The following is a 72,089-nucleotide window of genomic DNA, read 5'->3' as shown; positions in this document are numbered from 1 at the left end:
GCTTTGTCCTGAAACGCGATCAGTATTGTTTTATTTAGCCGAAACTAGAAGAGGCCTATACCAAAAAGAAAAACTTTGACGCGTTTTTTATAAATTAATATAATCAAATAATTGCAGAAATAAAATTGGTTTCAGATGTGCACTCTAACTTTTCTTTTTTTAAATATTTCATTTATCAAATCTCTTCTTGGTACCATATACAATTTAGGAGGTACCTCCTTTTGATTGAAAGTTCTATTGAAATGTAACTTTTTTTTAGATGACCTGTTCTTAAGAGTTCTTAAGATTTTAAAGTTTTTGAAAATATAGCTGCGGTTGTAAATCTCGAAGGTAGTTCGCACAAAAGCCAGGTCTTTTTGTCTAAATGTCATTTTCAATTATTAAAAAAGCATTTGGTTTGTGAATTCAAAAAATTAGGACCAGTCATTAATGTTTGGTCAGTCAAAGCTATTATGATTTTCAGTCGCAATTATAATTAGATTATTAGCTTCCAAGAATACTCCTGTTTTGTCGTGTTTCAGTACCTGGGTGAAGCGTGCTGCTCGGGCAGTGACGAAGACGGCGGAAACAGAGTGAAGTTCAAGCCAGAGTCAACCAGAGCGGGAGGTTCCACTTCCAAAACAGGGGGAGCAATGCAGTTCGGGGCCATGCGCATCAGATAAAAAACAATCACACTGATTTTCACGTACAAGAAGTCACTATTTTCAACAGAAACAAAACTTTGAACTAAACTTTTTATATTTGTCTTCGTTGGATTTTGGATGTTGGATTGTTGGATATATTTTATGGTTTGGCGTTTTGTAAATCAGTGAAGATTTTAGATTCAGTTAGCTATTTTTTTCTTATTTCAGTCGTTCGTAAAATAGGATGTCATACATTTGCAGAAGAACGCTATCGCCCGTATCGGAGATTCTCGAGTAATTTTCCCAATGTCCATCAGTGTTAAAACTATTTTCGGCCCGCTTAAAAAATGCTTAAAAATTTTTCTTTTTAAATAAACTCCGCCCGCAATCAATTTCAAAACTTAGACGAGACTGCTCGTATCAGGACGAAGCCCTGAATGTTCCGACTGCCTTTTAAGGTTTATGGAGCAGTAATAACATTAAAAAAAAAAAATTAAATGTAAGAAAAAAATGAAAAAAATTTTTTCTCCAAAATTTGAAATTTTTTTACGAAAGTCATCACCCCACACGCCATACAAAGTACAAAAGGATAGATTTTGCTCCTTGTAACAAACCAATTATGGCGAATAGGCTTCTTTTAACCAATTTGGAACGATTTCTAAGACGGATTAACTCTCCGCTTACGCGTTAATAGCGCGAAATATATCGCGCGTTGATTGTCCCAAATTGGCCAAAATGGCTATCTTTAAACCCCCATAACTTTACGAAAAATGATCACAGGTGAAATATCTTTTCAAATTTGAGCTCAGGACAACAATAATTGTTGAATGATTTGAAAAAATTCCGTCAAAAATGGCTAGTTAAAAAGTCGAAGTATGTCTGAAGAAAAAAAACCCACCCCGAGCACAAATATTCCGTTACTTTCGTATCGAAAGTCGGAACAATAAACAAATGGTCGTCTAGTTTGCAATTGCCTTTTTTTCTTGGAACAATTATAGCATACTTCTTCATTTCAGTTTTGAAAATTTGAGAACTATTCGTTGGTATTTGTAGACAGATGGATATCGTAATTCACTTTAATTGGTCCCTTTTGACAATTTAAATGATCGCAATCGAATTCGTAATAGAGTTTGGAAAATTCTCTAAAATATCAATTAAAAATTCAATTTATATAAAATTGAATTGATCAGATTTTACAACTCAACTATCAAACGCAATCAATTTGAACCCCCTTTTAAAAAAAATTTAGCCGTCAGTTTTTATATTTAAACTATACATATTAACACAAATTTTTCATCAACTGTTCGACAATCAATCAACATGAAAAACTTGGAAAACAAGTATTTGGCATGCGTTTCAGTTACTTTTCGGTGCTGATTTTTGACCTGAAAAAAAAACGATAAGAATAATTAAAATTGAAATTTTCATGAAGCAAGCAAATAATTGTTCCGAAAATTTTTTCTAGAATTTTTTTATTAATTTGTTTTAAAAAATTACGCTAAAACTGCTGATTCACAAGAAAGACATTAGCTTTAAAATGCTTTTCTTCACCCAGTACAAGGCCAAACTGTGCACTGGAAAAGTGCACAATTTTGAGTCTGTATGTTCCTGGATTGCAGAAACAAATCTTTAAACATGTTAAGATTTTGTCGGAACAATCAACGAAAATGAAAGAACAAAAGAAGATCAGTAGGAGCGTCCTTTTTGCGGAATGCGCTTACGTTTCCCAACAAACACAACTGATCCCTTAAAACTAATACTTTGTGGTAAGCAACTCTCCGCAAGTCACTGAAGCTCACTGAAACATTGACAACAGACATTTTTATGTACAAAATTTGCTCAGCACAAAAGCACAAAAGAAATAATTAAGAAATAATTACACTGTTAATTGAGGTTTGTTCATTGAAACCCTGGCTTAGTTTTTGCTGATGTGAATTTCAACCAATCAGATTCGAGCATTGGGGTTAAATTTGCAATATACGTAAATGATCAATTTCTGGGCCGTATAACAGAAAAGAGCCGTAAATCAGTCTCTAAAGGTTTCTGCTTCTGTATAAAGAAAATTTGATGCTTCATAGAAAAAATTCTGCTTTTTTCTTGTCTAAGTGCGCATTAATCATGCCTTTATTACAAAAAATGCAGTTTTTATTTCTTTTCGAAAAAAAAACAAGCTAACCTCTTTCAGCAAGCAAAATATTAGACTAGTAGAGTCGCGGATAGACTGTTTTTTGTGTGGTGTTCCTGAGAAATAGAGCAATTTTTGTATGAAATTTAGTCGGGTAGAGCTTAGATGTGTATTTAGTAAATGCGATAATTGCAGCTCTCATTTTAATATTTTGAAAAGATTTTTGAGAAAAATCGACAAGTTCTGCCCTATGAAAATCTGCTCCATCTGCTTGTCTAAAAAATAAACTGCCCTTTAAGCCGAATTCTGCCAAGTCTGCTAGTTTCTGCTGCTAGCAGATTCATTTGAACGTAAACTCAAATGAAGAAAACTGAAGCCAAACATTCAACCTTTTACCGCCCCAATAATTTCAACTAAATTAATTTTGCCATAGCTTTGATTGTTTTAAGATCTTATGGAAAACCGTTCAGGTCGATATACCTTGCTTCTTGGGGCATTGGGATCGATTATGAAACGGAGAAGAATTCTGAAATCCATTCAACTTCAATTCAATTAAACATATTATATACACTCAATTTTCACTCTTGGAGTATAACGTCCATAAAAACTAAATTCGATCGATCATAATTCTCATTTTTTTTATCAAAAAAACGGAATCAAAATGTCGACCATAAGATTATGACAAAAATTGTTAAAACGTATGATTTTTGCAGTTGAAAAAAAACATTTGCCTTTAGTGTACACAGAAGTTTCCGACCACAATTTTGATTGTCGAAAAAGTCAAAGACAATGAAACTTGAAAAAAGTTAGCATAAAATATCAGTTTTTTATTTTTTATCCTTGTGTTTTACAGGGCTAGTGTGCACAAGGCTATTGAATTACCCGCATCCAGTTTCAAGCGTTAATAATTGATTAAATTACGATTTTAGTACCAGTCTCACTATAATTGAGAAACAATCAATTTTAATCAATTAATAATCGATTATAATCTCTCTTTTTAAATTCAGATTATAATTAATTATAATCCATTATAATCGATTATAATCGATTATTTATTCGTCTATTTTTTGATACAATTATAATCGATTATAATTGATTATAATCCATTATTTTTATTCAAATTTCTATTTTATTAGTTTTGCACAAAAATCCATTATAATTGATTATAATTGATTATAATCCCTTTTGTTTGTCCATTTTTGTCTTCGAAGTTGCATCTAAACTGCTTATATTTTATGCTTTTTGTGTACGTTGGTTCCTATGAAAAATGAGAAAAATGTTTTTAAAGTTTTCCAATTAATTCAAATTTATAAGTTTTTTTTTCTTTTCTTCCCCATTAGAGTTGTTTTGTGATGCATATTTTAAGCTTTTTTAAACACCAAAACATCAGCAGATTGATTTAGTTTCATGATTGAAATGGAAAATTTATTTTTCATCTACCGCGAGAACCTTTCCACTCATATGAAAGGATCTCTATAAAACTTTTGTTTCGTGGTATAACTTTGTGTTCAGTTGAACCAAAGTGTTCAAGAGATCTCTCTTTTAGAGATTTTCTTATTGACACAAAAAAATAACTCATAAGATATATTTCGAATATAAGAAAATTTCGGCAAAATAAGAGATTATAATCGATTACAATCGATTATAATTGATTTTAAGGGTTTTTAGTAAGAACTATAATCAATTATAATCAATTATAATCGATTATAACCCGGGTTGACCAAAACTTCTAATCATACAATTTCCATTTATGAAAACCTTCTTGTCATACAATTCCATACAATGCCATACGTACAGAACATTGTATGAAATCTCTATGATAAACATTTTTCCATATATGAAAATTGTATGATAGGTGTTTTTCCACAAACCAAAAAATTTTGATTTTTTCTTTTTAAATTTGGTTTCTAAAAAACTTTCGGGTGTGTTTGCAACCGAACACAAGTGACAAAGACCTTGGTTACTCAAAACACCAAAGGTTGGACGGTCTTGCATTTACAATGCATAGCAAACAACCTGAAAGTGGCTGTTTTTCACAATTCGTATAAGAAAAGTAACGAACTTTTATTTTTTGGCAAAATTTTTTAATGATGATTATTTTAAATTTTTGAATTTTCAAGTTATCAGACATTGATCAAGGCTTACATTGACACCCCATACAAAAGAAATAGGAATTTTCAGCGTTTTTGAAAAAAAAATTTAGTGAAAAGAAAATAAAAGCCAATTTTATCGTTTCCAGGACTACGTTATGCACACAAAATATTAAATTTTGCATGCAAAAAAAAATTTCGAAAAATGTTTGTTTGCGTACGAAATTCGTTTTGCGGTTGAAAAAAAAACAAAAAATTTTTTGTGTCGCCATCAAAAAAATGCCAGTCATACAATTCCCATATATGGGAATTGTATGATAAGCATTTTTTTCAAAAAACGAGAACCTCAGTTTTTTATCACCAGACTGTTTTATAAGAATCAAACATCCACAGAAATAAGTTTATATCAGTTTTCAACCATTTTTAGAAATTGTATGAAAATTGTATGACAAGCATTTTTCCACACACCTGATGTATGGAGTTGTATGATAACCATTTTCGGTGTATGGAGGTCAACCCGGGAAGAGATAATAACCTCTTGGAAAATATCACGATTATAATCAATTATAAATCCCTTAAAGACCTAATTTTGGTAATTATAATCGATTATAATTGTCAAAAAATCATCATAATAATCCGTTATAATCGATTATTTACGCCTAAACTTGGATGCGGGTAGGATAAAAACTGCCAAAAATTAGAAGTAACTCTGGCTAAAATAACGTACAAATTGCATGAGAACAAAACCGTTTGTATGTAAATTTGAGTTCACTGTTGGTATCCTTTTGGTATATTTTTACGACTTGGCTGATTTTGGCTGACCAACATAGTTTGTTTTGAGAATTTTTAGCTTTTTCATTTTTAGTACTTTCTGAGAGCTCGCAAAGTCAATTTGGTCGTCTTAAAGAAAAGCTCGACAAAATTTTCAAAAAACCGCCCTCCTCCACCCCTAAAAAATTCTGCGAACGCCACTGGATATCATGTTATAGTGTATAGAAAAATGGGCCACTTGATTGCCTTCATTCAGTTGTGAAGGTTTATGCAAGTTTGGGTTCACCTGTAGCCTTTTATTAATTTGCTCTCCCTCGGTGAGTGCCACCGTCAGAACATATATTATACCACTCGCCCGAACCAAAGCAGCGAGTTGGCGACAGAGCTGCTGAACCAACCCCTAACACTTGAGCTGTGTACCATTCGTTTCTGCTCCATTTCTCTAAGAAGTGACGAAGTATTTAAGCTGGGGTTCATTTTTCTCAGACTAAAATCAAATACTCGTTTAAATGTTTTTCACAACACAATTTCTATCTAAACTACATTGTACCTGTAAACGTGGGGGAATTCACAATATCTCTAGGCCGAACTTGCTCGCTATTTCACACCGCCGCAATATGTTCCCCTTTTGTACTGAGGTCAGCGGGGCAACCGATTCCCAGTACTGTTCACAATCCCAAAAGGGGATTGTGAACCCGGCAGTCAGCGTACTGTCTCCGCCAGCCTCAGTAGTCAGGTCTTGAACATCGTGCACCGACCGAACGTGATTTGGCCGTCTCCGACTCTTCATCCTGACTGTTTTGCGTGCCATATCTAGAGCCTGTGCTCGGGCCACCGCCTGGTTGAAATTCTCGAGGTCTTCTCGCAGAAGCAATTCCTGAAGCTCGAAATCACACAATCCATCAGTGAACTGTTCGCGGTTCATGTCGTCTCGGGCTTGAGCTCTCAGGTTTGTATTTGCAACTTCACCCAAGGATCGCACTCTTCTTGCAAAGTCTCTCAAGCCCTCGCCTTCCTCCTGCATGAGGTTCATGAATTCAGCCCTCGCAGCTGATCGTGTCTGAAATGGCATCATCCTCTGATCGAGTTCCGCGAGCATTCTGCCTAGCGTCGGTTCCTCGAACTCGTCAACTTCCTCTCGAAAGTGAGCTGGCATACTCGTGAACTCATCCAATGCCCAGCCTGTCAGACAAGTCGGCAGCACCATCCTGGCCTGCTCATCGTCCCATCGATTGGCGTCTGCTATCCAGGCAAAGTGTTTCCTCCAGTCTCGCCAGTTCTGATAACTGCTCGAGGGAAACCGATCTGGTCGTATCGTACCAAATCCGAACACTCCCTGTTGTCGATCAAGAGCATTGGCCGCTGCCACTGCAGCCTCTGCAATCAGCTGTCTGTCTTGATTGTTCATCGCCATCGCAATTGTTTCGTCGATCGTTGGTTCGTTCTTCTCGCCCTCGTAATCCCACCGCACAAATCGTCGTTGCAGCTACAATCCAGAATAGCGCCCACCCAGGAGCGCCACTGTAAACGTGGGGGAATTCACAATATCTCTAGGCCGAACTTTCTCGCTATTTCACACCGCCGCAATATGTTCCCCTTTTGTACTGAGGTCAGCGGGGCAACCGATTCCCAATAGCTTGCGTTCGCCTTTCAGCCTGCTGTTTCGTAAATTCGGCCGGGACAAATCCTCGTTCGAACTCGCCTACTGTCCCGGCCCTTGGTAGTTTAAATAGTTCGCGCTTCTTTGGGGACATCCTTTTGCATTGTGGCCTACCTGTCCACAATTAAAACAACCACCCTGGGTCCATGGGTTGTTTCCACTCTGTCGCCCATTTAGGTTCGCAAAGTCGTGTTGCTGACTCTCTCCCAGTGGGGTGTGACTATCTGTCTTGGGGTTACAAAGATCAACAAACCTACCTATCATTGTCGTTAAGTTCTGCATCTGGGCCATCATTTGAGCCGCCAGATCGCTTTGAAGTGATTCCTGCATCTGCATCTGCAATCTCACCTCATCGTAACTCGAACTCTGGACATCAATCTGCTTCGCCAGGTTGTTCTGAGCCTTCATCATTTGGTCCAGCCTCTGGTCAGTGTGCGTCTGCAATCTCGTCAGCTCCGTCTGTATCTGTTGAGTCTAGGCAGTCATCGTACTGTCTCCGCCAGCCTCAGTCGTCAGTTCTTGAACACCGTGCACCGACCGAACGTGATTTGACCGTCTCCGACTCTTCATCCTGACTGTTTTGCGTGCCATATCTAGAGCCTGTGCTCGGGCCACCGCCTGGTTGAAATTCTCGAGGTCTTCTCGCAGAAGCAATTCCTGAAGCTCGAAATCACACAATCCATCAGTGAACTGTTCGCGGTTCATGTCTTCTCGGGCTTGAGCTCCCAGGTTTGTATTTGCAACTTCACCCAAGGATCGCACTTGTCTTGCAAAGTCTCTCAAGCCCTCGCCTTCCTCCTGCATGAGGTTCTTGAATTCAGCCCTCGCAGCTGATCGTGTCTGAAATGGCATCATCCTCTGATCGAGTTCCGCGAGCATTCTGCCTAGCGTCGGTTCCTCGAACTCGTCAACTTCTTCTCGAAAGTGAGCTGGCATACTCGTGAACTCATTCAATGCCCAGCCTGTCAGACAAGTCGGCAGCACCATCCTGGCCTGCTCATCGTCCCATCGATTGGCGTCTGCTATCCAGGCAAAGTGTTTCCTCCAGTCTCGCCAGTTCTGATAACTGCTCGAGGGAAACCGATCTGGTCGTATCGTACCAAATCCGAACACTCCCTGTTGTCGATCGAGAGCATTGGCCGCTGCCACTGCAGCCTCTGCAATCAGCTGTCTGTCTTGATCGTTCATCGCCATCGCAATTGTTTTGTCAATCGTTGGTTCGTTCTTCTCGCCCTCGTAATCCCACCGCAGAAATCGTCGTTGCAGCTACAATCCAGAATAGCGCCCACCCAGGAGCGCCACTGTAAACGTGGGGGAATTCACAATATCTCTAGGCCGAACTTGCTCGCTATTTCACACCGCCGCAATATGTTCCCCTTTTGTACTGAGGTCAGCGGGGCAAACGATTCCCAATAGCTTGCGTTCGGCTTTCAGCCTGCTGTTTCGTAAATTCGGCCGGGACAAATCCTCCTTCGAACTCGCCTACTGTCCCGGCCCTTGGTAGTTTAAATAGTTCGCGCTTCTTTGGGGACATCCTTTTGCATTGTGGCCTACCTGTCCACAATTAAAACAACCACCCTGGGTCCATTGGTTGTTTCCACTCTGTCGCCCATTTAGGTTCGCAAAGTCGTGTTGCTGATTCTCTCCCCGTGGGGTGTGACTATCTGTCTTGGGGTTACAAAGATCAACAAACCTACCTATCATTGTCGTTAAGTTCTGCATCTGGGCCATCATTTGAGCCGCCAGATCGCTTTGAAGTGATTCCTGCATCTGCATCTGCAATCTCACCTCATCGTACCTCGAGCTCTGGACATCAATCTGCTTCGCCAGGTTGTTCTGAGCCTTCATCATTTGGTCCAGCCTCTGGTCAGTGTGCGTATACAATCTCGTCAGCTCCGTCTGTATCTGTTGAGTCTAGGCAGTCATCGTACTGTCTCCGCCAGCCTCAATCGTCAGTTCTTGAACACCGTGCACCGACCGAACGTGATTTGACCGTCTCCGACTCTTCATCCTGACTGTTTTGCGTGCCATATCTAGAGCCTGTGCTCGGGCCACCGCCTGGTTGAAATTCTCGAGGTCTTCTCGCAGAAGCAATTCCTGAAGCTCGAAATCACACAATCCATCAGTTTACTGTTCGCGGTTCATGTCTTCTCGGGCTTGAGCTCCCAGGTTTGTATTTGCAACTTCACCCAAGGATCGCACTCGTCTTGCAAATTCTCTCAAGCCCTCGCCTTCCTCCTGCATGAGGTTCTTGAATTCAGCCCTCGCAGCTGATCGTGTCTGAAATGGCATCATCCTCTGATCGAGTTCCGCGAGCATTCTGCCTACCGTCGGTTCCTCGAACTCGTCAACTTCTTCTCGAAAGTGAGCTGGCATACTCGTGAACTCATTCAATGCCCAAGCCTGTCAGACAAGTCGGCAGCACCATCCTGGCCTGCTCATCGTCCCATCGATTGGCGTCTGCTATCCAGGCAAAGTGTTTCCTCCAGTCTCGCCAGTTCTGATAACTGCTCGAGGGAAACCGATCTGGTCGTATCGTACCAAATCCGAACACTCCCTGTTGTCGATCGAGAGCATTGGCCGCTGCCACTGCAGCCTCTGCAATCAGCTGTCTGTCTTGATCGCTCATCGCCATCGCAATTGTTTTGTTGATCGTTGGTTCGTTCTTCTCGCCCTCGTAATCCCACCGCAGAAATCGTCGTTGCAGCTACAATCTAGAATAGCGCCCACCCAGGAGCGCCACTGTAAACGTGGGGGAATTCACAATATCTCTAGGCCGAACTTGCTCGCTATTTCACACCGCCGCAATATGTTCCCCTTTTGTACTGAGGTCAGCGGGGCAAACGATTCCCAATAGCTTGCGTTCGCTTTTCCGCCTGCTGTTTCTTAAATTCGGCCGGGACAAATCCTCCTTCGAACTCGCCTACTGTCCCGGCCCTTGGTAGTTTAAATAGTTCGCGCTTCTTTGGGGACATCCTTTTGCATTGTGGCCTACCTGTCCACAATTAAAACAACCACCCTGGGTCCATGGGTTGTTTCCACTCTGTCGCCCATTTGGGTTCGCAAAGTCGTGTTGCTGATTCTCTCCCCGTGGGGTGTGACTATCTGGCCTGGGTTGCAAAGATCAACAAACCTACTTATCATTGTCGTTAAGTTCTGCATCTGGGCCATCATTTGAGCCGCCAGATCGCTTTGAAGTGATTCCTGCATCTGCATCTGCAATCTCACCTCATCTTACCTCGAACTCTGGACATCAATCTGCTTCGCCAGGTTGTTCTGAGCCTTCATCATTTGGTCCAGCCTCTGGTCAGTGTGCGTATGCAATCTCGTCAGCTCCGTCTGTATCTGTTGAGTCTAGGCAGTCATCGTACTGTCTCCGCCAGCCTCAGTCGTCAGTTCTTGAACACCGTGCACCGACCGAACGTGATTTGACCGTCTCCGACTCTTCATCCTGACTGTTTTGCGTGCCATATCTAGAGCCTGTGCTCGGGCCACCGCCTGGTTGAAATTCTCGAGGTCTTCTCGCAGAAGCAATTCCTGAAGCTCGAAATCACACAATCCATCAGTTTACTGTTCGCGGTTCATGTCTTCTCGGGCTTGAGCTCCCAGGTTTGTATTTGCAACTTCACCCAAGGATCGCACTCGTCTTGCAAATTCTCTCAAGCCCTCGCCTTCCTCCTGCATGAGGTTCTTGAATTCAGCCCTCGCAGCTGATCGTGTCTGAAATGGCATCATCCTCTGATCGAGTTCCGCGAGCATTCTGCCTACCGTCGGTTCCTCGAACTCGTCAACATCTTCTCGAAAGTGAGCTGGCATACTCGTGAACTCATTCAATGCCCAAGCCTGTCAGACAAGTCGGCAGCACCATACTGGCCTGCTCATCGTCCCATCGATTGGCGTCTGCTATCCAGGCAAAGTGTTTCCTCCAGTCTCGCCAGTTCTGATAACTGCTCGAGGGAAACCGATCTGGTCGTATCGTACCAAATCCGAACACTCCCTGTTGTCGATCGAGAGCATTGGCCACTGCCACTGCAGCCTCTGCAATCAGCTGTCTGTCTTGATCGCTCATCGCCATCGCAATTGTTTTGTCGATCGTTGGTTCGTTCTTCTCGCCCTCGTAATCCCACCGCAGAAATCGTCGTTGCAGCTACAATCTAGAATAGCGCCCACCCAGGAGCGCCACTGTAAACGTGGGGGAATTCACAATATCTCTAGGCCGAACTTGCTCGCTATTTCACACCGCCGCAATATGTTCCCCTTTTGTACTGAGGTCAGCGGGGCAAACGATTCCCAATAGCTTGCGTTCGCCTTTCCGCCTGCTGTTTCTTAAATTCGGCCGGGACAAATCCTCCTTCGAACTCGCCTACTGTCCCGGCCCTTGGTAGTTTAAATAGTTCGCGCTTCTTTGGGGACATCCTTTTGCATTGTGGCCTACCTGTCCACAATTAAAACAACCACCCTGGGTCCATGGGTTGTTTCCACTCTGTCGCCCATTTGGGTTCGCAAAGTCGTGTTGCTGATTCTCTCCCCTTGGGGTGTGACTATCTGGCTTGGGTTGCAAAGATCAACAAACCTACTTATCATTGTCGTTAAGTTCTGCATCTGGGCCATCATTTGAGCCGCCAGATCATTTTGACGTGATTCCTGCATCTGCATCTGCAATCTCACCTCTCTGTACCTCGAACTCTGTACATCAATCTGCTTCGCCAGGTTGTTCTGAGCCTTTATCATTTGATCCAGCCTCTGGTCAGTGTGCGTCTGCAATCTCGTCAGCTCCGTCCGTATATGTTGAGTCTCGGCAGTCAGCGTACTGTCTCCGAACCAAAGCAGAGAGTTGGCGACAGAGCTGCTGAATCAACCCCTAACACTTGAGCTGTGTACCATTCGTTTCTGCTCCATTTCTCTAAGAAGTGACGAAGTATTTAAGCTGGGGTTCATTTTTCTCAGACTAAAATCAAATACTCGTTTAAATGTTTTTCACAACACAATTTCTATTTAAACTACATTGTACCTGTAAACGTGGGGGAATTCACAATATCTCTAGGCCGAACTTGCTCGCTATTTCACACCGCCGCAATATGTTCCCCTTTTGTACTGAGGTCAGCGGGGCAACCGATTCCCAGTACTGTTCACAATCCCAAAAGGGTTGATTTGGTGGTTGGCTGCTCTGTAATGTACTATGCTGCTCGCCCCGTGATTCGTGCTCCTCCGACTGTATCTCACCCGTCAGTCAATAATCGATCGCAACAACAATTCCAATTAAAAAAATGAATTCAGAATGAATATAACCAAATACAGAGAAACCTATAATTGGCTGAAATATAAATTAATCATTCAATTAAAGAAAAGGGTTCGCGATTACTATTATTTAAACCAACTGCCTCCTGCATTTCAATTAACACCTTACTACTAACTAACGTTCTCCTCGAAAACTTCTTTCAATATCAATCGTTCAACAACGATTCCGCTATCTTCTAGATAGCCTAACTAACATTCACTAACTAATCTACATTCACATTAACAAGTCTTCCAACTCGTTCTGTCTTTACTTTGAGAATCAAGCGACTACCTTAGCTTGTAGCCCAAATTGTTCTCTAACTAACTGAGAACCAACTATTCGATTCGCTCGCAATAATTCTTCTGACTCTTACAGGCTCTCCGGTACCCTCCAATTCCTTATCTTTCTTTACACTTAGTTTTAGTTAAGTCACGCCATTCCCTATCAGTCCTCACATCCGCCTAAATCACCCGTCCGCACATGTTTTAAGACTATATCCCCCCTGCTGTCAACTCTGCCACGTGCCAACTTCGGTTTCTTTTATCAATCTTTTCACACTTATTAGATACCCGGTATGCGGTAGCTGTCACAATTTGACCAAGCAAACAAATGTCATACAATTCTAATCAACCAATTCCTGAACTCTGTGAACTTCAGCCCTCGAGTTCAACTCAACCTCCAAAACATGCTATGTTTACTCAGTCGTTCCCAAGGACTTTATTTTGATTATCCCGTTAACGTTCCAACCTCCCGAGGGTACGGGGAGGCCCTTTTCATGGGTAGCTAACTAATTTCAGGCATCTAAATTTTCCATCTGTACTCTATTCCAATCCCGACCTTCTAGCTATCAGGGGAACGTAGTTTGTCTATTAGGGGTGAAATTAAACCAAAAAGTCACCTCCGGAGAGCCAAGTAGATTTCCCGTCCACTCATACTATTTAGGAAACTTAACTCACATGATATGCCTCTATTACTACCAATTTCATGTGGGACTACTTTTCTATTACCCTGACTGATATTCTATTAATAGAGCATTCGCCAAGCTAAATTGAACCCAATGTTTACCAAGTCCACTTTAAATTAAATCCTCTACTACAAGGTTGCAATGTAAAATCTATATCTCTATCAGCTTCTGCTCTAGTTCCCAATATATAAGTTTTCCTCCCAATTTTTAGCAAGGTGACACATTCTCATTTCCAGGGGTTGGGTTGGTAAACACGCCACTTTCCGGTGTTAATCTAAGGGTTTTCCATGCAAGTTTGGGGTCAAAAAGCAAAAAAAGTCAATTTAAGGTCACCCAGGGGTCAACCGGGGTCAAGCTTCCATATTTGGGTTTAGAATCCCATAGGGGTCCTAACTACCAAGTTTCATTCATATCCCATCAATAGTTCCAAAGTTATCCCATTTTAAGGTCCAATATCAATTTTTCCGGGAAAAGGCTATTAACACCGGAAGGAGTAACCGGAGAGTTTTCACTTACAATGGGTCTTTTTTCGAGGTCCGTATCTTATGTCCATTACTGCAATAATATCGATATGCTCTCAATCATTATTTCGCGTAAATTGCCTATTTCCAGTCTAAGGGGGTGTTTTTCCAAGTGCTAATAGCTTCCGATCCAACCGCTGGATTTGGCTCAACTTATAATACAAGATGTAACTTGCCACTACCTATCATCCCTCCAAGAGTCAGCTCCTTGCATTCATTGGAAGTCGAGAAACGATTTCCGGAACTTAGGGGTGGGTTTGCTTATTTTGAGCATAAAACCCGAAGTGGGGGTAAGAGGGTCTGGGTTTCCAAAATTAAGCTACCCTCAACTAGGCCTGCAACATACTAGAATTTGAGCCCAACACCGCCGCTAGTTACCGAGTTCTGATAGGTTCATTTACACTTCCGGGAACCGTTATCACGTGCCCCCCAAGGGTCTGAGGGGTCCCGATTTTTGCATGCCCGGGTCAAATCATCTCTATTATCGCTCCCCTGAATATCATAACATTAGCTTTCTTAGTTCCGATTTGGGGGGGTTCGCGGATTTTGTCACGTTTTATTTTCTGGAATAGGAGGGACGATATCTTCGAAGATTGAACTATTTCGAACTTTACCCTTTGTTTTCTGTACTACTTAACTTAATGACGAATCAATCTTACGCTCAGGTTACTATAGCATGTACTACAGTAGAATCACCAAGTGTACAGTCTTCCCTTCTAGTCTACTATTCTCCCGAATAATGCTAAAAGTAACTCCTAACAAGGCCTAATGATAAATTACATAACTCTTCGCTTCGCCGTGCTCCCTAACACTTAGTCGTTTCCCCTCCCTTTAAAGTTTTACCCTTAGAATATCGCGGACCCAACAGTTAGTCCCCGTTAAATAAACAATGATATAGCACAAAGAGTAACCTAAATGGGTTGTAACTGAAGTAATTTTCATGGTACGATCCAACCCTTTCACATTCATAATCATCGCTATCAATCTTCTGCACAACACTTCAGGTGGGATTGCACTCAATGTAACTAAGCACCAACTAATGAGAGAAAAAGAGACAGTCTTTTAATGTAAGTGTTAACTCAGAAACTCGTCGATTCCAAGCCGTACAGGTGGTCTCCTTACTCGAGTTGGTCGACCGCTATCATCTGCTGTTCCAATTTCCATCACCGGTTCGGCAGCCATCACCTCGCCAGGTGGTCTGTCTTCCGCCTCACAGGGTAGATTCGCTGGCTCCTCTTCCCTTCTGGCCTCCAGCTCCGTCGTATTGTATGCCTCAATCGCATCTTCTTCCCTTCTAGCCACTTCCCGCATCATTCGTGGTGGATCAGCGAAGTGTTCAGGCATCGCCCGAACTCGCACATTTCTCCCGGGTGGATTGAATTGTGGTTCGATAGCTCGATTTCTCACAGGCAACAATCTAACAGTTACATCTCGCGGGCCTGGGTCATGACTAAAACCCTCCCCTTTGTTCACCCTTAACAACTCATCTTCATAATATATCTCCGGGTCATCGCAGCAGAAATTAACCGACCGATATGGTGTCGGTCGCTTGCTGCTAGTAGCCTCATCTGACTGTGCCGTCTCTTCTTTGAATCGCTTCAGCATGGTGAAGTGCAAGAACTTGACTTTGCTTGGAGCTGACTCCTTTGCCATCTTGTACCTGACTTCGGACAGCTTGGCCATCACCACATAAGGACCTTCCCATGGATCAAAATGCTTCCTCGACTTGAATTTTTCCTTCGCCCACACCTAGATTTTATCTCCAGCTGCGTATGTTTCTCCATGAACTTTCTTCCAGTTCTGATCCTCCTGTCGTCGTTGATCCGTCCCAAGGATTTCTCTGGCACTTCTATGAGCATCTCGGAAGAGCTCATCTAGTTCCTCTGCAATATGATCCTTCGTCAGCACTTCGTCGTGAGGTTTCGCGTAGAACAGGTCAATGGGGTAATGGCACTCCTGACCATGACTGAATGGCGTCGCTCCCGTCGTCCAATGAATAGTCGTGTTGTACACAAAACTCAAATACGGCAACATCGTATCTCACGTCTTTGGGTTCTCCGCACAGTACTTTGAAATCACCTTCGTCATCTTATCGTTATATTGACCTGTCAGCTCTCTACTTTCGGGTTTGTCTGGCAAAGTCGGGCTTACATCAATTCCCAAGAGTCGGCACATCTCCTTGATCAGTTTACTGCCAAAGATTTTTCCCTGGCCCGTACGCAAAGCATTGGGAGCTCCAAACTTCAGTACCCAATGTTCCACAATTGCTTGAGCCACGTCTGATGCATCTGTTGATACAAGAGGGACTGCAATCGCATACATTGTGAAAAGATCCGTCAAAACAAGCACATGTTTCGCTCTGCTACTCGTCGCCATCGTCATTGGACCCAATATGTCCACTGCCATCGTACTGAATCTGATTCCGGGATCAAATGGGGCCTGAACCGCAGCTCGCTTCCTTTTTCCACTGGCACTCTGTGCTGCTTGGCTTAAGCACCACTGGACTTTTCTTTCGACATCCGTCCTCATCGTCGGCCACCAGTATCGTCGCCGTATCTTCGCCAACATCTTCTCGGTTCCAAGCTGTCCTCCTCTGGTCTCCATTGAATCAAACTGTCCGGGGATTTCCTTTCGTCCTGCTGCTGGAACCACCGTCAAAAGTGTCGGCTTTGACCCATCTCTCTGGAACCATTTCTTGTAAAGTATTCCTCCCCGAATATTCACTTCATCCCACCTCGACCAGTACGCCAATGCCTCAGGTCCGTACTGAATTGCCTGCTCCTTCGGAATAAGTTTCGTTCCCAATGAAGACATATCGCTCATCTCGTCTGCTGTTCCTGCCCAGTAGAATACTCGTGCAATCGCTTCGTCTTCTTCCTGCATTGTCGCCACCTCTTCGTTTGTTCGTTCTCATCGAATCGCGTCGCTGTCGACTACTTCGTCCACCTCTGTCTCTTTCACCACTGCAACTCTCTCTGTCCGGCCTCCTCCACGAGTTCGTCTCAAAGCTTCATCTAATAAAACAGGCTTTGGGCACCCGTACATTTCATATTCCTCCACTTTCGTTTCTTGAACCACATTTATGCTGTGATCGTCATAATTCGTCGGCCACCCTTCCAAGATTTCGTCGGGAGACTCCACTGCCGCTATTATCCTCGCAATCAACCTCTTCCTTATGTCTGATCTTGGAAGATGATTGCCTTTAATCTGTCCGCCCGGTTCATGTGGCAGAGAGGGCATCAGTTCCGGAGAAAGCCTATGAGTCAAGTGCCGTATGGATACCTTTGAACCTTCTCTTGTCCCCGTCCACAAGAAATCTTCTCCGCGACTAAACACCAAAGAGCACTGATACTGTTTCATCCATCGTAGTCTTAGGACCATCTCGGCTTTCAGTTTCGGGACAACAAGCGCTTCGGTTTCTTCGGCAATGTCGCCCAACTTGAAGCGAGTTCTGACAACTCCGTCGACCGCCATTATTTGTCCGTCTGCTGTCTCCGGTCGACCTACGTAGCGTTCCATCGTCGATGCGTCAACCATTCTCCGCGCAATATCTGTCCTTATGAGGTCGGTGGTGGCTCCCGTATCAAGCAGCACCTCAACATGGGTTCCGCCTACGCAAGCATTAAGGACTCCTCCGCATGGATAGCTGACATCATAACTGATCCCAACACGCTCGATGCGCGTCCGCAAATTCTCTTTCGTTTTCAACTTTGGGTCGTTCTCTCTGATCCTTGGTACTCGTTCCAATATCCACAGAACTTGTTCCTGCTCCAATATCTTCTCGCTCTGCCCTTCTCCATTATTATTTGCATTCGTATCGTAACGCGCAAAAGACTGAATTCCTGTAGCTTGCGTTCGCCTTTCCGCCTGCTGTTTCTCAAATTCGGCCGGGACAAATCCTCCTTCGAACTCGCCTACTGTCCCGGCCCTTGGTAGTTTAAATGGTTCGCGCTTCTTTGGGGACATCCTTTTGCATTGTGGCCCACCTGTCCACAATTAAAACAACCACCCCTGGGTCCATGGTTTGTTTCCACTCTGTCGCCCATTTGGGTTCGCAAAGTGGTGTTGCTGATTCTCTCCCCGTGGGGTGTGACTATCTGGCTTGGGATTACAAAGATCAACAAACCTACCTATCATTGTCGTTAAGTTATGCATCTGGGCCATAATTTGAGCCGCCAGACCGTTTTGACGTGATTCCTGCATCTGCATCTGCAATCTCACCTCATCGTACCTCGAACTCTGGACATCAATCTGCTTCGCCAGGTTGTTCTGAGCCTTCATCATTTGGTCCAGCCTCTGGTCAGTGTGCGTCTGCAATTTCGTCAGCTCCGTCCGTATCTGTTGAGTCTCGGCAGTCAGCGTACTGTCTCCGCCAGCCACAGTCGTCAGGTCTTGAACATGGTGCATCGACCGAACGTGATTTGGCCGTCTCCGACTCTTCATCCTGACTGTTTTGCGTGCCATATCTAGAGCCTGTGCTCGGGCCACCGCCTGGTTGAAATTCTCGAGGTCTTCTCGCAGAAGCAATTCCTGAAGCTCGAAATCACACAATCCATCAGTGAACTGTTCGCGGTTCATGTCTTCTCGGGCTTGAGCTCCCAGGTTTGTATTTGCAACTTCACCCAAGGATCGCACTTGTCTTGCAAAGTCTCTCAAGCCCTCGCCTTCCTCCTGCATGAGGTTCTTGAATTCAGCCCTCGCAGCTGATCGTGTCTGAAATGGCATCATCCTCTGATCGAGTTCCGCGAGCATTCTGCCTAGCGTCGGTTCCTCGAACTCGTCAACTTCTTCTCGAAAGTGAGCTGGCATACTCGTGAACTCATTCAATGCCCAGCCTGTCAGACAAGTCGGCAGCACCATCCTGGCCTGCTCATCGTCCCATCGATTGGCGTCTGCTATCCAGGCAAAGTGTTTCCTCCAGTCTCGCCAGTTCTGATAACTGCTCGAGGGAAACCGATCTGGTCGTATCGTACCAAATCCGAACACTCCCTGTTGTCGATCGAGAGCATTGGCCGCTGCCACTGCAGCCTCTGCAATCAGCTGTCTGTCTTGATCGTTCATCGCCATCGCAATTGTTTCGTCGATCGTTGGTTCGTTCTTCTCGCCCTCGTAATCCCACCGCACAAATCGTCGTTGCAGCTACAATCCAGAATAGCGCCCACCCAGGAGCGCCACTGTAAACGTGGGGGAATTCACAATATCTCAAGGCCGAACTTGCTCGCTATTTTACACCGCCGCAATATGTTCCCCTTTTGTACTGAGGTCAGCGGGGCAACCGATTCCCAATAGCTTGCGTTCGCCTTTCCGCCTGCTGTTTCTTAAATTCGGCCGGGACAATTCCTCCTTCGAACTCGCCTACTGTCCCGGCCCTTGGTAGTTTAAATAGTTCGCGCTTCTTTGAGGACATCCTTTTGCATTGTGGCCTACCTGTCCACAATTAAAACAACCACCCTGGGTCCATGGGTTGTTTCCACTCTGTCGCCCATTTGGGTTCGCAAAGTCTTGTTGCTGATTCTCTCCCCGTGGGGTGTGACTATCTGGCTTGGGGTTGCAAAGATCAACAAACCTACCTATCATTATCGTTAAATTCTGCATCTGGGCCATCATTTGAGCCGCCAGATCGTTTTGACGTGATTCCTGCATCTGCATCTGCAATCTCACCTCATCGTACCTCGAACTCTGGACATCAATCTGCTTCGCCAGGTTGTTCTGAGCCTTCATCATTTGATCCAGCCTCTGGTCAGTGTGCGTCTGCAATCTCGTCTGCTCCGTCCGTATCTGTTGAGTCTCGGCAGTCAGCGTACTGTCTCCGAACCAAAGGAGCGAGTTGGCGACAGAGCTGCTGAATCAACCCCTAACACTTGAGCTGTGTACCATTCGTTTCTGCTCCATTTCTCTAAGAAGTGACGAAGTATTTAAGCTGGGGTTCATTTTTCTCAGACTAAAATCAAATACTCGTTTAAATGTTTTTCACAACACAATTTCTATTTAAACTACATTGTACTTGTAAACGTGGGGAAATTCACAATATCTCCAGGCCGAACTTGCTCGCTATTTCACACCGCCGCAATATGTTCCCCTTTTGTACTGAGATCAGCGGGGCAACCGGTTCCCAGTACTGTTTACAATCCCAAAAGGGTTGATTTGGTGGTTGGCTGCTCTGTACTGTACTATGCTACTCGCCCCGTGATTTGTGCTCCTCCGACTGTATCTCACCCGTCAATCAATAATCGATCGCAACAACAATTCCAATAAAAAGAATGAATTAAGAAATGAATATAACCAAATACAGAGAAACCTATAATTGGCCAAAAAATAAATTAGTCATTCAGTTAAAGAAAGGGGTTCGCGATTACTATTATTTAAACCAACTGCCTCCTGCAGTTCTTTTAACACCTTACTACTAACTAACGTTCTCCTCGAGAACTTCTTTCAATATCAATCGTTCAACAATGATTCCGCTATCCTCTAGATAGCCTAACTAACATTCACTAACTAACCTATATTCACATGAACAAGTCTTCCAACTCGTTCTCACTATACTTTGAGAATCAAGCGACTACATTAGCTTGTAGACCAAACTGTTCTCTAATTAACTGAGAACCAACTAATCGATTCGCTCGCAATAATTCTTCTGACTCTTACAGGCTCTCCTTTACCCTCCAATTCCTTATCTTTCTTTACACTTAGTTTTAGTTAAGTCACGCCATTCCCTATCAGTCCTCACATCCACCTAAATCACCCGTTCGCACATGTTTCAAGACTATATCCCTCCTCCTGTCAACTCTGCCACGTGCCATCTTCGGTTTCTTTTATCAACCTTTTCACACTTATTAGATACCCGGTATGCGGTAGCTGTCACAATTTGACCAAGCAAACAAATGTCATTCCTGAACTCTGTGAACTTCAGCCCTCGAGTTCAACTCAACCTCCAAACCATGCTATATTTACTCAGTCTTTATTCCCAAGGCCTTTATTTTAATTATCCCGTTAACGATCCGAACTCCCAAGGGTAGGGGGAGGCCCTTTTCATGGGTAGCTGACTCATTTCAGGTATCTAAAATTTCTATCTGTACTCTATTCTAATCCCGACCTTCTAGCTATCAGGGGAACGTAGTTGTTCTATTAGGGGTCAAATTAAACCAAAAAGTCACCTCCGGAGAGCCAAGCAGATTTCCCGTCCACTCATACTATTCAGAAAACTTAATTCTCATGCTATGCCTCTATTACTACCAATTTCCTCTGGGACTACTTTTCTTTTACCCTGAATGATATTCTATTAATAGCGCATTCGCCAAGCTAAATTGAACCCAATGTTTACCAAGTCCACTTTAAATTAAATCCTCTACTCCAAGGACGCAATGTAAAATCTATATCTCTATCAACTTCTGCTCTAGTTCCCAATATATAAGTTTTCCTCCCAATTTTTAGCAAGGTGACCCATTCTCATTTCCAGGGGTTGGGTTGGTAAATACGCCACTTTCCGGTGTTAATCTAAGGGTTTTCTATGCAAGTTTGGGGTCAAAAAGCCAAAAGGTCAACTTATGGTCACCCAGGGTCAACCGGGGTCAAGCTTCCATGTTTGGGTTTAGAATCCCATAGGAGTCCTAACTACCAAGTTTCATTCATATCCCATCAATATTTCCAAAGTTATCCCATTTTAAGGTCCATTATGACTTTTTACGGGAAAAGGCTATTAACACCGGAAGGAGTCACCGGAGAGTTTTCTTTCAAAATGGGTCTTTTTTTGGGGTTCGTATCTTATGTCCCTTGCCGCAATAAAATCGATATGCCCTCGCTTATTATTTCGCGTAAATTGCCTATTTCCGGTCTAAGGGGGTGTTTTTCCAAGTGCTAATAGCTTCCGATCCAACCGCTGGATTTGGCTCAACTTATAATACGAGATGTAACTTGCCACTACCTATCATCCCTCCAAGGGTCAGCTCCCTGCATTCATTGGAGGCCGAGAAACGATTTCTGGAAGTTAGGGGTGGGTTTGCTTACTTTGGGCATAAAACCGGAAGTGGGGGTCTGAGGGGTCTGGGTTTCCAAACTTAAGCTCCCCTTAACTAAAATATGTCAAATTTCATTTTCTGGAAAAGGAGGGACGATATCTTCGAAGATTGAACTATTTCGAACTTTACCCTTTGTTTTCTGTACTAGACTACTTAGTGACGAATCAATCTTACGCTCAGGTTACTATAGTATGTACTACAGTAGAATCACCAATTCTACAGTACCTGACACTATCTAATTTACATTGAAATTTTGGGCTCAAAAGTAATCAGATTTCTGACTGACAAAATTTTTTTCAAATAGAAATTAATTTTACGAGGGTTTGAAAGCTGCCAGTTTATTGGTTAATTGGTGCCTTGTTCTTACAACATTTCCATAAACTTTAATGAGCTGCAAATATTCCTAGTTGAAACAATTAGTTCTTCCAAACAATTCTTCATTACATGAGAAAAATATCATTAAATGAGACAAATTATAGCTGACATTGTGGAGGATGTAATTTTGGTAAAAAATTAGTGCATATATCAAAAACAAACGTGAAAGCTGAGATGTTTTGGTTTTTGGGAAAAATGTACCCCTTGCGTAAAAAGAAGTTGATTTATTTTAAGCCCCATCTGGAGAGATTTCTAAGCCGGTTCAATTTACAACTTAAGTCTTATTATTTCTCAAGGAAAATTACAAACTGGCCAAACTGACAACTTTCCAACCCTTGTAATTTTGCAAAAACTGATCACAGACAAAAAAATTTCAATTATCTATACTTTCTTGACTAGAAATTGTCTTTCAGCACCTCAAGCACGCCGACCCGAGCAGATCTTTCAAATACCCACGAGCACAATTTTCTCCCTCGTTTTCTATGAAATAGGAGAAATTATATAAGGTAAGAAGAAGAAGAGCCTTACTTTTCATGAAGAAAATATTTAATTTTCTAAATATTTCAGGACATCATTTTCTGTTGAAAAACTTGTCGTGAGGCAGCAGTAGCAAGAAACGATAAAATCACTTTTTTCTGATTAAAAGAGTCGAAAGCTCAATAATGTTATTTTGGTAGGCAAATCTAGATGGATTGCATGTACTTAGCTTACTTTGGCTTAACTGATTTAACAGGCCTTTATGATATGACTCTGACACATTCATTTTCTCCGGCGGAGATAACGCTCTCTCAATTCTTAATGTTTTAACTTTCAGGTTAATTCACTTCTTATCATCTTAACCTTTTATTTGTATATAAATTGAATTAGCTGTATCCAAGTAACCTTTACCTTTTTATGCCGCACTCAATAACGAATCTAACCTAGAGGAATACCTCCATTTTGGCACAACCATACGGTGAATCCACCAATCCCTTGGGAAGAGTGGAGCAATCGTTTTCATCTAGCTATAATCGCGAAGGAGAACGTAGACATCGAACTTCTACTCAATCCGACCAGACAATACCACCCACAGTCAACAGCACTCAAGGATCCGATGGAAAACCGAATCGGAAAACCAGAGAACAGCACAACTCGAGGAAAAAATCCGAGAACAGAAGCGATATCACGACGAAGGAAAGACATCATTGAGGTCAGAAATTAAGCGGTTCAATGGCAACAGTATCTACGAAGACGACTCTTCGCTCAATCATCTATTAGCCTTCGGAAACGAAGAAAGAAGGAAAAAAGATATTCGAACAAAATTTAATTTCACAAGATTGAAAAATCTTCAAATCTCCTTCAAAGAATTTCGGCAAAATCTGTCAACGGTGTTCGTTAGAAAAAAAAATGTCGCATTCGAAAGGCACAAATTTTTAAACAGTGAACAACGCAAATGTGAAAAATTGGAGCTATTTTAAGGGGGCCTTAGCTAAAATAGCAAAAAAAACTGTGACGGAGAGGATTAATGAATAAGAAATATTTTCATCAACAGAATGAGAATTTCAGATTTGCAGTGAAAGTTTTTGACAGAAACACCACCACCTCTGGAGGCACTAAACGTTATATTGATAGACGAAAAGGGGAAAAACAACAATATGAAGATAAAAAACATTTTTAAATCCAGCGGATCATCTTTTAATAAATCTTTTATCTTTTTAACGTCAAAAGAAAACCAGCTTTCAATATTGAGCGTAATAATACCTGCTTGAAATGCGGCGGTAAATTCTCTAAATGCATCCCTGCAATTTTTCCGGCAAAGAATACAACCTGTACATCATGTAAATACAAAGGCCATTTCACCAGACTATGTAAATATTTTAGATACCCAAATTACAGATTTTAATTATCCTCAGATTAACTGGATGAGATTATCGTGAACAGAAAATGCTGTGGAGTAATCAAGGCATGGTCAAAAACCGGACAGAGCGACAGAGCGACAGCGATTATGATTATGTTTTAAACGTGACTACAATTTTTAAACGTGACTACAAAACAGGTCCACGGGAACGGCTAGAAGTAAAGATTTCTAAAACCACACGAATCGGATTTCTTCATCAATGAATTGGAAATTATAGGAGTTTTTTTGCGGTAGAAAACAATTAAAACTAACTTTACGAATCAGAGTTCGAAGTTGTTACAGATCATAGAACCCTCCTTTCTGCCCCTTCAACAAACCAGGGGAATATACTGACCACAGCAGAATAAATAGACGGTTTGATTGTTTTTTACCATTTAACTTTACATTTAAACACTTGGCAGGAAAAGACTTGGGATTCACCGACCTAAGCTCTCGAATTCCGTCTGGAAAAGCGTTAAGCCCCATCACATTACGATGAAGAGTTTGTCGTGGACACCATTAACAAAATTGAAAGAGCGACTTATCCTTCGGATAATCATAAGCAGTACTGCAATGCGCTTGGTTCAATTCCGATTACGTTAGAATACGTAACTACTTATTAAGCTCATTTCTAAAACTTATTAGCTCAACTCTTCCAACTTTTAGCTTACAAAACAAACCAACTGAACTTTGTACTTCGAGTAACTGAGACAATAATTATATAAAAATTTCTTTTAAGAAAATCTGCATTTTTATTTGTTTTTGTTTCCTAGTCTTCACCTAAATAATTTCTCTTTAGATAGAATAATTGTAAAGTTTGTGTTTATGGCAAATTATTAGAATGTAATTAATGCGTCCTTTTCAGGTATTCAAGATTCCCCAGAGTTTCCGCTGTTATCCGATCCGAGCACAAAAAACTTGTAAACAATAACCGTGAAACTTTGAATTTGCCTGAACGTCCTTCGCACTTAGACACTATAATTAACACAAACTGTTAGATCTCCTAACTGGAGACGACCCATTTTTGAGCCCTATCGTTGAAGCATTTCAAAACAAAGTTGACATGATGAATTTAAATTCTCCATATTTCCATCATTTTGTGAGCGACCTTCACGGATCCGACGGATTTTTATATATGGACGGAAAACTCGGTATTCCCATTAAACTCAGAAAAGCTATGATGAAAAAGTTAAATGACGCCAATCCTGGTCAATTTGGAATGAAATACTTGGCCCACTACATCTGTTGGCCTCAATTAGATAGAAAAATTTACTTCCAAAGCATAAACTGTTCAGAGTGCACTAAAATGGGTATGAACTTCAGGAACGTAAGCCCAAACTCACAAATGAGCAAAATACCCTCTTTGTCAGAACCTAACGAAGAAAATAAATTAGATCTAAGTGGGGAACAAGCAAGTACATCTCGATGTGTATCGATAGATTTTTGAAACTCCTTTCGGATCAAACTGCTGCATCTACCTCAACAAAAACAGGTATAGACATTCTCCAAGATTATTTTGTGACTCTAATAACATTTGATTAATTTTCTGTACAGTATATGATCACCGTTCTAACGGATTAGTCGAAAAGCTTGTACGTTCTGTAAAAATTCAACTACTAGCAATGGCACAGTAACTTCAAAAGCTTACATTACAAGACGCTGTCTTGAAAATTATTTGAAACCTCCTAACGTCATTTCAGTCAAAAATTAAACGCTCTCCATTCAAAAAACACTTCAAAAGAAAGGCAAACACCCTCTGGAAACAACTTGTTTCATGTGAATTATCCAATAAAAGTTTAGACAAAGGGAAATCAATACTAGCAAGGAATGCACCTTAGACTGGAAATCCAATAATAGAGTTGAGTATGGCTACGAGGACACCGTGATGCCCAAGAAAAACCAATCGCCTCCGGAAAAGGGATAGGAGTCGAGTTATCTCTCTCCCTCACAGCCCTCTTCGTCAATATACCACTTCAGAGTCCATTTAAGGGTAACATCCTTCAAAAAACCAAAAAGAGCATCAAAAAATTGACAAAGAATTGAACCATAAAAATTTTAACGCTTCAAAATCCTTATCCGGCAGAAAAATCATCAGAATCAGATGTTATTTTACCAAAAACCGAATCTTCAATCTTTTAGAGGAAACATGTCATTCCCGTTTTTTTAAAACAAGATATTGAATTAAGTGCAAATTGTTCCAACCACAAAAGGCATTCGTGTCTAGAAGACCTAGCCCGAAGATCAAGATGGCCAAGTCGGACAAAAACACCAGGACAAGGGTTTCTAGCTCCTCAAATCATCCCTCAAGAAGACAACCTCCTCGTTCCAAAAAACCAATGTTCAACCAGGTTACCTAGTCTCCGATGAATCTATGATCATTCCTTCAGATACTTCCGATATTAGTAACTGAGAATGGATAGCCGGAGGTTTTCCCGGTATGGATATGGTTAGAGAATGGATTGTTTTCAGTAGCATTAACTATTTGAAGTACGATCAATCTACCGCTCACCCTCAAACCACCTATAGTAACACAAAAGATGAAAATTTAGACGACCAATCAACCGAACCAGTATTGCCAGAATGCCCAATAAGCATCATTCCAGCCGAGTTTTAGGAAATCACATCGGCACCTAACTTGAATTCCACTCATGATTCGAAGTTCCTACTAACCCGCCGGATGGGAGCGATTCATCACGACCAGAAAAACCCTCAGTAAACTTCCCGATTTATGAGATCCTCGACTCATCAACGAGGCCCCAATAGAAAAAGCGTCGACTACAAACCCCGGTAACGAAACGTTCTTACGTCAGTCAAGCCAAGACGTGGTTCCGCCGAAATTTTATGGTAAAAGTTATTAAAAAGATATTATGGATCAATTCGACGAAACATCAGGATCGGCTGCTAACCCAATTCTTCTAGATCTTAAAGGCCCAAACGAGTCACAACCGACTTCAGCTTGTTCAAATCCTATGGATGATTTAGCCATACTACTTTATTCTCCCTCTTCAGCAGATCGATCCCTATGAATGGCCATCGAAGATTACGATGAGAAAGTCGAAATTGTTAGAGAAATTTGAACTAGAAATTTGTCAGCAGTGACAAAACTGAAACTAAAACTTAATATTGAATTCTCACTTTTTTTGTTACCAAACTTGTTCTAGATATAAAGCTTTATTATGTTTCATCGATGCCCGACATAAACCGTTTTCAATTTCAAAGGGTGGTTGTTATACTCTAAACTTTAGACTTTTCAGCCAATTGTTTGTTTACCTACAACTCATATTTGTACAAGCCGTTGTATTAAAATCTCATAATTGCTTTCAAAACCACTTACGCTCTTTGTATCTTTTGTATACCAGCTAAGTTACCCTGTACTTAAATTTTGTACATTGTCGTTTATAGCAGTTTATTAAATCCATAATCCGCCGGATTAAGTTTTCTAAGATACGATAATTTTACATGTTCAAGTGCTTGATTAGGTTCTTAGTTAAATTTCCTCAATTAACTTGGTGCATATTAATGTCTTATGAAGTGGAGAAAAGAGCAGTTTTTGTTATTTGCTGTAGTTTAAATTTTTCTGCTGTTATAACATTTAGAACATTTTATCAGGGCTTTGCCCTGGGTCGAGAGTTTTTATGTCAAAAAATGCATTAATTTTTTCATAGTTATTTCAAACAGTAATTTGAAACAATGAGTAAATTTGTGGAACAAACAGTGAGAGCCAGTTACTATGCATCTGGCAGAGTTTTGTAGTGGCCGAAGCAATTGAAGGGAAGACAACAATGCTGCTCCGATGTTCCGACTGACCTTTCACTGTTCTTGAATAGCCCTTGGTTAATGAAATATTGAAAAACGATGAAAGTAGGAAAATTTAGAAAATTAAAGTTCATTATGCGATGCCCAGTTATGTGATGCTCTCTAAAATTCAGTTATTGGATGCTGGATAATTCGCCACGAGTGTCTAATGCGTGTTTCCTTTCACCATCAAGAAAAATAAAACTAGTAATTTACGTTTTTTGACCAGATTGTTTTTACCTGTTTCAAAACGTATTCGAGGAGCATGTTGCTGTGTAAAAAAATCAAAGATACTATCCTTGGTAATTCTTTGGAAAAATATAATCAAAAGAAAATCAATTTTTGCTGAAAAATTACCAAAGAAAAATTTTCACAAAGTTTTCCGCTGTATTTTTTTTCTCAAATTATTGTGAGTTGAAAAAATATGACTTTCTTAAGGAGTCTAAGTCTTTTTGAAAGGGCTGAAATAGGTAGGAAGTCTGTCCTATGCCGCATATACTTCAGATGTTCCGATTATTGAAAATTGGGAGTTTTTTGTAATCGATTGTTTTAGTTTTTTTTTTATTTTTTTTTTCAAGCAAAACCAGGTTCCACAAATAATCATCGGAAAGGGTCAAATGATATATCATATTAAAGCCCTTTAAGTCGTGCTTTGAACAACAATCTAGTTCGTCCAAAAAGTTTTCGCCAGAGTTGAGAAAACCGGTTCGAAATGTTTGATTTTTCGTCGAATTTCGAGAGATTGAGCAGTTTCACATTCGCCTATTTAAACTTAATTTAAGCACTAAAATTTCAATTTTACGCAAAAAACGTCAATTTTTGAAATTTTCAGTGCCCTCTTAGGAATCAAAAACTTTTGAATTTATCATGAAAATTTATCATGAAAATAATCGAAACATCAAAAACAATTGAACATTTTTTGAATTTTTTTCGATTTTTTTCGTTTTTCTAGTATTTTTTTTGTTTTGTACTCTGACTGTCGGCTATGACTAAGTTCTAGTTTTTCGTTCAGATCCTTTTATCACGCCACGCAGAAAAAACGACACTAATTTGAAAAACTTTTTTCGAACTTTTAAAACTATGGTCTGAACATTCTGTACTACTGCGCTACTTGCACAGTAACCCGTTATCCTTGTTGTCATTCTTTTTTGGTTTGAGTTAAAACTCTTAGCTCAAAATTAAACTCTGTTGCTTTTGCCCGTTTATCAAAGCAACCATTTCTTGTGTCTGAAAAATAAACGAGTGTGTGACTTTGAAGACAATGTGTCGGATTTTCCAACTGGGCAAACATTCATTAACGAGGTGCAAAGGAAACGTTAACCCATGTCATAGCTGTATTCCCCATGCAAAATGGAAAATCTTTCCCCAATGCTAACGAAAAAAAAGAGAACGAGAGAGGAAATATTAGACTGAGTGTATTCTTTTCTCTACCGTTAGCATGGTATAAGACCACAGTTCAGCTTTCACCAAATTTCAGGAGTTAGCTATAGCTGCAATATTTCCTACCATTTCTAACCATTTATACATTACAGCAACTGTTACAATTTTGACTGATAGCGCTGGAGTAAATTCCATTCGGCGGTCAGTAAACCTCCATAAATCAATTTTCATTGAGAAAAACACAGGGTGTTTTACGGCCTTGCTTTATTCTATTAAAGAGCCTGGTAAGTCGACCGCTATTTTAAGAACAGTTCAAATAGTTCAGGCCCGAGAAGTCGAATATTGAATTTGAAAAAAATGTTCCCAAATTTTTTCATAAAAAGGGAGTTACCTAAATTTGTGAGTTAAAAAATTTCTTAAATATTTTTTTGGATTAAAAGTAGCAATAAAAGTTGTTTGTATGTTCAAAAAACTAAATGCTACGTTTTTCCTTTGAAGCTTTAAATGATGAAAGGTTTTTTTAGTTAAAAGTTATATAATTTAAAATACTTCTATGTACATATTAGGAACATTCTTTTGATTTTTTGCTTGAGTCACTTTTGTAGGATGAAGTCAGTAAGCAGGAGCTATGGACTAAACTTTTGATTCAGTGCCCTTTATTTCAGCTTCAATTGAATCTATAACTGCGCTCTAAATGAAATTTAGATCATGTTTTGAGACTATCATTATTGCTCCATCAAACATAGTATCTACTTTATATTTCATATAGTAAAGTATCGATCAAGTACAACTCTGCAGATTGTAATTGGGTATCATTTTTGGGTTTTCATTCCGGTTGAGTCTGTTTAAAGTACTTTTTAAAAACTTTTCCGGTCGTGTCTGGATTTGTAATCAGTCTTCAGTTTCATCCATTATAGGTCGGTGCATGACTGATATCGGGATCCTCTATTTTTGTATACAGTTATACCCAAGTTTGAACAAATTTGTGGGCTATTTACTAAAAATTCTACATAATGGTCCACTACAAAAATTATACATAATGATACTATAAAGTGAGACGTCACGATACCAAGTTATGTTGGTAAACCAGGAACCAGGCGATAAACGTTGAACTGCGTGGCTTTCAGAGTGTCTTTTGTTTGCCTGGGGTTGACGAAATAATATCGTCAAATTCATTTGGCATATATACCTAATAAACCTCGTAAACTCTCTGCGTTTATTTGATTACTGTTGTTCGGAATATCAACTAAAGGTGAGGGAAATGTCCAACTTACTTTATGGACTAAATTAACATCCTCCCTCCCCCTCCTCCCCCCCCCCCCGAAAGCCGTTTACGGGTAAGTATGTTAACTTGGTTCTGAGTTTAAACTTTCAGCCAATCAGAACATTTTACTCGCAGCGCTCAGCAAATATAGTTTAAATTGAATGCTGGGGGGATCTTAACTTGGTCTACTTGGGAGGGGGTGGGGGTTAATAAGATATGTCGAAGACAAAACGCAAGGAAGGGGTGTGCGATTCTGGTCCGAGTTGGACGCCAAATGTTTCAGTTGGTGTATTTCACCAACCCAGAAAAAGTCGGTACATATAATCATTGATTTAAAGGGACAAATAAACGCATTAGAGCAGTAAAAAAATTATATAAAAAAACCAAAAACAGATTTTTTGAACCAAAAATCACATGGGTGGCGCAAAAAACTTTGACAGCTAGGGCTTGAGAGTATTCAAAAAAGCATGCGCCGGCTAACGAGCGAAGACAATGTTTCCATTGAACGCTTTCAGAGACTAAAATTAACCTATAAAAGCAATGAGCCCACTTTTAATGATGCTCAAATCATCTTTGTTAGTCTTTAGATAGATTGAGCACAAAAATTTAAAGTAACCGTTCCATATAAAATGATAACTCACTATGAAGTATTTGTTAGTGCTCGGGCCCTCTGTAAAAACAAATTAGCGCCAAATATTCAGAACAAACTGCTCTTATAAGATTCAATCATTGAACATTCTGAATATCCTTTAATGTCTATGAACTAGTTTTCAATTTTACTGAAAAATGTTCAAGTTTCCATAAATAATGACGAAACTGGCTTTTTGTTCCGACTTTCGATACGAAAGTAACGGAATATTTGTGCTCGGGGTGGGTTTTTTTTTCTTCAGACAAATTTCGACTTTTTAAATAGCCATTTTTGACGAAATTTTTTTTACATCAATCGAAAGGTAATGTTGTCTTGAGCTCAAATTTGAAAAGATATTTCACCTATGATCATTTTTTGTAAGGTTACGGGGATTTAAAGATTGCCATTTTGGCCAATTTGGGACAATTAACGCGCGATATATTTCGCGCTATTAACGCGTAAGCGGAGAGTTAATCCGTCTTAGAAATCGTTCCAAATTGGTTTAAAAAAAGCTTATTTACAATAATTGGTTTGTTACAAGGAGCGAAATCTATCTTTTTGTACTTTGTATTGCGTGTGGGGGGATGTTTTTCTTAAAAAATTTCAAATTTTAGAAATTTTTTTTGATTTTGTTTTATTTCATTGAATTTTTTAATGTGATTACTGCTCCATAAACCTTAAAAGGCAGTCGGAACATTCAGGGCTTCGCCTTGATACGAGCAGTCTTGTTCAGTTTTTTAAATTACTATAGACGCTATGCTATGTCAACTCTTATTTTATGTTTCAGCGTTTGATAATCACAAGTGGCTTCAACTCGTTTTGAAATGATTTATTTCAAGGCTTATTCATCAAATTAAGGACTATATTTCCCAGTGTACTTAGACTGCAAATTTTTTCATGTATTTTTATCTTGCAAGATTTACGTTCAGCAAGATAAAATTTCATTACGAGGCCAAACTGTGCTTTTTGTGCATTGTAAGCTGATTCGGCAATAAGGACGCTCTATTTGATTTTCTTTTGTTCTTGAATTTCCTTTGATGGGTCCGGCAAAATTTTGTCAAGTTTAAACATTTGTCTCTGGAATCCAGGAACATACGGACACCAAATTGAGCGCCAATCCAGTGCAAAATTTGGCCTCGTAATGTTAAATCAAAATATTTCTATGCTATCAAAGGTTTTTATAGGTGGAATATACGGAAAAAACTGAATCAACAAGAATCTCTATAAACTTTGAGTTTTACTTTTTTGTATGGGTCTTGTGGAGAATGCAAATCTTGCAATTTTATCTGCAAGTCTTTTGCTGAAATTCCGTTTCTTTAAAAACATAAAAAAATATGTTATGATTAATAACAACTTTCAAAAAATGCTTTTCTAAGCGTTTGTTCAGCTTAGTTTTGCAAGCGTTTGCCATTGGGGAAGCATAATCAAGCAACGTATGAGTTTTTGCTCAGTATCTGCTTGAAAAAAAAATTCAAGGAGCGCTGCAAAAATTAGTTCTGAAAGTTTTTAGCAGAATGCAAAATTTTGCCTTTCCTTGCGAATGGAATGCAAATCTTGCGAGAAACGGCATCATTCTTATTTTTTTGGATTAATTTTTCACAAAAACAAGATTAATTCATATTTTTTACTCAATTTCTTTAAAGATAATTTGCTTGCAAGATGTGCATTCCGAAAATAATGGGTTGTATGTTACTTATCTCGAATTGGCCAAATCATGAACAAAGTCTTGAAATTTTTTTGGTTGCACTATCCTAATGATTTAAAGACTAGGACAACAATATCTTTGGCATTGGTTTTCGAAATTTCCGATAATCCTTAGTTGAAAAATCGGAAAATGACTGAAGCTAAAAAGAACTTCAAGCCAAGCTCAAATTTTGCGTCATTTCGTTCCAAAGTTGGAACAATTAAAATTGACTGCAGGGCTTGTAGAAAACCAGAATGCGTATATAATGTTTCCTTGATTGCGCTTGAACGGTTGTAGAATACTTTTTTAACAAAGAGGCAGGTTGAGAACCTATATTGTAGTTTTGGGTCATATGTAAAGCAATTTTGGGTCATATTAGAAAGTAAATGGTCAAGTATTTCTTTTCTACTTAGCAGAGCATCTGAGGGGAACATCGGTTAAAAAGTCTGAGACCTTTAATTCGATTATGTTAAAAGGCAGTCGAAATCTCTATGACATCTGCAGAGTTGGAGACAATGTAAACTCTACTAACTGCAGATTCGTCTTAGATAGCATTGCCTAATGTTTCTATAGGGATGAAATTGTGTGCTACGCTATTTTATAAGCTCAGTGGAGTGATTACTAGCCCTAGTTTAAAATCAGAATAATCAAAATGTGGACTTCGAAGTTATAATATGGGATTAAAAGCGCTAATAAACCACGGTTACATTACAGTAGAATACGAGATTGTCGATATTTTATTTGGACGCTCAAACCAACAAGTATTTTTTGAAACTTATACAATGCAAATTAAGTCCGAAACTGACACAGTTCTTGTCATATTTATCCAAAATAGAGGTAAAAATTTTGCAAAAAACGGCAACGTCCTGGACTTCGACGGACGATAATTTCTCAACAAAAAAAGAACAAGAAACGCTTCCACACGGTTAGGTTGTCGATTTCAAAAGAGTAACTTTCGCGTCGCTTGGGTATGGTTGGATCAAACCCGAAACTTTGTTTGCAGGTTCAAATCATCGGACGGTAAAAATAATAGCACTTGCGAAAAACTCTCATTTCCCAAGAAATAGGCAATTCACGCAATAAATGACCAAAGTTATATGTGTTTACGGAGGTAGACCTTAAAGACTATCCCGAAAAAAGACAATAAAATTCCTACTACGACTCTTTACGATGCTAATAGCCGTTTCCCGGAAAATTTGAAAGTGGACCTTAAAAACGGATTAAATTGGGAAGTACTGTAGGTACATGGATGAAACTTGATAGATAGAACCCCCATAAGATGCTCACCACGAATAACCAAGATTGACCCGTGGTGACTCCGGGTGACTTTTGGATAATCTTTTGGTGTTAGGACCCAAAAGGTGTTAGGTGTTAGAACATCTTTAGGTGTTAGGACCCAAAAGTGTATAGAAGACCCCAGAATTAACAGAAGCTAAAGAAATGTAGCTGCGGAGCCATAACGTTGAAGTAATGAATTGAAATAGAGGAGACTAGGCAATTATTGGATAGGATACTAGGCAATTATTGGATTGAACTTAGCTATGATAGCTGAGCTTTTGACTGAAAATCAATTAGACTACAGAAAAAGTGGTACCCCAGGAACGCGTCAATAATTTGAGTGTATAGGTGTGTAGTTAATTAATAGTTGACTTCATATAGTATATAGGTTTATCAATAATATGGCTTATAAAGGGTATGACTGTATGGTATCCATTTTAAGCTCCACTGAGGTGGCAACAAGTTCCCTAACAAACAAACTAATCTCTTCTGGCAGCTAGAAACTCAAGATAGAAAAAAGTATAGATGGGAATTTTAAAAGCTTGAAATGCGGAAGTTACATTTGAAAGAGAGGAGGCCTAATTCTAGAAGGTCGGACCACTAGCGGGATAATTGAATGAAGTCCTTGGGAAGTTGTTCAATAATCTTAACTTGGTTAAAAGATAAAAATGGACTTGATGTATGCGCCATTTAGTTGAAGACAACTATAATTAATTTGAAATTCAAAACTAGTGTCGCCAGGGGAATTCCGGTTAGAACTTAGCGGAAGAATACCAAAGTAAAAGTAAGGAATTGTAGGGACGATCTTAACTATTAATCAAAATTAAAATTAAAACAAAAACTTAAAGAAAAATTTATCTGCAGGCTACGTTAAGGCTGAGCGCTATTACAAAGCCAGAAAAAGGTCGGTTATCATCGTTAGTTCGATGATAATTATAGACTTATAATTATCGGAAACTAGTTACTATAAGAAATTCTTGCGGTTCCGAGTGCAAACGATACAGCAGTAAGAGCAGTGACAAAGAAAAGGGGGCAAGCAACATAACACAGTACAGAATATTTGCCACCAATTTAATTTTTTCCGAATTATAAACCGTACTGAACCTTGGTAGCCCCGCTGCATTCACTACCCAAGGCACCACTCTGTGGTGTCGTTAATAGAGAGCGAAAGGGCTTTGACAAGCATTCCCTAAATCTAGAGCTGCGCTCTGATATGGGCAAACTTACGTTGTATACACTCTTCGGTTTTATACAGTCAAAACCTCATATTTTTTCAGTTATATTGGTTCAGATTCATTAATATGCTACAGAAATTGCAGTTAATATACATTGTCTGAAAATTGATTTTTTACACAACAAGAATCCAATTCAATGATCCAAAACTTTTTAAAAAAATGACTGTGAAAACCATTCGAGATACTCCAATCCATAGTATTGAAATATCTTCAGCACAAAACATTTCAAGCATAGAAAAATATTTATCCTTTTTTGTTCCGAAATTGAAGAAAGGGGCGAGTCTATCTTTTTTTAGACAATTTTTTTTAACTATCAATTTTTACGAGAACTTTAAACATTATCTGAGATAATTAGCTGTTGATAACCCACAAAGAACTCTTTAAAAATGTCGTATTTTCATTCGCTTGACATAGTTTGTCAATAAACTACAAGAGCCAAGTTAAATCATTGTTGAATTTTTCGCATTATTGGGTTAACATGCATAATTATTATTTTTTAAATTACATAATGTGGTATTAAAAAAAAAACAAATGAAAAGAAGGTCAATTTTTAAATTTTTTTTGAACATTTAAAAACCAACATTTTTTCATCATCTCTGAATGGCAATTGGAGCATTCGATGCTTTGCCCTGATATGAGTTGTCTTGTTTTTCGTTTCAAATGGCTTCACCAGAGCTGCAAAACAGAGAGATGAAAATAAGTGACGCATGTTTTTCTTTCAGTCACTGACATCATAAGTATGGTGTCCACCAGCATAGCGTGCATCATCGGCTGCGGGGCTGAAGTGTCCCTGTCTGACAAAATGGCGGCTGCATTGGCGGCCGAGCCCTCTTTGAAAGACCATCTCATGCTCATCTGTGACAAGTGTGTGAAGAGCGGAAAGAAAGATGCGCTGATGAGTTCGGTCGCCGAAATTAACGACCATGAAGCGCCTGAAGGTAACTCGGGAAGCATTTTCACACCCCAAGTTTAAAATCAATTTCGAACGGTTTGAGTTGTATTAAAAAAACGACGCTCAAAATTTTGATCTAAGTGAGCGGTTTAAGCAGTTTTTGAACAGTTCTGTTCTTTAAAAAAGCTCGGTTTTTGAGCGATTGTTTTTTAACGAACTCTTATGCTACATATCATTTCTTATTTTTATGTAACATTTTTGAATATTTCGGAAAAGTTGTGTTATTTGCTAAATTATCAGATAACTTCTTTCAGAGCTAATTGTAAAAAGATGTTCAATCTTGTTTTATTCTTCTCCGCTTAAGGTAATGCGCTCAGATTGATAACTCACATAGGTTGAATATATCTTAATTGTTTAAATTTTGTATCTCTGGCATTCTTCATTTTTGACAGCTTCCAAGGAAGCCAGTGCTTTCTACCGTGAGTACGAGTACCTCTGGACCATAGAGCAGTTCTCCAACATCCGGCACCTACCCAAAGGCCTCGGATTCCTGGCCCCCTTCTTCCGAACCATGTCAGGCGAGTATCGCGACCACGCCATGCAAAATTGATCACTTTTCTAAGTGTTACAAGTAGTCGCGGATCTCTGTAACTATTTCTCCACCCTCCCCCTCTAGGGTACCTGTAGTAATAAATTGCCAACCCCTATAAAAAAATAACTCAACGTTTAAGCATATGTAAAACTTGTCCCAAGTAACGAATCTCCCCCTTTTGCAAATTGGGAGGGGGGGGGGGTTAGTTAAAGCGATCCAACAATTGCCGTTTACAAATTGTCGATAAATTAGACTTTTCGTCTCACTGCTGACAAACTAGCCCTAAGTTCGATAAGCTACAGCTCCTAGACTCTTTTGGTGTAGTTCAAAGGTTAAATTTATGTTTTAAGATAAGAAAATTATTTGAACTTTTTGTCTTCTTGTAAACTAGTTATTGTACCCTGCCGCTCAGCGACCTCCGATATTAGATTTTGAAGCCCATTGCTGGCCAAAAAAAATTCTAGAGTAAATAAACCAGACGAAGCATAAAGCAACTTAAAATGCGCGCAGTATATAAGCCAGCCGAAAAGTTACATTATACGAAGGAAATTGCATAACTTTCGTAACTGTTACATTATCGTTACATAACTATTACATAACACTAACGTTTTTGTGGCTGGTTTATACGTCGGCTGGTTTAATTACCACCAAAATGTCAGATAGTGTGAAAAATTGGGGCTGACTTTTAGGCGTGGAGGGTGCGCCGGATGCTGAGTGGAGTTGGGGAGTCCTGCCGTGTAATATAAACGTCTCTGCTTCTGACAAGCACCTCGCTTTGTTCATCCGACTGAGAAACTTCGACCAATTCCGATCAAATGGCCTCAAGGTTAAGCCAAACTCAAGTTTATTGCCAAACCAGGAAAAATTCAGCAATCTGAAAGGAGGATCTCTCTAACTATATCTCCCCTCGGGTACCTAGCATCAACTATGCCACTATAAAGAAATAAATCAACGGTTGAGCATATGAGAAGTTTGTACCTAGTAACGAATCTACCCCTTTTGCAAAAGAAGGATACAGTTAAAAAGGTCCGAAAAGGATGTTGCTTGATGATGGTGTTATTTTATGCTTATTGCTTATGTAGATAGTGGCCAATGTGGAGTTCAAAGTGTACGACAGGGAGATGAATGTTCTGAAGGTGCACAGGAAGCATGCAGACAAAGACATCTCTGATTGGGTGACGAGGGACGGGGTCAATGCTTACAGCTTCCTCCCCCACGAGCTGCTGGACGAAACACTTGCAAAGGTAGGCACACCATGGTAGCACATTATCTTCAAGCACCTTTTGGCGACTAATAGTCCTGAAATTTTTCCAGAAGTGTTAACGGCGCCAATCAATTTTAATTGTAAGAGTGTAAGCGCGCTGACAAAAAAGGAAACGTTTTTTTTAGGGCCAAAACATGCTCCAGAAAATTGGAGCTGCAATATACTTATTGTGGATGATTTTGTCTGTTTAGGAGTCGTCTCAAGATATTGTGGTTTTTGGGGCTAAACTGAGAGTGAGAATTGATCACGAGGTGTCTGAACTGCAGAGAGACAAGAAGTTGATCGAGTACAGCACACATGCTTCAGTGGACAAGTTCTGCTTCCAGTACAGAATAGAAAACGTAAGACCGAGATGTAGCAAGAGGCCACACTTGGGTTACGTAGCAAAATTAAACAGGTCATAAAGTAGACAAGTCGTGAGCCAATCAGAACCAAGAAAAGAAGTTTTTTTAAGCTTGTTATCTTATCTCGACTCCGATTGGCTTTCTACTTTTTGACCGCATTCCACACAGTTGTTAGCAGGTGATAATCGTTAACAGGTGAATGAAACAGGATCTTTTTAGTGCTTTGGGGGAGCTTGGAAAATAATTTTGGTCAACCTAAAAAAGTTTTATAACTTTTTGAAAATACAACCCCCCCCCCCCCCCCACGATAAAATCCTAGATCCGCCCCTGCTACGAATAGTCGCTTGTCAGGAAGTTTGACCCTAAAACTTTTTCTGCACTTTTTGGGCTAGTTTGTAATTTCTAATCATAATTATATGCTTAACAATATCTCACAAATAAGACTGAATAGCACGTAAAAAAGCCAAGTACACCAGAACATAATTGCAAAATCAATTGATTAACAATCTCCACGGGACTACATCTGGTTTCAGGAATCGTGTACGGGTCGCAATGCTTTGCTGAGGTTAAACTGATTAAGCCTGAAACAAACTTAACCTAGCCTTATGGCGCTCTCTTAAGTGACGTTTTTGTAAAAGAATTCTTAATTTGCAATTCCGTTCTTGTAGTGACTTCACTGGGGAAACAATTTATTATTATTATTTTAAGCTTACAATTAAAACCTTGAGTTTTCGATTTCAGTACTTGGAGCACCCTCAGTCGTCCAAGTACGAGGTGGCGGCCCAGTTCCCGCAACAGCTGCCGAGTGGCAAAGTGGCGCTTTGGGAGGCCACGTACAGGAGGAGTCCCGCGGGGGATCTGGGGGCCAAGTTGAAACTCGTGAATGGAGACCAGTTTGGAAACTGTGAACTGGTCAGTTAAGTACAGCAAAAACATTGTAGTAGCAAGCAATTAAGCTAAGTTAAGCTAAGTTTTTTTTACAAGTATGATGGTTTTTAAAGGACTTTATCAATTTTTATTTTGTAGAAAAAATTGGCTCGAATGACAGAAGGAACAATTTTAAAATAATCGTTAACTAATTAAAACAACTGAAGTTTTATACATTCTTTTATGATAAATTAAACAACAGTTCACTGCTGCATATAAAATGTTGTATGTCGAGAAAAAAGCGCTTTCTGAACGGAAATGAAAACAATAAACAATAAACAATTAAAATATAAGAACTCAAATGGAACATTCAGGAAATAGACCAACCATGATATTGGCAAGGTTTTATGGAAATTTCATCTTCATGTCATTTGAGCCAAATTTGGGTCACATTTTAAAACTTTTGGAATTGTAGAGTTGTAGAAAACAGGTAAATTCTTATAATTTGTCGAGTTTCACCGATTCAGGTAACCGGGACCCACTTCATGGTGCTGAGTTGTGGTGGGGGAGCGGAGGGAGGGGAAGGGGGGACCATCGGGGTGGCCTCCCAACAGGGCCAAAGGATGCGGGACGACTGGAATCTGAGCACGGTTGAAGACGGGTGGGGCAGAAGCAAGTTAATGAGTGATGAGCAGATCATCAAAAACAAGTAATAAACAAGAAATAAACAAGAAATAAAGTTTAACTCTAAGAGTTCGCTTTCAGAAACACAAGAACCGAATATATTTCGGCTTTTTAAAATTAAAAGGATTTTTTTTTTAAAAAAATACGCAGTTGAAACTAATAAAAAAATTGCTTTGAAGTATACCTACCACATAAAAATTACTCTTCAAAGAATGACAACTGAAGATATTTTGCCATGAGGTTTTTCAAAAGAGCTCGAAAACCATTTTGTTCAAGGTCAGCAAAAAGTTAGCAAAAATATTCTAACAGTTTCCTTCTAAATTTACAGGGAGCAAGGGTAAGTCATTTTTTTAAAATATGAATGCTCTATATCATATTTTGAAGACTATAAAAGGGAATGTCTTAAATTGCCAGCTTTGTTGTTTTTGTTTCGACCATTGAAAAAATTCGGATGTCTTTTAGTTTTTTTGTTTTCCACACAAAATCGGGTACCACAAAGAATAATCGGACTGGGTTGAGTGATATATCATGTCAAAGCCCTTAGAGTCGTGATTCGAACCACTTAAAAAAGTTTTAAAAAAATTTCCCTGTGTCGAGAAAAAAACCGGTTTGAAATTTTTGATTTTTCATCACATTTCGAGCCAATAAAGCGAGCGAGTAGGCTTATTTTATTTGCATAAAAATTTGCATTAGCTAAATTCAAAACGTAAGCTTAGTTTTACTTGAGTAATCTTATTTTACTTTGAGTATTAGAGTGCCTTTTTGGAACCAATATTTTCAAAAATTCAAAAAACTGCACAAAAAAATCGTACTCTTTTTTGATTTTTTTGTTTTTTTAGTAATTTTTCTACTAAAAATGTTTTTCAAATTGCCTATTTAACTATGGCTGTCAAATATACATAATCTTCAGTTTTAGTTCAGCTCCGTTTATCACACCACGCCGAAAAAAAACGACAATAATTTGAAGAAACGTTACTATTTTTTCTAAGACAATGGTCGGAACGTTCTGTGCTACTTGCACAGAAACCGGCTATCCTTGTCTTCTTTCGTAAATATTTTGTTGATCCATCCATTGAAATGGGGAGGATTTTTGTATTCGGATATGTCTTAGGATTTTCTTCCTTTTTTGTTTTCCACGCAAAATTAGGTACCACAAACAATCATTGGATTGGGTTACATCACATTGAAGCCCTTTAAGACGTGATTTGAACAAAACTCAAAATTGTGCAAAAAATTTTCACAGTGTCGAGAAAAAACCGGTTTGAAATTTTTGAATTTTCGCCAAAATTCGCGCTTGTGAACAAATTGACATTAGCCTATTCAAACTTATTTTAAGCATTGAAATTTTTATTTTACTCAAAAAGTTAGTTTTTGGAGTTTTAAGCGCCCTCCTAGGAATCAAAAACTTCCAAAACTTAAATAAGTAATCATCGGAAACGGTCGAGTGATATAGAATATTAAAACACGAACGACATTAAAAAATTTCGAAATATTGTCCAGTGTTGAGCGAGCGAGTAAAACTTTTTACAACTTTTTTTTATGAATACGGTTATCTTTTATTTTATTTTGCATCTGATTAATACAATTGGCCTTATCAAATCAAGAAACAAACATTCTTTCGTGCTCGTTTGCTTATGTTTCTTCTGAGTGAAGCTCGTTAAAGAAACAAAAGTGAAAGAGTATTTTGTAGCCTTGAGATCAAAAAGATAAATTAAATGGTAAAAAATTGTATGCTATAGTCCAGCAAGCTAGAATGTACAATTAAAGCATCAAAAATTCCTCATTAATTTTTCAAATATTGCTCGTAGCAGTAGCGGACTTCCTCTCCCTCCTCAAGAATTCGACCCACTGTCGACCCCTTTGAAACAATTTTGAAAAAACATTTTTAGCTGGCCTCCCGAAAATTTTTCTCATATAGCCTTCAGCACCAATTTATGCTAGCTTTGAGCAGAGACGATAAAACAGAATTTTTTGTCATTTTTTTCCAAAAAATACCAGAAAACGCTTTTATGACTGTTTTTTGTTCAAAAAATTGCCTGCGTCTTAAAAAATTTGGTCAACAAATCTCTTCATTGTAATTTGGAGGAGCTCAAAAAGTCAATACGTTCGACCTGATGCTTTTAGTCAAGTTTTCGAAAAAAAACTGGACTATATGTGCTTAGATTTTTTGTATCCAACATTTTTCGTTTTTATGAATTTTAACTGTTGACCAAGAAAACAAACATTAAAAACCGAGCGATCATCCTAAAATATATCGCCTGCAATTTTTTTAAGAAGACCTAGATGTTAAAAAATGCAAATCTGTCCAGCAAAAAGTGATTAGTGCCTCAATAATCTACTTCAGTTTTCTATATAAGCACAGCGATTGCTTGAGGTGAAATAATCTTGTTCAAAAATCAACTACAAATTAAGTGATGCTTGCTATTTGACACGACAAAGATAAGCACGAAAATTTTCATGAAAAACTTTTTTTTGAAATCTAAAACTACTTCAAGTAGCCTCAAGAGCAAGCAGAAAATTCATTTTTAGCCCCTATTGGCAAAACACAGTTAAAACTTACCTTGAAGCTAAAATTATTGAAACTGAAAATATGGCTAGACAAATTAATAGAAAAGAATCGAATAAAACATAATCACTAAAAACAAACATTTTAACATAGCAATTAAATGACAAACACTCACCTTGGAGCTATTACTTGTCTGATTTTTTGTTTATAACTTTTGATAACAAGTGCACAAACGAGTCAATTGTATGAAATATAAATGATAATTGGCAGAAATTTACAATGGCGTACTGAATGACTTTTTATGACATACTGACCATAGCAGTCTGGTCGAGTCGATCGAAAATAGCACGCTTGGGTGGAACTAGCTAATTCGTTTGGTTAAATGAATGTTTGCAGAAAAACTTTTTAAAATTATTTTTTTTATAAAACTTTTTAAAATTATTAGCATTTTTTGACGCAGTTTTGTGAAAATTTGTCTGCAAGTCAAAAAATATTGATCAGTAAAATCTATGGAAAATTGGAAAAAAAAGTTCAAACTTCAAACATTAATTTTTTTTCACCTGCTAAATACTTTGAATCAAATAAATAACTTTACTTTGTAAGGCATGAAGTACAAATGGCGCTGCAATAAACTTTTTTGTTTTGAATTTTTTTTTGATTTCATCCGTAATTTTTGCTTTTACAAGGCTGCCTTGCCTTATTAAATATTCTGGAAGGGTGCATGAGTCATTGTTACTTCCTAAGGCATGAATTTAGGTAGAATTTTTTGTTTTTGTTGTTTTTAAATCAGCAGCTTCAATTTGCCTCGTGATTTGCTTTATCAGTTTTTGCATCAAATAAATTCAGTACACCGATGCAAAACTCTTTTTTTATTGCAACTTTTTTTGCTTTCAGAAATGAAGTTCTGGACTCGACCGGAGCTCTGGTGCTGAACTTCACGATTTTTCTGAGCACTTCAACTCATGATAGGAAAGAGGGCTCGAAGGAGTTAGGGAAGGCATCTCTGGATGGGGGAAAGAGTGTGGGGGCGGAAGGAAATGGGGGTGCAAAACAGATCATGCTCAGTTACAATTGGGGAACAAAGCAGACTGTGCACAAGGTGAAAGAAGCATAGACTTTTGCTGTAATTTTTCCACATTTATAAAGAGAAATTACAAAAAATGGTTGCTTGTTTTTTCAAATGATTGGCGGTTTTTTTGAATGATGTGATGAAAAAACTAAACACACGCGACACGCGTAGAAAATTATTCGTTTAGACATTAATCGACAACAGTTGCCCTCAAAAACCAATAAAGGAAAATGGGAAAAATTGAAATTATTTTGAAGCATTTTGTTGCCAAGGAAGCGCTTAATGAAGCTTCCAACACTAGTTTTCTTGTCTAAAAACTAATTGTTCCGACTTTCTGAGCGATTTTTTATTTTTATCAATTTTTGACTTCTTAACTTACCTTTTTTGACAGAAGTTTTATACCATCTGAGAGATATTTAAGTTATCCTGAGCTCAAATTTCAAAAAATATTTCACCTGTGATCATTTTTTGTAAAGTTACCGGGTTTGAAAATTGCTATATTGGAATATTTGAGTTAGGACCGAGTTGGTTAACTCATAGAGTAATTTCGGATAGGGTACACCGTCTGCTCGTCACGCTATCTTATTTTCGGCCGGATAGATTCGTGCAACTTCTTAGTCTAATACCGATCCTAATCTTACTCTTATACTATCTAGTCTCAGGTTGTTTAACTAGTCTCTGCTAGGCTCAATAGATCTAGGGTATACTGGTTTATTGCGGCTGCTGAAGTGCTCGGGAGAGTCCAACTAATTTCTAAGTTAAATTCAAATCTCTCTGGTGCTGAAATTACAAGTAACTTCAGCACTTACAAATAAGTGGGTTGTTAGTTAGATGGATCATGATTGGTTAATATTAAATACTTTACATTGGTAAAATATCTAAATTATCCAATCATAAAATGTAGTCTAGATCAGGTTCCACCCATCCGGGTTTTACAGAGTTTTTTAGAATAGTTCTTCTGCAATTCGAAGGATGGATGATGGACGTTGGTGTTTGGCGAACATCTTATTTCTTCTGTTTCCTCTTTGTTAAAGAAGTTCCAGGAAGCTGGAGTTAGAGACATAAGACGTTGTGTCTTCTAGTGACAACGACTAAGTCTTTGCAACAAACTCAAATCTGATTTCAGAATGGTTTGCTATGTCAGGTTTTTCTGTTCTGCGTGGAGAACTTCTTTTGTGTCTGATCTAATTTGGGAATGGCGTGGAGATTGTGCATGGAGGGGATGCCTGGTTACTCGGATCTGTACGTATACTTGAACATCGAGGTGGTCATTGGTCTAGTTCAATGAAGTCCTTTTCTGCGAAGTCAAGTCGTACTCTAAATCCTTTGAGTTGTGATTGTGAGTGGCATATCGATTGTGGTTGGCCATTCTCTCTCGAGCGTAGTGGGGTCGTTTTGTCTTTAGATGTTCGTCCTTGGTGTTGTATTCTGATCTATGTATTGCATAATGTAATTTACATTTTATAAAACATTTATTAGTTTAATATTTTTTAATTATGATTTTAGTTAGTTGTTTTCACAAAAGCTTTTTGTTTTAGTTCGGTTATTTTGAAGAGTTACTCACACTTGAGTAGCTCTTATTAAAAATAGAGGTGTGGTCACAAAGCGTGGATGTAGCGCGGTGGGTTAGGCCGGCTATATAGCATGCTCAGGACGTCCTTCCTGGTGGGTTAGGCCAGGAGTGGGAGTATGATTTCATGCGGTTTTTGTGAGGGGTCCTGTTATGTGACAACGTTTTATGTTGGGTTTGTTGTGGTTTTTCTTATGTCTTGTTGGTTATGTCCTTTTTCCAAAAAGCAAATTGTTCGTGGTATGGGTTTGTCTTTCGACTTTTTTGTGTTTTATTATTTCTTTCTTAGACTTTATAATAGTCTTCAAAAGAATAAATTATCCAGTTTTAAACTGGGTTAATCCGGTTTGGGTACCGTTGGTTTCCTTTTCTTAGTCATGCTGTTATTCTATGATTTGTGGTATTTAGTAAGCTGCGTTGGTTAGTTTTGTTTAGTATATGATTCCTTTCCAACCGGGTTAAAGGAAAGTTTGAAACATGTTATTATATGTTAGAGTTGTTGAGTGTGAGAACTTGAAACTGAAATTCATTATTTTAAACAATTCTTCGTGGGCGAGCTGTGCGAGTGTGGATAGAATTTCTGTGCGAATGAATGAGAATATCAAAAGGTTAGTACTGCATTTGCATTTTATTAATTTACTGCATAGAATTTGGAAATTTACTGCTAGTTATGGGGGAATTTTAAGTTACAAATTTTCATCATAATTAGATTTACTGCTTGTGGGGAAAATTTTAGAAATGAATTTACTGCATTGGTATTAAATTTATTAATTTATAAGTGTAAGAGATTAATAGAATTTTTGAAATCTGTTTGATGAAATTTGCGATTTTTATTTGTCTTTTGTGGTTTTTGTAGGTGATTGTCGGATGAAGGCTAAAAATCTAAAGAAAACATGGATAAAGTATGGTGAGTTTTTTAATATTTCAATTAGTTAGTTATATTCATTTAATTCATACTTACCTGTTAGTCGTCGGGGAAAAAACCGTGGGGGAAGATGTCATGAATTAGTTCTGAAGTTGTTAGTAGTTTAGCTAAGATGCGGATGATATTTTTAGTTTGAAGCAGTGGCCAAAGCAATTGAAGTGCCTTAATAGTGGTTAGTTCTTCAGTGCCAACTGCAAACTCATAAGGTGTGTTTTGGATTAGATTATATAATTTGTGATTGAATTTAGTGTTGTGGATGAATTCTAAAATTGGGATTTCTATGGGTTGTACAAACTCGTGCGGGATAAGGAAGGGTCGGGATTCTTCGGCGTTGAAGGTCTTGGTGATGGGACAGAAGATGTACATTTGGGTTATGGGGTCATAATTACGAAGAATACCATGAAGGTTAGTATCTTTAATGCAATATGTGAAATTTAGGAAAAATGGTGAAGTGTATTTGGAATTAATGAATTGAAAACGATGGTGTGGTTGTCTAGAGGGTGTGTGTAGGTCAAAGTGATTTTGGATGAAGCGATAATAACTATATGTGTGGGTTTGTTTAGTGCGCAACATAATATCGTGTGAGCAGTGTAAATCTCTTTCGTGTGGTGCAAGGAAATGAAAGGTTAGTGAAAATATTTGGAAGCGTTCTTTAAAACTTTCGTATGCTTGTGTGTCTATTAGTGCTTCTGAAATAATGTGATCAAACTTTCGGTCGAAGATGTTTAGTGTAAATATATATGGTGTCTTGATGAAAAATTTCTCGGTAATTTGTGGATTAGCGAAGCGATCGTCGTCTAAGAATTGATCTTGGTTAGCTCTGATGATGTTGTGATCATAGTATTCGAGTGTATATTCGTTAGCTCTAGGTGCAGTGTGTGTTTTTAGTGATTTTTATATCCAACGTAAGTAAATTGTCTAGCGGTTAGTGGTGTAGTGAGTCGATATAGCATGTCCGTATTTCGCTCTATATCGATGTGAGTGTTAGATAAAGGTAAGCAAAGAGGGTTAGTGAAATGATAATATGAGGTCCAAGAGAGAGTGGGCATTAAAACGTATTGATCTACAAAGTTGCGTGTTTCGTTAGTGTCGTGGGGGGTGTTTAAGGTGTATTGTGGGAATGAGGGTAAGGTGATGGCTAAAAATTCTTTTGTGTTAGTATGCTTGGGGTGGTTGATGTATTCACGGGCTGTTCCTGGTTTTGCTGGGAAAGGATGGTTGGGGAACTTTCTTTTAAAAGTGCGGTAAGCTCTATTAGTGTTGAGTGAAGATTCAGTTGATGTGGATGATGGTGCTAATGATTCAGTATAATTTGAAGAGGGTGTAGGGGTAGGGGGGTTGGATGAATTTATTGTGGAGGAGATTTGGTTTATGGTTGGGGTATTAAGGTGGTAGGGTTGTTGTTGAAGAGTAATAAAATTATCTAGCTCTGGGGAGATTCGGGGGGTGTCTGGAGAATGAGATGATTGGTCAGAATGGTATGAGGAGTAGGTTGGGGTAACTTGGGAAGCATAAGAGGGTGTGGGAGTGATTGGGTCAGGGTTATTGGATAATATGGGTTGAAAAGGGGGTTGAGAAAAATTAGAAGAGTTATTAAAATTATTGGATGGGGATGGTTCTGAGTCGGCAAATTCATCGGGGGTTTCAATATTCGGGTTATTGAGTTGTGAGATGGAATATAAAACTGAGATGTGTGAATTAGTGTCGGAATTCATGCCTGATGTTACATTACTAGATGGAAAATCGGGTGGCGGAAAAGCAAAAAGTGGTATTATTGGGATTGGGGAGGTAAGATTGGTTGGGTGGGAATTTGATCGGTGTAGTGATCCAAGTTGGCGGCTCATCGTGGGCTAAAAAAATGATTATTTTGAGACTGAAAAGCGGTGGTATGGGGTTGTTCAATAATTTGTTCATAAGTATTATCATCTTGTGACTGGTGTGTCATTATATGTTGGATGGGACTTTGTGATGTGGTGAGTCGAAAATTTGGATTATGTGTGATGGCTAAATTTCGAAAATTTCGTGGGACTAGGGATAGTGGATGGTTATTTGGTAGGGGTGGTAATTGTGGTGCCGTTGGCGTTATGTCTACATTGTTATGTTCTTCGTCGTATGTATTTTGTCGTGTTGCTATTTTTGTGTTATATTCTTTTATTTGTGCGTCTAAAAGAATTTTGTTTATAGATGTAGAAAAGATTCCAAAAAATCCTGCAAAGAGTATGCGTGCTACGCTTGCTTGTCTGTTTACTTGTGTGTGTATAGCACATGTGTTGTAGATTCCTTTTAAAAGTGAGAAAAGAAATCCAATAAAGTTAAACATTGCGTATAAAATAGTCAATTTTTCTAAGATGTAGTAGGGCCATCCTAGAAAATCGAGGATCTCATTTTTGAGTGTAACAAAGCTAAAAATGTTAATTGGTGATATATCTTGGGGACGGTATTTTTCACCGTTTAGATATATATAATCTTTAATGTCTTTAAAATATCCGCTATAGTCTTGCGTGTAGATATCGGCAAATCCTGCGGTTTCTGCAAGTTTGCGTAAATTTTGGTCTATTGATTGTCTTTGTATAGTGTCCATTTGTGTTAATAATTCTTGGAATTGTTGTGTTCTAATGTGATGTTGAATATCTGATTTTGAATAGATTCCTATTGATTGCAAGTCTATATTTGGGTTTCGAGCAATAGCGCGAATGCTTTCTGGTGAAAATTTTTTGAGTGATTGCATTAATGTGGGATATGGAGTGAGAAGATAATATTTATTTTCATCAGGGTTTAATTGTACTACATTGTGGCTGTTTTCTGATCCACATGGGACTGCGGTATCCCAGAAATAGGTTCTTCGTGAAAGTGTATCCACGAAATGTACTTTATTCTTATAAAAAATAGGGATTCTTTTATAACATCGTTTATCTTCAAAAACGTATAGAGGTGATACTTTTTTAGTACAAGTATAAAACCATAAGATGTTTCCTTCATAGTCTAAAAAATTTGATCTATTTCCAGATAATAAGTATCCTGTATAGGGTATTTTTAATACTGCTAGTGCAAGTGATTGTAATATTTGTGTTCGTTCTAATTCGCATAGTTGGTGTAGTGTTTCTAATTCGGAGAGTGACATTTCTTGAAAAATTCGGCTAATTGTATAATCTAGTTTCATATCTAAATGAATATCATAGTGGATATTACCGAAATATGTAGTATTCATTAGTGATAATTCTTGTAAGCGTGTGCTTCTGGTGTCATGGGGTTTTAGATGTCCACCAGGTTGTCCGTTGCTTTTTTCAAAATTAACTGGTATATAGGATGTTCCTTCGTTTGGAGGATGACCTGTGGCATATGGGTCAATTTTTACTTTTCCAGTGGTCATGTCGAATCCTTTTTCGTATTCAACTAATATTTCAGAGTATTGTGTTCTGTGAAGTGGATTCCTGTATTTACATGCAAGTTCTGTTTCCTGATATATTTGAAAACGTGTCAATTTATTTTCTATATTGTCTATGTTTCTAAAATTAGAACTTAGTTTTCGTGATGGATGGACTTGTTCATATGGAATTGATTGTATAAAATATTTTTCGTGAAATTTTATCATACGAGCGTGTATTTTTGCTACTTGAAATGTTGTACATGTATCTTCGGGGAACCAAACAATTGTTGCTTGTGTTCTCGTTGTAGGGTCGCAATAACCTTGATCATTTTTACAAGGTAATCGGATTCCTTGATAGATCATTGTATTATCTGATAAATCTCGTGTTAGTTGTATTTTTTCGAGTTGTATTTTCCAATCGAAAAACATTATTTCTTGGTATCCTTTATTTTTTGTGTCTGCTTTGCAGTTTGATGGGTCATTTATACCAATGTGTGGTATCCAATGTTTATCGTGTAAGTCATAGGTTAATCGTCCGTGTGCGCCGTTATACGGGTATTTTTCGTCTAGTTTTATATGTCCTTGGTGTCTTTCAAGTTGTGATTGATGTACAGAGTCTGAAAAAACTTGAAAATTAACTAATTTTCTTTGGGAGTTTTTATTTTGTGTGATGTTTAGTCTAAGTAATTCATTTTTACAATCGTCGGGATTGAGATGTAAAAGACGTTCTATATTACTTTGATAGAATGATTCATGGTCAAGTCGGTTTTTGTTTCCGTTCGAGACTTGTGAACAATGTACTTTCTTTTCGGAAAATGTTGCTGTGAATTTATAACCTGTAACTGTTGTTGCTCGGGCTTTTGAATAGAGTGTTGCTATTACATCTGTGGTTTCTATAGCTTGTGGTTCTGTTTCACATTGTGATACTTGATTTATTGCATATTTATGTAGTGTTTTTTGTTCATTTTCTTCACAATCGTAATGTGTTACTAATAAATCTTGTGGTCCTGTACGAGGGGAAGGGTTTATGTTTTGATTTGAGATTACTAGAAAAAGGAGTTGGAGAAAAATTAATAATTTTAGAATATACATGTGTATGATAATCCTGAGTATGGATTATAAAATGTAATGTAGCCAATTGTGTTTTTTGTATATCTGTCGTATTTGTATATTACTTCAGTAGTTATAAACGGTGGTGGTAGTGATTGAGCTGTTATGTTAGGTGGGTTTAATGGGTAGGGATGTTGGGTAATATTATTTAACTTAACTGTGATTTCAAACTTTAATTGTAAACTGTTTTGTTGGAGTATTTGAATATTGTGATCACGGATATCGTTGTGAATATCTTGGCGATATTGTAATCTATTAAGTGCCCAGTTATGAAGGCGGTTACTTTCTTGATGTTGTCCAAATAATGGTGGAGGTGCTGTAAATGTATTCCAATCTAGTCTTAAAGGAATATTTGTTGTTGATTGTTCTCGATATCTGGCGTCGAGATTATTTGGAAAATTTAAGTTAAAAGGTGGTGGTGAAATCTGGCTTATTGATGGTGTTGATGGTAGTGATAATGTTTCTGGTAGTGATGAGGATGTTGTTGTATCCGTAGAAATATCTATGGGGTCATTGACTAAATTTGGTTCACCTTGTGTAAATGAATGTGTAGTCCAATATGGGAATCGTGATGTTTGGTTTGTGGGGTTGAAAGGATTTTCACGTATTTGCTCAGATGTTGGTGTTGAACCTAAGTAATCTGATGGTAGGCTTGAGGTGCTACGTTGTGAAAGAAGCGTAGGGGTTTCTGGTAATATACCAATGGGGTTTTCTGGAGTGTTTTGTGATGGGGATTGAGGTATATCAAAATGAACTCGGGGAGTTTGAAAATTTCTGTTTCGTCGATGATGTATAATTTGTCTATTTATTTCGACTGTATTTTGGTTTTGACTAGGATTTCTTATTCTACTTAGTTCTTGTGGTAGTGTTGGGTATAGGTTATATGTTGGTTCGCTTAGAGGTGCTTGTCGTTGAACTGGTTCTAGTGGTTCTGATAAACGAGCATGTCGTTCTTCAAAAGTGTATGGATTGTCTTGAAAAGAAATTCGTGTAGATGTTTGAGGATTTTGAGTAGTTGAAGGTGGTGTTTGGTTATCTTGGGATGATGTCGGTGAAGACTGATTCTGTGACTGTTGGGTAGCAATTTTTGATGGATTTTTGAATTGTTACTTTAGTGGGAAGGTTTATGTTTATTATAATATTCTTCCAAAAAAAGAATTAGAAGGATTGTTGCTAGGGCAAATGTGAAGATTGCTTTCTTTATACATTTACATATTGTCAAAATGAGTGATGATAAAAATGTTATGAAAATTACAAACAATAAAAAAATATCGGTTCTACTGAAAATTGTTCGTATCATTTAGACAAGTTATATGACTCGTACCTGTGGATGTAATCAAGGGTTTTGGAAAGTTGGAGGAATAGTTCGAGTATAGTGTAGAAAATTAAAAAAATGTTACAAAAAATGATTAGGATTATTAGAAAAGATTCAAGTATATCAAAAAGAAATATTATAAAGGTTTCAAGTATTGTAAAAAAATGTTTAAGATTTATGAGTATTTGAGTAACTGATTGAGAGAAGAGCATTTAAGAAATGATCTTTTGGTCGAATATTTTTTGCTGTTTGAGGCGATTTTCAAGTGTGGTCGGATTATTTATTAGTTTTTTGACAAGTGGGTTGAGTTTTGTAAAAAATTGTTGGGGGCAATTTTCATGGTGATCGGGAGGTCGTCTTTTTCTTTATTTTTGTTTGTCAAATGATCCGGGGTATGGTGAGATTTTTATACTTTAGGCTAATTAAAATGTTCATTTTGTTACTTTAGGCTAAGTTAACAAATTTGCTTTGGGGGTATTTGTGGTCTGAGTTGGGGAAATATTGTTGATCTTTGGTTTATTAGATAAGGGAGGGGTACGGTATTATGGTGATATTTATTTTAGTTGTCAAGTTGGAGTGGTTTGCTTCTTTTTGACCTGGAGGTCGTAAAGTTATAGTTATAGATGTGCCTGGAGTTCTATATGATTCGTCTAATTGGTCTTAGTTTGAGTTAGAGAAAGTGACGGATTGGATGAATCCTATTGGTCTATTTTGAACTAGAATTATTATTTACTTGTCAGCATGTTATTTTGAAAAATGTAAATGAAAAATGTTTCGAAGGTTTCAAGATTGTGAAGTATAATGTTAAAATTACTTTTGAAATTCCACTTTCTTTAAAATTTTAGATTGGGGGATGAATATTTTATAGTTTTTACGTGGTTGATTTCGGAGTCTTGTTGTTTTTCTATTTTCTGATTTGTCGATTTGTTCTTGGGGTATTATTTGTTCGGTCATTTTTCTATTTTTTCTTTGTTTTGGAGATTCTTTATGGTTTTGTGTATTGTTTTTGGTGGCGGTTGGTTTTGTGTTTTGATTTTCGGTGGGGTTATCATTTTGTTCTGTGTTTTTCAGATGTGGTTCATTTTGAATGATTTTTAATCCTGTGAAAGAATATAATTGAGTTAATTCGCGGAGTGCGTATTCTTTTGGGTAATAAGGTAATAGGTTGTTTCGATGTTGAACGATTTCTTTTTTGTTTGAGTCGGTAATTTTATATGTGACATCAGTGGGTTTTGCAATTATTTGGTATGGTCCTTTTCGAAGGGGTTGTAATTTTTTAGAAATTCCTTTTTGAGTATTAAAATTAGGTATTAAATCAAATGTTCCAATTTTTAATTCGGAGGCTGGTGTAAAACGTGAATTGATTTGTTCATTAATGTTTTGTCTTTGTAATAACTTTTTTGTTATTTTTTGATAAATTTCATTGTGTTTTTTATCTCTATTTAGAATCCATTCGGTGTGTGTACCGGAGGCTAGTTTAAGAATTTGTGGGTGATGAAAATGATCTTCATCGTGTGTATGTAAAGGTAGGTTATAACAAATTGAGTCTTTATTTGGTTGACAATAACCTTGTGCGTTTTTATGAGAATTTGCTGTAAACATTATTGGTTTGCGTGGCTTTTGGTTAAAAACCATTTCGTATGGTGACATTCCTAAAGTTGTCGTTATTTGTGAATTATATGCTAAGGGAAATAATTTTACATCTGCTGACCATTCGGTATATTTTGTATCATTTCCGTTGATGATACATCTAAGATATTCTTGTAATGAACGGTTCATACCTTCGACTAAGCCGTTTGTCCAAGGTGCATGAGATGTACGTGGTTTGTGTTTAATGTTATATAAATGACATAGTGTGATAATTTCATTATTTATGAATTCTGTACCGTTGTCTGTAACTAAAATTTCTGGTAGTCCGAATTTTGCTATCCAGTGTTCATAGAGTGTTGTGTAAGCGTAATAAGCGTTACAATGTGGTACTGGGTTAAGTGCTACATAATGTGTAAATGCGTCAACAATTACCATAATGTAGGAGTTTCCTTCTGATGAGGGTGAAATTGGTCCTTTGGTATCAAATGAGATACGATGGTTAAAGTACAAACTTTGTCCTTTAAAATCTTGTTTTTGTGCTATTTGTTTTTGATTTGGGTAAGGTTAATTTAGTTGACATACTATACAATCATTGCATAGTACTTTTATCCAAATTGGTGCATTTGGGAAGTAAAAATTTTGTATAAAATTTGAATATGTTTTTTCTGATCCAGAGTGTCCTTTAATATTTTGTGTATGTGAAATATTAAAAGCTATAAGAATCATACTTAAAGGGAGACATGGAACTGTAGATTCATTCAGGTTATACTCTAAAAGGTCTGTATTTTCGTTAATTGTTGTGTTGTTAAATTTGCGAAAGTATCGGAGGAGTGTTTTGTTTCCTAGAATGGTTGAATCTGCCTTGACAGGTTTAGTTTTATATTTGTGCCATGATTTTAGTTGTCTAATTATCGGGTCAAGATTTTGATATTGTTTCAGTGTTGAAATTGTAACTGTTTCTGTTGGGGGGAGAAAAATGTTTTCAATTTCGAATTTAGATAAGGGTATTGTATCAAGTGGGTCGTGAAGGTCAAAAACTTGATTTATTGTGTATTTTGAATCATTTGTTTGTGGTCCTGATAAATTTATTTTATCAGTTAAATCTTCTTTTTCAATTAGTGGAAAATGGTCTTTCTTAGGCAGGTGTTGTTTTGTTCGTTTTTGTTGGGTGTTATTTTTTATCCATTGAGAATATGGGATTGGTTTGAAAGTTGATGTTCCAAGTAAATCAACTTCATAATGATTATTTTGACAATCTAAATAAAGTGGGAAATGTTGTAAATTATTTATTTGTGATTGTTCAATATCAGTTTTTACTGCATATTTGCATTCCAATCGGGGTGATGTTTCGTTTTCTGCAAGGTAGAATTTTATGTTTTTGGGTATTTCAACTGTTGTTTTTCGTGTAAGTAATTCAGGTGGTGTATTTCGACTTAAGGTGTCTGGTAATGCAAGATTTTTTCCTGCAGTCCAAACTATATGTAAGTTTGGAAATTTCATTAGAATTAGTTGAAATCTGTAAACTCGGTGGTTTGGGTTAGATTTTTGTGTAAAGAGAAAGATGATTGGTTTATGGTCTGTGAATAGAACTGTTGGATGTTTTGATCCAAGTATCAGAAATTCATATTCTGTCAGTGTATATATTATGGCTGTACATTCTCTCATTAGAGTTGAGAGTCGTAGCTCTGCTTGAGTGAATAATCGAGAATTTGCTGATATGAGGTTCATTTTATTTGTACCATTATGTGATTGTAATAGTGCTGCACCGATGCCAAAGTTCGAAGCATCGCACATTGCATAAAATGGTTGATTTGAATCTGGAATTGAGTTTGAAATTTGTTCAGCTAAAAGTTTCTTTATTTCTTCAAATCGTGTTTGATGTTCTGTGTTCCATTCAAAATTATTTTGTTGTCTAAGGATGTTATAAAATGGTCGTAGATATAATTGCATTTTATAAACATATTTACTTAAAAAGTTTAACATTCCAAGAAATTCTTGGATTTTCTTTTTATTTGTTGGTGGTTGAAGTTTTTGAATAGCGTCAATGCGTGATTTCAATGGAGTGATTGTTTTTCTTTCTATATTATGTCCTAAGAATTTAACTCTTGTCAAAAAGAAGTGTGATTTATCGGGGGCGGCCTTCAGATTTTCGTTCTGAAGTATTTGGTGATATTTTTCTAAAACATTGAACATCTCGTCTTTTGTTTGTGATTGCATAAAAACATCGTCTAAATAGGTGATTGCGTTTTTCTTGAGTATTAGTGGTCTAAAAATTTTGCTCATAAAAGCTGAAAATGCTGCTGGTCCTATGGATATTCCATAGAATAAGCGGTTGAATTCATATTGTTGGTTTCCGATAACAAATTGTGTTAAACGTCGTGATTGTTCATCTAGTGGCATTTGATTGTATGCACTATTCATATCGGCGGTTGTAAAGTATTTGCCGTTTATTTTTGTTAAAATAACTTGTATTGGTTCAATGGGCCAATTACATTTTGATTCATCTATAAGTGAATTGAGGTATCTAGCATCGAGAACGATTTTTAATGATTCTCCTTTAGCTAGAATGATAACGGGGTTGATAAATGTGTTCCCTTTTGGTTGTTCTTCTTTATTAACTGGTGATATAATGTTGTATTGTTCTAAAGTATCGAGTAATCTGTTCACTTTATCATGTAAGTGAATTGGTACTTTACTTGCTCTCTGTTTTTTGAAAACTGCGTCTGGTTTTAACGGGAGATGTAGTGATGAACTGATTTTTCCAACATCGAATTTTGATGTTGCATAGACTGATGAATATTTAATTAGCTGTTTGGCTAATTTTTCGAATTCGTCTTGTGTTATTTGTGAATGTTGGAAATTAAACATTGTTAAAAATTTTTGTTGGTCCTCTGTGTAGTTACTTATGTTGAATGTAGGTTTGAAATATGGAGTTTTTGTGAAATAATCCGTATTTCTGTTTTCGTTACTTATTATATTATTTATAGATAATTCTTCATTAAGAATTGTAGATTGGCAAATATCTAGTAATTGGAGTATATTATTTACGCGATAGGCTTTTTCGTGTATTGGTGATATTGTAGCGTTGGTTTCACAATATCCTAAAAGTCCTAAAGGTAATGTTACTTGGTAAGGTGTGTTGTTATAGACATGTAAGGAAATGATATCTGAATTCGAATTTTTCAAATATTTTATGGATGAGATTGTGATTTTGAAAAATTTGTGAATAGGTTTGAATTCAAAATCTGACATATAAAATTTTTGTTTGTTTAGTTCTTTATCATATTGGTGAACTTGTTTGATTGAAAAATTATAGATATTTCCTGATAGTGGTTTTAGGTGTTTTCTTTGTTGGTTAAATATCGGGTAGAATTTTGAAAAGAATGGTGGTTGTTTATTTAATCTTTGAAAGAATGTTAAGGATGTTTCTTTTGTTTTTGTATATTTATCCTTGATTAATATTTTACTATTTAGGATGTTAATTGTTGGTATATACTTCGAAATAAATGGTATTCCAATGATATTATATTTAATATCAGTGATATGGAATATTTGTTTAAATGGCTTATTTAAAATTTTGCTTTGCTCCATTGTTCTGGTGGGGAGGAGAAATAATTGGATTTTTCCGTAGTTTATCAATGTTGATCCTTGTGCTGTTGCTAACTTACTGGAGGTTTCAAGAGGTGTTAGCTTCGGGTGTAAAGTTTTTATTTCATTCCATGTGGGGATGTTTATTATGTTTGATTCTGCTCCTGAATCAATTAAAAAATCTATTTCAAGGTCTGGTGGTTGAAATTCTTTATTTCTTGGGCTTTCTAAGAGAAATGGTATTGTCCAAATTTTTTCTTTGGGTTGTTCTTTTTGTATATTTTGATAAATGTGGTTTGTATTCAAGCATTTTGTTTTGATATTTTTATTGGTTTGATTTGTAGTGTTAATCTCATTTGTTTCTTGCGTCGTTGGTGTGGAATTTATGGGTGTAGTGTAATAATTTTGAAGAAATTCTGATTGATTTTCATATATGTGTGATGAAAAAGGTTGTTCATATATGACAGATTCATAGTCATTTTCGACTTTTATCATATTGATAGAAAGAGTGTTTTCAGTATCACTTTCTGAATCTGATGATGTACAGTTTATTTGATTGAGTTGTAACGTATCAGTTACTGTGTCATCAATACCTGGAGGGTCTGATGTTGTTTCTGGATTAGATTGTACTTGATTGATTTGTCTTTGATGTTTAGGTGTACTACTTCTGTGGCGATTATTAGAATTATTATAGTTATTATTATTCCGGTGTGGTGATTGGGAATAATTTCTATAACGATTATTATAACTTGAGTGTCGATTTTGTGAATTATTTCGCGATCTGTTTTGGTAATTATTGTTTGGTCTGTTATAGTTCGATCTATTATATGAGTTATTCCTTGATTGATTGTTCGGGTAATTCTGGTTTCGGTTGTTTGAATAACTTCTATTTCGATTATAGGAGTAGTTTCTATTCCTATTGTATGATGAATTTCGTGATTGGTTGTTTGGATAGTAGTTATTTCTTGATTGGGAATTAGATCTAGAAACAAATCGTTGTGTATTTGAATTTGATCTGGAGTAGTTATTTCGACTATTTGGTCTATTGTAGTGATTTTGTGATGAATTATTCGTGTTTCTTCGTTCTGGTGATCTTCCTCTATAACTTGAGTTATATGGTGATTAATTTCTTGTATAATTTGTATTGTTCGGGAGTGGTTTTCCTGAACTGTTGTTGCTGTAGACTGTTTTGTTCGGTAGGTTTTGATCTTTTTTCATGTATTGATGGAATGATTTATTTGGTTCTTTATATTTTTGAGGTTTATTTTGTTTGTCTTGCTGTTTTTGTCTACATTCGGAAATACTATGTCCGTATCGTCGGCAATAATTACACCATTTTTTGAAAGATGGTTTGCCTTTAAAGTTTGGGTTCTTTTCGTAAATATTGAGTATTTCAGTGATTTTTTCAACGAGGTCTGTCTCTGATTCCTGTATATTATTAATATTAGTGGGAGTCGTTTCAATTCTGTTAACGTATTGTAATTTCAGATTTTCCGTTTCTTCTAGTTTCATCGTGATTTCTGCTTGTTCTAATTTTTCTACTAGTTTTCGAAAATCTAAATCGGGTTCTCGAATTGAAGAAGGATGGGATGCTCTCTTTTTTATTGCTATTTTCCTTAATTGTGGTGTTAAGGTCATCATTAAGATTTCTGTCATCTTTGTGTTTTTATAGTCATGTGTATTTAATGAATATGCTTTTCGAACTAGTGTTTCGATTCGTACTGCTATTTGCTTGATGGTTTCGTTTGGTAATCTGCGAATTTCATTACATAAAACTCTTTGTTGTTGTTTGTTTCTTTCGGAGTCAAACATTTTTGAAAATTCTTGTGTAAATCTTTTCCAGTTTGATTTTATTTCTAGAGGTAATACTGAAAACCATTTTTGGGCTGCGCCATCTAAGGTTGTTTGTATTAACGCTGTGCGTCGATGTATCCAATTTTGATGTAGTGGCGTATTAATTGGTTCAGGTCCAATATTTAAAATCAGGTTTGCTGTTACTGCATTTAAATAATCTTCTACAGAGTATTCAGGGTCTGTTCCTGTGAAAACCATTAAAGGTTTGTTTGATGTTATTGATGATCCACCCATAAGGTATGGATTCATTGTCATTTGTAATGATTCTGCTGCATTTGGCATTTGAGAAAAATTTGAAAGTTGGTTTCTTGTTATTTCATGTTGTTGGAGATAATATGGGAGTGGTATTTCATTTTGCATTTGTGATGCTTGATACGAGTGTGCAGTCATTGGATTTTGTTGTTGAATTGGTTGAAAAGATTGTGTATTAATTAGATTTTGTTGTTGAATTGGTTGTTGATGTTGTGCATCTATTTGTTGTGGAGAAAAATTTCTATGATTTGTACGTGTTCTCTGTATTCCTTGTTTACGATATTCTTGAGTATTTGGTGCAAATATATCTGGTTGTAAGAAATCATCATCTGAGGATAAATAATCCATTTGATAAGATGTCTGTTTTTTATTTTTATTTTGTTGAAAAAATGGGTAATTTTCACTGTGATCCTGTGGAGGATTTGTTTGGAAATTTATTGAATTAGGTTGGGTCATTGGGTTATCCCAATTTCGAGATCTTGTATATTGGTTAAAATTTCTTTGTGGTTGGTTATATGTTTTTGATGAATGTGTATAATTATAATTATGGTCTGCAAATTTGTTTCTAGTGAATGTTTTGCGTGTTTTTGATGGTATTGTCATGGGTCTGTATGTTTGGTAATCCATATGTGAATATTTAGGGGCAACCGAAGGTTTAACGGTTGATTGTAAGGTTACCTGTGTTTGTGAAGGATTTGTATTTCTTGGTGTTGTTAAATTTGGGCGTATTGGTGAAATACTTTGTTGTGTAGTTGTTGTGTGTACAATTTCTTCATTTATGAAGTGTGATGGTGTCTGGATATCTTGTTGAGTAAGATTCCTAGTTCCATTGAGGTTTTCATTGTGTATGACTGTAGAGTTTAAACTATTATTTTGTGTATCGGGCAAAAATGTATTATAGTTTAATGGTGTTGCATCAATGGTTAATGGTATTACTTTTACATAATCTCTAATGTAAGATATCGTACTTATTGCTTGACTTGAGATTGATTGTGGGAAGCTTATAAATGCGGGATGAGACCATTCGGGGTCCCAAACATAATCTGATTGTTCTGTGATAGCGGTATCATCGTTCGAGTTTTGGGGTCTAAAATTTTTTCTTGCTTGTGCAATTAAATCGATATTGTGTGTGAAATAATCTATGATGAACCATGCCAAAATTTTTTGTAGATCGTGTTTTGTATGTTGTGAAACGTCGTCTTTCGTGAAATTTTCTTTAATGATGTTTAAATAACTAGAGAGTAGTGTGATTTCATGTCGTACTTTCAAATGTTTAGATGTTTCTGTCGGTGAGACATTTGTTATTGGGATTTCGTTTTCTAATATCGAAATATAACTATATATTATTGCGAAAACTTCATTGGTGAATATGGAGTTTGCTCTTTGTGAGTTATGATATTGGATGCTTTTTATATATTCTGAAAAAACTTTTGAAAATTCTAAATCAAGATCGTCTGTTTGAATTGTATATTTTCTATTATTATGGTTTGGTGAGGTGAATTCTATGGAGTAGATTCCATACTGTTGTGTTATGTTGCATATATCTTTTAAGTAGTGGTCTATGATTTGTCTTTTGATTTTTACATCTGGGAACTCTGTTTTACATGGACTGATTCCGGGTTCAAATAAATTTAATAGTAAATTTTTGCAAAATATATGCTGTCCTCTATCAGTGGTTGCATCTACTATAAAAGGAAAGATTTCATCATCATCTGGGGTTTCGTCACCTGGGGTGTGCGTTGAGCTCATTTTTTCGTTCGATGACTGTTAATATGTAATTATTAATGTGTCGAATTGGTTGATTCCAATTGTATAAATGTACTGGTTTGTGTTTATACTGCTTTTTTATTCTTCTTTTTCCTCTTTTTGATGAATTTGAAGTTGTTTCTGAGTCAGAAAAATATAATTGATCGTGAAGTGGGCAATTTTTATTTATTGATTCTTTTAGTTTGTAAAGTTCGTCTAAACTGTTGGTTTCTGATTCTGAAAATGCGTTTCGATTTTTTGAAAATCTTTTTCGTGTTATTTGTCTTTGTTTCGTTATTATTTTTCTTTTTAGTGTTTGTCGTTTTGTTCGAATGTATCCAACTGTTTGTGTATGAGGTGTGATTACAAGGTCGTATTTTTTGTTATCTATTTCACAATTGTGTAAAACGATTGTTTGTTTATTTCCTAGGTTTTTAAATGACATAAGGTTTAGGATGACGGATGCAAAAGGTTGTTAAATGATTTCTATTTTCCTAAACTGTTAGTTCTTACGATTTTTTGGTTAGCTTAACCTGGGTCTATTTGTTCAGGGTTGGAGAGAAAAGTATATCGATTCCGAAGAATGATTTTTTACTTTCTCGTGGCTAGTATAAGTTAAGGTGTTAACTTACTTAATCTTACTTAGGGGTAGTGATTGTGTTCAAGGGTTGGAGAATAGTAAATCGATCCACAAGGTTCAGGTATAATTAGAACGCGAGTAGTTCGTTAGATACTATTTTAAACTTACTAAGTCTAAGATTTATCCTGGGTCTGTTAAGAGGGGGGGTCAAGTGAAGGATGAATAACCGAAGTTCTTCACTGTTTATCCTAATTTGAATGATTAGTTTTGTTTAAAAATTTCTATTAGTCTTAGGTCTTTAGAAAGGGTTGGGTAGTGAATCGACGTTTGAGGTCGTTAGACACTAATTAAGTGGGTGGGGGAGAACAAAGTTGTTCTGTTTGATCCAAGGATAAGCCTTGATGATCAAATTTGAAATTTAATTAAGTAGAAAATGATTTAAGATCCAAGGATAAGCCTTGATGATCTGGTTTTAAAATTAAGTGAACTTAAGTTTTAATAAAATTTTAAATGTGTGTAAAGGAAAGATTTAGTGTTTTGATGATATTAGTGGGTTTATGATTGCTGTTATGTTTTAGGTGATGGAGCTGGAACAACAGGATGATTTATGATTACTAACCATTTATTGTCATGCTACTAATTTTTATTTTTTATTTTTCAATAAATATTTTTCAAACATGTTTTGTATATTACTGCAGAGTTTTAGGAAAACGATCTTAGATCTTTTTATCAATCGTTATTGTATATTAATAATTTTGTTTAGCGCCTGAAATGATTTTGAAGATTAACTTCAAGGTTTTATGTTTGCAAATGAAAATCTAAATTCATTGCCAGTAGTATTCTAAATATAAAAGTTTGTTCTGGTTTTTGCTTAACTATCATATAGCTATATGGCAAGTTTCTACTTTGTCGTATGTCGTCTCTGGTTCGAGGTCTTCTTCCAATTCCGGGTAGTTCTGTTATGGTTCGGAATATTGGCTCTGATCTATTGAGTCGTAGAGACATTTCGATTAAATTATTGTCGTATAACATTTTGTAAATGTTTTTGTCTAATTTCTAATCTATTTTGTTTAATTCTAAGCTATTAAGGTCTTGTTCGAGACTTATGGTCGCACCAGATGAGTTAGGACCGAGTTGGTTAACTCATAGAGTAATTTCGGATAGGGTACACCGTCTGCTCGTCACGCTATCTTATTTTCGGCCGGATAGATTCGTGCAACTTCTTAGTCTAATACCGATCCTAATCTTACTCTTATACTATCTAGTCTCAGGTTGTTTAACTAGTCTCTGCTAGGCTCAATAGATCTAGGGTATACTGGTTTATTGCGGCTGCTGAAGTGCTCGGGAGAGTCCAACTAATTTCTAAGTTAAATTCAAATCTCTCTGGTGCTGAAATTACAAGTAACTTCAGCACTTACAAATAAGTGGGTTGTTAGTTAGATGGATCATGATTGGTTAATATTAAATACTTTAAATTGGTAAAATATCTAAATTATCCAATCATAAAATGTAGTCTAGATCAGGTTCCATATTATTAAGAAAAAAAATGATACAAAAAATCTTTTTGTGCCGTTATTTTGTCAATTATTCACCCTAAAAACTTTTTAATTAGCCTTAAAGTTCAGTCAGAACATTAACTGCCTCGCCCTGATATACGAGCAGTCTTGTTTTTTCTCTAACTAGTTGAAAAGTTTTTGTCTATTTGAATATTTAAACACGTGAAAGGACGCAAAACATACTTTTTTCTTCAAAGTGTTTGTAATGAAGATTTCTATAAAAAATTTCAGTTTTTTAACTGTTTTTTTTTCGTTTATCAAATTTGTTTCGACATAAAGGCAAAATTGATAGGCACTAAACTCAATCGGTTAATTTAGAGCTTTACTTTGTTGCGATTAGTGTTGTTCGTCTTCTATGTTTGGCTTAAAATTCATCTTTGTCCTTTATTTTTTTAAGCAGTAGTCTGCAATTAGAAATCAAAAAATTTTGTGGCTTATTGCGCCCCTCTTAATTTCGCACAATTCGACCTAACCCATTTCGCCCCAAACGTATTAAACAATTAATTAATTCCCGCTTTCTTAATTGGCGATTTGAGGGCGAACTGTATGGGGGCGTAAGGAGCTAATAATTTCATGGTGGGTAAAATTTGCCAATAATTTTTTTATGGGGGGGGGGGGGACGTTGAGGGTGAAATGTGTGAATGCCACCGGTGTTTATATTTAAGACAACGTAGAAGATGTTTATGTTCAGATCAAAGACCGGTTGGAGTCTTGGGGGTACAAAACCTGGATTGACGACAACCAGATGGGGGACAATGTGATGTTGTCGATGGCCGAGGGGGTGTTTAATTCGGACGCAGTGCTCATATGTCTCACCGACAACTACCAGAACTCATTCAACTGTCAGCGAGAAGCGAGCATGACTTTCGACGAACGGAAGCCGATGATACCTCTGAAACTAGAGGGGGATGTTGAATGGAAACCTTGGGTGAAATTACTCATTTCTGGAAAGAGATATATCGAAATGGAAAGATCGCCGTCCTTTGATGATTTCATGCAAGAGTTGAAAACTTATCTGGAACGAATGGAGGAGCTGAAAAAGTAAAACTGGAAACCTGGACCGAAAATTAAAACTATTTTATATATCGCAAAGCTGATTAACTAAAAAGTGTTTATGGCCATCAAAACAGTCGTATAAAAATGGCCGTATGCTTTCAAGGTGCTCAATACATAAAATCAGAATGGAGGTCATTTTTTAGAAGCAGCAGACCATTCAAAAATTTAATCAAAAACTAAATCAAATGTTTCATCAATGACAGATTAAAAGTATGTTATGTAGATTTAAATAGACAACAAGAATTGGCTCAAATAAACCATTTCTGGAGAATGATGTCGTTTCTATAGGAACTTAACAAGAAAATTGATGAAAATTGTAACGGTATGAGTCATCCCAAACTATCGTTAACCTGTTTTATGTAGGATCGATGAACACTTTCGGCAAAACAAGAAGTCGAATTTACCTAGCTTTCGGCAATTTAGTTGCATGCACTATGGTGAAATTAATGAGTAGTACCTACTATTAGGATTGTTTAATCAAGACGATAAGTAGAAAGGAACATAAGTGGCCGAGTCCAAAATAGTTCCAATCTTCGAGATTTAGTCCCACCCTTATGGGAGATTTAGCCAAAGTTATGAGTGGGTAACAGAAAATGATAACACCCCTCCCCATAAATGGGAACTAACGAAGCTATCTAAATGAAACTCGACATTACATATTAGAGATTAATTGACGCCGGCATGCAAAAATCCTCACCCCTCGGACCCTCCTGGCGAAAGTGATACCTGTTCCCGGAAATGCAAATCTCTTTATGAAAACTCCGTAATTAGTGGTTGGATTGGGACCAAAATTTAGTATGTTAGAGACCTAGTTGGGGGAAGCTTAAGTTCCGAACCGAAGAACCCCTGTATCCCTTTTTCCAGTGTTATAATCTAATTGATTAGTCCCCACCCGTCTTCCGAAGTCAATTCTTAGCCCCCAATTAACGCATGGAGCCAAAAATTTGAGTTAGGAAAGGAAGTTTTAAGATGTGTCATTTATTATAGTTTGAGCCAAGTTATTAGCATTTGGGAAAAACCTCCTTTAGAGCGAGAATAAATTGATTTTATAACAGCAATGGACACCAGACACTAACATCAAAGAAGGCCACGAATGAATGAAATCCCTCCAGGGACTACTTCCGGCGTTAATAGCCCTTTTAGAGAAAAAGTGATTCCTAATGGGAAAAAAAGGACTCGTAATGGGACGGATCTCTTAATGGGTTATATTAGGAAGTATAGATGGGATATGCATGGAACTTATTAGATAGGATACCCATAAAACTAAAATCCGAAATATGGAAGATTGAACCATGATCGCACCGATGTGACCTTCAAACAACTTTCCGGCGTTTTGGCCCTAAATTGCACGGTAAACCCAAAAATTCAGAAGTCAAGTAGCCTGTTCCCCAGCCATGACCCTTGGAAATATGAACTGCTCACCTTACGTGTAACTGGGAGGAAAATTACCCCTTGAGAAACATAGCAATAGATAAAAAAAATATATAGCTTTTGAGTTGCAATTTTGAAGTAGTAGATTTAATAAGAGTGATGAAACTAGGTAAACATTGTTTTGAACTTGCGTGTGGCAACTGGATTTTCAATAGCATGTAAAATAGACTGAAGATAACTATTCCAGGAGAAGACTGGCAGAAAAAGGAGTACGACATGGACTTATGTCTGCTAAATAAATAGAACCTGCATGATTTAAACATGCAATTATAAATCATAAGAATTTAGAACTGCAGACAAAAGGGTTACTCCGACATAATAGGGAAGACAAAGCAATCGTTTGCGACCTTTCGGAGTTATATTGATTTAGTCGCGCCGCTTAAGTCTTTTCTTAAGTCGCGCCGCTTTAGTCGTTTCTTAAGTCGCGCCACCGAAGTCTTTTCTTAAATCGCGCCGCTTAAGTCTTTTCTTAAGTCGCGCCGCCTAATTCTTTTCTTAATTCGCGCTGCTTAAGTCTTTTCTTAAATCGCGCCGCTTAAGTTTTTTCTTAAGTCGCGCCGCTGAAGTCTTTTCTTGATTCGCGCCGCTTAAGTCTTTTCTTGAAAAGACTTAAGCGGCGCGGCACGACTTAAGAAAAGACTCATGCGGCGTGACTTAAGAAAAGACTTAAGCCGCGCGACTTAAGAAAAGACTTAAGCGGCGCGACTTAAAAAAAAAGACTTGAGCGGCGCGACTTAAGAAAATACTTAAGCGGCGCGACTTAAGAAAAAACTTAAGCGGCGCGACTTAAGAAAAGACTGACGGCGCGACTTAAGAAAAAATTTAAGCGGCCCGACTTAAGAAAAAACTGACGGCGCGATTTAAGAAAACACTTAAGCGGCGCGACTTAAGATAGGACCGACCGCGTGACTTAAGAAAATACTTTTGGTATTTTGCTCAATCGCGCATGTCAAGAGATGAAAAAAAATTGATGAGAAAATCTTACAAGAGGTCACAAATGAGGGTAAAACATTTTTTTTTACATCAGTCTTTTCTTAAGTCGCGCCGCTTTAGTCGTTTCTTAAGTCGCGCCACCGAAGACTTTCTTAAATCGCGCCGCTTAAGTCTTTTCTTAAGTCGCGCCGCCTAATTCTTTTCTTAATTCGCGCTGCTTAAGTCTTTTCTTAAATCGCGCCGCTTAAGTTTTTTCTTAAGTCGCGCCGCTGAAGTCTTTTCTTGATTCGCGCCGCTTAAGTCTTTTCTTGAAAAGACTTAAGCGGCGCGGCACGACTTAAGAAAAGACTCATGCGGCGTGACTTAAGAAAAGACTTAAGCCGCGCGACTTAAGAAAAGACTTAAGCGGCGCGACTTAAGAAAAAACTTAAGCGGCGCGACTTAAGAAAAGACTGACGGCGCGACTTAAGTCACAATTTAAGCGGCCCGACTTAAGAAAAAACTGACGGCGCGATTTAAGAAAAGACTTAAGCGGCGCGACTTAAGATAAGACCGACCGCGTGACTTAAGAAAATACTTTTGGTATTTTGCTCAATCGCGCATGTCAAGAGATGAAAAAAAATTGATGAGAAAATCTTACAAGAGGTCACAAATGAGGGTAAAACATTTTTTTTACATCTGTAAATAAAGTAAACCCATATTTCTAATTTTTTTTCCACCGAAATCCAAATCTAGAAATCTGTGTCAGCTCTGCTATTTTTGTCTTTTTGAACTCGAAGTAGCTTTCAAACTATAAACAGGTTAGAAGGTTGACGAATTTTTGTAAGTTTTAAGCTCAGATTTCTTACAGCCCGATGCTTTTTTTGTGACCACTTGCAAAGTTTTCGTTTCTTCATCAATTTTTGAATATGATGTGTCACATCAGAAAAATACAAATTAATTCGAATAATTCAAATATATCATCAAGTTTCTTTAAAAAGAAGAAGAAGTCGTGGACTATAAGTTAGATAAAAAAAGGTTTACGGCTGAGATTGAGAGGCGGGGAGGAGAATTTGGTCAGTGGCGGAATAACAGGCGGGTATCAACGAGAAAACTGCAATTGGATCAATAACAGCACGCTTCATCAGTTTCAGTTAAGGATAGCCAACTCATCTTTTCTGTTGAAGTTATCAAAACAAAACCGCCTGAAAATCGAACGTTCGTTGTATGAAAGTGAGTCCTTTTTGCCAATTTAAACGCTTCATTGCCTATGAAAATATTCAGAAATATTATTTAAAAAAAATGAAAAACGTTTAGAATTTTTTCTTTAAAAAATTGATCCATACTTGTTGTTTTTTATTCTTTTTTTGAGACAACTGTTGTCAATTATGCCTAATTAACTTATTTTCTACGCTTATGTACACTTTTCCCATCAAACCTCCTTTGAAACGGTGCTAATTTCAAGAGGAAAGAAAATTTTTGAACCAGGCTGTGCTTGCTACAATGTGAAAATTGATTGGAGCAAAAACCATCCTCAGCCCAAAATTTATATGGCTTTTTGGCATGTGGAAACAAATATCTAGCATCCTAATTTAGTTGCCAATTGCTAGCTTAATTACAAGTTTTCTTTCCAACGATAAGATGGTTTTGTTTTTCGCTCAGTGCGATTTTGTATAAAAATCAGTTGTAGGAAAAGATGAAAAAGAGTGAAATAGTATTTTTCTACAAGTTTTTTCCACTTTTGACGATTTAAGAAAGTATGTGCTCGACATATTTTCCACTTTTGACGATTTAAGAAAGTATTTTCCACTTTTGACGATTTAAGTGCTCGACATATTTTCCACTTTTGACGATTTAAGAAAGTTTTTTACACTTTTGACGATTTAAGAACTTTAAGAGTCTTGGTTGTTTGCCAAAAGATTATACCCAAGCAGTATGTGGTGTGTATGTGAGAATTTTTCCGACTATTGTTTTGTATTTTTGTTCAAATTTTTTTGGGTTTTTTACTTTGGTTGCTAATCCGAATGGTTTTTCGTGCCACTTGTTCTAAGCATTTTTTGATATTTTTATCAACCGTTCCTTGTACTCCCTTATATCTTACATTAAGTTTGTTTTTTGCTAGTTCTATAGATTTTGTATATGCACCTGTTTCTGGCTGTGGCGATGAGTGTTTGTTTTCGAGTGTCCCCGGTATTGGTTCATGCGAAACTTTTTGTTGTGTCTCTTTCTTGCTAATTTGTACTTCGTCCTCTGACCATCTTTCGAGGTCATGCATGATTTCTGCTGGTAGCGGCGGCTTTTCAAGGTTCTTTCGATCTAAACATGCATGTTTTGCATTTTCCCAGTTTAAGTTATTAGGTGAGCTATTTGTGGCTATTATTGATAATGGTGTGTTTGGTTTTCTACCCATATGTGCTTCAAAAGGAGAAATTTTTTTGACATCGTGCGCTGTAATTCTCAGCGTTTTGATTATTTCTGCGACATCCGAAGCTAATTTATATGGTGAATTTCTTTGATCTATTCTCATTACCGCTAATCTACGTTTAATTGTTTGGATCATCCGTTCAACAACCCCAATAGCTCTATGATCATCTACGGGCGCAAAAAGTAATTTTATATTGTTTGACCTGCAGAAAATTTGAAATTTTTTCGCTCGGAATGTTTGAGCTTGGTAACATCTTAATCTACGCGGTACCCTGTTATTAGAAATAAATCGTTGCATGAATTTGATTGCAATATCTGCTGTTGTGTTTGAAACAACTTTTGCTGTCGGGAACTTTGACCATTTATCTATTGCCACTAGAATGTATGCATCTCTATTTAGTTCGTCCGGTAGGGGCCCCGCAAAATCTAATTGTACTTCCGCATTAGGTTCGACCACCGGTTCCATTTGGAATGACAGATTTTTGCCTAGGATGGGTTTTAAATTTTTACCTTGCTCCGTGCACTGTTTACAGTTTTGTGCCATCTGCACAATTGAGCGATGGATGTGCGGAAACCAGACATGCTGCCGATCCCAAATGTGTGAGATGAAGGCTCTCCAGTACTGTTTGTTGTAGCTGCGAAGGAATTACGATCCTTTCATCGACGAGAAGGCAGTCTTCTCGAACATGGAGGCGATTTCGTATATTGAACCAATACTGTCCGTATGAAGCTTTGATGACATCCCAGTCCCGCTTTTTCACGAAGTTTATCAGTGGGCGCAAGTTTCTGTCTTTCTTGGTAGCGGCAGCGATGAATGGGATTCTCAGCACTTTTTGCACACGCCGGACTAAAGGTGTGTCCTCCTCCGTTTCAGTGGCTTTCTCCACAGTTGCCACCACGGTGTCCATTACTTCTGTGTGACTGGCCTCGAGTTGTAGTGAAGTAGTCATTGTCGGGGATTCCACGTTGGGTGATGTCTCCTCTTGTAGACATACATTAGGATCCACGCGGCTGACATATATTTCTTGTTCCATCGGCTGATTTTCGGTGTTGCTACTTGTTTGAGTTGATGTGGATGATTTCTTCTTTTCCATCTCGTTTTGCAGCGTTGTTTGTGTAGCTATTGTTGCTTGAGTTATCAGTGGCACAGTTGTTTGTGAACTGCCTCCTTTTGTTACTGTTTTGGTGTCTCCAAAGATAATCTTTGGGAATTTGTACTTTTCGTTCCTGTGATCAAATTTCTTGCGTCGATCTTTTTTGTGGTTGGTTGGTTTTGCGGTGATGATTTGGTTTTCTTCATCTGTTTTTCTTTTGTTGGTGGTCGTTTGTGCCACCTTGGGTCGGAGAGATTTTTTTCTCGGTCTGAAGTGTTCGTCCAATTGACCGAAACTGCACGACCGCGTGGTTTGTTTGTCTTTAGATCGCTCATGATGAAACCGCCTGTAAAATTTCTCGTATCTTTTTGACTCATGGTTTGGAATTTTATCGTATTGATCGATCGCTCGTTGAACTGAAGAATTTTTGACTGTGAGAGTGTTGACTGATTCTGAACTGAATGAAATGTTGACTGATTTTGAACTGAGTTTGAGTTAGACTGAATTCTGGTTTTGGGTAGCAATTGACCGTTAATGGAATGTTTGGAATGTTTGGTTGTTAATTGAGCGTTTGTTCTAGCAGCTAATAGCCCTTTATTTTCCGCGCGTTTTTTGATCAGGTCACATGCTGCTTTGTTCTGGTTGGCCAATTGATTTACGATGACATTGTCAATTATTTCCAAGTTGCTTATGAATGTGGTAATTGCCGCAACTTCAAATTCCTCATCATACTCCCTGGGGGGTAAGGGTAATCCAACCTTATTTCGTGACATATAGTCTACTAACCCCATTTTACTCCCTGCGAGATGTTTGATATTAAAATGAAATGGTATTAATCTATCAATCCAGCGGGTGAGACGGCTTTGATTTGTCTTTGATCGTTCGCTGGAGTTTAATGCGCTAATTAATGCTTGATGATCAGTGATGACAGTAAAATGTTTGCCGTACAAATATTGTTTGAAGTGCTCGATTGCCAAAACATCTCCTAATAATTTTAACTCATTTACTGAATATTTTTCCTCAAGGGAATTGAAGAAACGTTACGCATATGCTATAGCTACCCTACCTTCTGTTAAATGTTGCTCTAACGCTGCTCCTAAACCTGTATTAGATGCTTAACAGACGATGCAAGTTTCTAGATGTTGATCAAAATGTTTATTTTGTGTGATTTTTGCCACGAGTTGTAGAATGTTTTTAAAAGCTGATTTGTGTTCCGGTAACCAATTAATAGGTCTGTTCTTTTCAGCGTTTCTTAGTAATGGTCGCAAGGCTGCTGCTTTTTGTGCTAAATTTGGTAGATATCTTGTAAGGTGCTGTATTGACCCCATGAAACTTTTGAGTTGTTTAAACGTTTTGGGAGGCGATAATTTTTCAATTGCCACGGTTTTCTTTATGAGTGGTTTAGTTCCTTCACTGTTTATGGTATAGCCCAACCACTCAACTTGTTTTCATACGAACTTACACTTGTCCAGCGAAATTGCAAGATTATCCTCGTTGAGTTTTGTTAGCACCGTCTGGAGTTTTTGTCGATGAGACTCGAGTGTTCCTTTTGTTATAATTAGAATATCATCAAGGTATGCATATGTATTGTTGCAACTTGTGAGCGTCAGATCCACTGCTTTTTGGAACTCTGCCGACATATCCGTCAGGCCGTAAAATCCTGTTTGGAATTGGTATGTTCCGGTGGCATTTCCCCCAATTAGACTGAAGTTGCAATGTTCTCGTGTTGTTTTATCCAACGGGATTTGTGAGTATGCATATCGCAAATCAAGTGTTGTGAATAGTGTTTGGTTCGATTTGTCGGACTTCACTACTTGTGCGATATTGTCCAGCAGGAGATCTGGACAATTTGGCATCTGATATTTGTTTTTGTGTATATATATGTTAATTTTCTTCGAATCCAGTGCTAGTTTTACCGTTTCGTCCTTTTTGACCGTGA

The 72,089-nt window shown here is 37.6% G+C and overlaps 1 protein-coding gene across 1 annotated transcript; it reads left to right on the top strand.

Moving 5' to 3' along the window:
• The first annotated feature begins 29,623 nt into the window (after positions 1 to 29,623).
• Positions 29,624 to 64,560, top strand: LOC134840111 (uncharacterized). Its single transcript, XM_063855804.1, has 10 exons — positions 29,624 to 29,757; positions 36,285 to 36,500; positions 36,907 to 37,032; positions 37,736 to 37,872; positions 38,129 to 38,290; positions 38,502 to 38,651; positions 39,396 to 39,566; positions 40,049 to 40,230; positions 43,606 to 43,810; positions 63,925 to 64,560. Exons 2-10 carry the CDS (start codon positions 36,302 to 36,304, stop codon positions 64,276 to 64,278), a joined length of 1,686 nt encoding a protein of 561 aa, XP_063711874.1. The 5' UTR covers positions 29,624 to 29,757; positions 36,285 to 36,301; the 3' UTR covers positions 64,279 to 64,560.
• Positions 64,561 to 72,089: the final 7,529 nt, after the last annotated feature.

The sequence above is a fragment of the Symsagittifera roscoffensis genome, chromosome 2 (assembly GCF_963678635.1).
Source record: "Symsagittifera roscoffensis chromosome 2, txSymRosc1.1, whole genome shotgun sequence".
Taxonomy (NCBI): Eukaryota; Metazoa; Xenacoelomorpha; order Acoela; family Convolutidae; genus Symsagittifera; species Symsagittifera roscoffensis.
This window is presented reverse-complemented; position numbering and strand designations above follow the sequence as displayed.

Excerpts from the sequence above, each read along its gene's own strand:
- LOC134840111 (XM_063855804.1), top strand. The coding sequence starts at position 36,302 with ATGGTGTCCACCAGCATAGCGTGCATCATCGGCTGCGGGGCTGAAGTG. Across the intron at positions 36,501-36,906 it reads CGACCATGAAGCGCCTGAAG|CTTCCAAGGAAGCCAGTGCT; the intron begins GTAACTCGGGAA and ends CATTTTTGACAG. Across the intron at positions 38,652-39,395 it reads TCCAGTACAGAATAGAAAAC|TACTTGGAGCACCCTCAGTC; the intron begins GTAAGACCGAGA and ends TTTCGATTTCAG.